General features: G+C 36.1%; 3 protein-coding genes across 10 annotated transcripts; all 3 read left to right on the top strand.

The window, feature by feature from the left end:
• The first annotated feature begins 7,136 nt into the window (after positions 1 to 7,136).
• On the top strand, positions 7,137 to 20,528 carry LOC121239731 (DNA repair protein RAD5A). 4 transcript variants are annotated; one of them, XM_041137037.1, is made up of 20 exons: positions 7,137 to 7,959; positions 8,054 to 8,187; positions 8,419 to 8,554; positions 8,734 to 8,787; positions 8,860 to 9,006; positions 9,093 to 9,244; positions 9,326 to 9,410; positions 9,507 to 9,776; positions 9,934 to 10,080; positions 10,212 to 10,367; positions 11,246 to 11,313; positions 12,071 to 12,193; positions 12,258 to 12,357; positions 13,465 to 13,577; positions 14,809 to 15,087; positions 15,244 to 15,444; positions 15,931 to 16,024; positions 19,273 to 19,344; positions 19,768 to 19,866; positions 20,117 to 20,528. In XM_041137037.1, the coding sequence occupies exons 1-20, from the start codon at positions 7,153 to 7,155 to the stop codon at positions 20,237 to 20,239; spliced, it is 3,360 nt and encodes a 1,119-aa protein (XP_040992971.1). In that variant the 5' UTR covers positions 7,137 to 7,152; the 3' UTR covers positions 20,240 to 20,528. The 4 variants fall into 4 exon arrangements, 2 of the variants coding, with proteins under 2 accessions (XP_040992971.1, XP_040992972.1); XR_005935350.1 differs by lacking the exons at positions 19,768 to 19,866; positions 20,117 to 20,528 and having other exon boundaries at positions 15,244 to 15,501; positions 19,273 to 19,319; XR_005935351.1 differs by lacking the exons at positions 19,273 to 19,344; positions 19,768 to 19,866; positions 20,117 to 20,528 and having other exon boundaries at positions 15,244 to 15,525.
• Positions 20,529 to 28,365: 7,837 nt separating this feature from the next.
• Positions 28,366 to 39,788, top strand: LOC121239908. 4 transcript variants are annotated; one of them, XM_041137280.1, is made up of 4 exons: positions 28,366 to 28,530; positions 28,722 to 28,811; positions 36,851 to 36,969; positions 39,558 to 39,788. In XM_041137280.1, the coding sequence occupies exons 2-4, from the start codon at positions 28,724 to 28,726 to the stop codon at positions 39,669 to 39,671; spliced, it is 321 nt and encodes a 106-aa protein (XP_040993214.1). In that variant the 5' UTR covers positions 28,366 to 28,530; positions 28,722 to 28,723; the 3' UTR covers positions 39,672 to 39,788. The 4 variants fall into 4 exon arrangements, with proteins under 4 accessions (XP_040993214.1, XP_040993217.1, XP_040993216.1 ...); XM_041137283.1 differs by having other exon boundaries at positions 28,367 to 28,530; positions 28,717 to 28,811; positions 36,857 to 36,969; XM_041137282.1 differs by having other exon boundaries at positions 28,370 to 28,530; positions 36,857 to 36,969.
• A 6,731-nt stretch (positions 39,789 to 46,519) lies between these two features.
• LOC121238404 (AT-hook motif nuclear-localized protein 9-like) lies at positions 46,520 to 52,804 on the top strand. Of its 2 annotated transcripts, none has more exons than XM_041135253.1 (6): positions 46,520 to 47,162; positions 49,584 to 49,651; positions 49,765 to 49,896; positions 51,371 to 51,532; positions 51,922 to 52,292; positions 52,460 to 52,804. In XM_041135253.1, exons 1-5 carry the CDS (start codon positions 46,874 to 46,876, stop codon positions 52,288 to 52,290), a joined length of 1,020 nt encoding a protein of 339 aa, XP_040991187.1. In that variant the 5' UTR covers positions 46,520 to 46,873; the 3' UTR covers positions 52,291 to 52,292; positions 52,460 to 52,804. The 2 variants fall into 2 exon arrangements, with proteins under 2 accessions (XP_040991187.1, XP_040991186.1); XM_041135252.1 differs by having other exon boundaries at positions 52,450 to 52,804.
• The last annotated feature ends 1,638 nt before the right edge of the window (positions 52,805 to 54,442 follow it).

Below are 54,442 nucleotides of genomic sequence, written 5' to 3'. Positions count from 1 at the left end.
GGTTAGGGGTGGGCTATGGAAGAAAGGCCTAATACAGGGAAGGAAAATTGAAAGGCTTTATAAAAATGAAGGGGATATGGTAGAGGGAGTGAGGATATTTGGGAGATGGAGGAGGAAAGGAAGACAACTAGCACAAGAGGGAAAAGGAAAAAGGTAGGTGGTGAGCAATTAGAGGGGTGAGGGATAGTAGGAATAAGGAGGCAGAAGGGGAGGATGCTAATATTGTTCCAGATAGCTACTGGGGGATTATAAAACAGGGTGAGGAAGTTGGTGATTCTGCAGTGACACATATTGTAGGGTTTACGGGAAAGGGAAAGGCTGTGAGAGTGTGGGCGCATGAGGAGGAAACTGAGAGTGTGGGGATGAATCAAAAGAAGGAAGCAGGAACAGGGAGGTAAAATGGGGCATATGAAGGAAAATGGAAAAGGGGGGCAAGGGAGAAAGGCTTACAACCAAATGCTTTGACCCCAAAACTCTTTAAAAAACAGTGCAAAATGAGGGGGATGTGAGAACATAAGGCCTAAAAAAACTGAAGCATGAGAGAGGAAAGGGAGGTGAGGTGTGGTGTGGATGAAAATCAAGGATTGGTGAAGGATGTAAGGCAGCCTTGTCAGGAGCCATGAAAACTCTAAGTTGGAACTGTCGGAGGCTTGGCAACCCCCATACAATTCAAGCCCTTTACTTACTAGTAAGGGAGAAGCATCTAGATATTGTTTTCTTGATGGAAACAAGGTTAAAAGTTAGTAGAGCTACTATGTTACTAAGGAGATTGGCTTTTGAAGGGTGTGTTGAGGTGGATTCCAGGGGACAAAGTGGAGATTTGTTACTAATATGTAGAAAGGAAGATATGATAGAGTTGGTTAATTTTTCACAAAGACATATCAATGTGTCGATTGATGAGGGTTAGGAAGGGTAAAGATGGTTATTGATAGGATTCTATAGGAATCCAGATTCGAGTAAAAGAAGGGAGTCATGAGAGTTGTTGTCTTCTTTTGAGTCTGAGGTTAATAAGGGTTGGTGCGTGGTGGGAAACTTCAACAAGATTGTTTGTCAAAGTGAGAAATAATGGGAGAGAAATAGAAATGATGATCAAATGGATAATTTTAAAAGTGTATTGAAATAAGGTAGTTTGACAAATCTTAGTTGGGTTGGCAATAAGTATACATGGTATAATGGACATGAGGATGGTACATTTATTAGAGAAATGTTAGATCGTGCAGTGGCAAACCACACCTGGTTGAATATGTATGCTGAGGTAAAAGTGGAGGTCATGGTGGCTTTATGTTCTGACTACTGTCCTTTGTTGATTAATTGTTGGAAGGAAAACATATGAGAGTGGATTAGAAGGGGTAGACAATTTAAATATGAAATTACCTGAGATTTGGTTGAGGGGTGCAAAGAAGTGATAAAAGATGAATGGGAAAGAGAGAGAAGGCAGGTGAGACCATAAGAAAAAATACAATCAATGCTGGTAGGGTGCAGGGGGTTCTAAGCCACTGGAGTAGAAATGTAATAAGGGAGAGGGAACAACTTATTAAGGAAAAAACAAACCAACCAAAGATGTTGCAAGAGGCAAATGAATTATGTCAAATGGAGGAAATAAAGGAAAAGAGCAAGGAACTTGAGGTAATGCTTGAGTAAGAAAACCTGATGTGGAAGGTAAGAGAAAAAAAGCATTGGCTTAAGCAAGGAGATAGGAACATCAGGTATTTTCATGCCTGTGCAAACTAGAGGAAGAGAAATAATACTATAAAGAGAATCCAAGATGCTGAAAGGAGATGGGTGAAGGGGAAAGAGCAACTAGAAGAGGCTTCCAAGGACTATTTTTCTTGGATTTACACTTCTTTAAACCCGACACTTGAGCAAGTTGAAAAGTATGTCAAGGAGGCATAATTGAAAATAAGTGAAGAAATGAAGTGGAAAATGGAAAAAGCCTTTTTACCTAAGGAAGTAGAGAGAGCCTTAAAACAAATGTTTGCCCTCAAATCACTTGGTTCAGATGGTTTTGGAGTGGATTTCTATAAAAATCACTGAGAGTTTGTGGGAAAGGAGACCTGTGAGGCAATGTTGGGGTTTCTGAATGGGGAAGGGTTGTGTAAGAAGATTAACCATACTTTTTTGGCTTTAATTCCAAAAGTGAATACCCCAAAATCTGTAGAAGAGTTCAGACCCAAATGCCTCTGTAATGTGTTGAATAAGTTGATCTCTAAATCAAAGTGCCTTTTCCTGGAAGGCTAATATTTGATAATATAATGATAGCCTATGAATTACTGCATTCGATGAAGACAAAACAGAAGGGTAGGACAGGGAGTATGACTATCAAACTTGACATGGTTAAGGCTTATGATAGGGTGAAATGGGTTTTTCTAAAGACTATGCTGTTGAGGATTGGTTTTGGTGAAAAGATGACTAAGCTGATGATGGACTATGTAAGTTCTGTTAGTTAGTAGTGGTCAATGGTTAACCTGGTAGAGTTTTTAATCCATCTAGAGGGCTTTGGCAAGGGGATCCTTTGTCCCTTTACCCTTTTTTTATTTATGCTGAGGGCTTGAGCCAGTTGCTAAATAAAGCTGAGTTAGGAGGGATGATCAAAGAAGTTTCAGTGGCTAGAGGTGGCACAAAAATCAATCACCTAATGTTTGCATACGATTGTGTTGTTTTCTATAGATCTCGGGTGGAGGAGTGGAGAAGAATTGATGGAATCTTGAGCATTTATGAGAAGGCATCGGGCCAAACACCAAACAAACAAAAGACTGCAATTATGTTCAGTAATAACACAAGAGGGTTTGTAAAGAACTTGATTATTAGTGAGGTTGTGACAACTATGAGAAGTACTTGGGGTTACCTGCACTAGTGGGAAAGACTAAGTATAATATTTTTTAGAGTATCAAAGAAATAGTGTGGCAAAAGATTCTTTCTATCAAAAGCTGTCAAGGAAATTACAATAAAAGTTGTGCTACAAGCCATTCCTACATACTTTATGAGTATGTTTAGGATGCCTAAGAAGTTGTGTGTGAAGTTGGAGGCAATAATGACCAGAGTATGGTGGAGACAAGGTAAAAAGAAAAGAAAGAAAAAAGAAAAGAGTATTCATTGGTGGAGTTGGGATAAACTGAGTGAATCAAAAGTAGTGGGAGGCCTAAGGTTTAGAGATGTGGATAATTTTAATAGAGCTATGCTAGCTAATCAAAGGTAGAGGCTAATGCAGATGGAGAATTCACCACTCCAGTGGTTAGAATCTATAAAGAGAAGTATCTAAAAAAATACCAAATACACTGACGCAAAGCTGGGAAACATGTCATCCTACATTTGGAAAAGTTTGTGGTCAGTGAAATAAGTGGTAAAGCATGGGGAGAAGTGGAGAGTGGGAAATGGCAAGGATATAAGAATCTTGGGATATAAATGGTTGTATGTGCCTACTTCTTATTCAATTCAGTCCCCAATAAAGATTACGAGATCTGATGCTAGAATAGCAAGGAAGAGCAGATATTATATGCACTATACCTATTAGTCGAACTGGTGCAGCAGATAAGCAAATATGAGGATAGTTTAAAGATGGAAAGTACTCAGTGATGAGTGCTTATCATGCTGAAAACCAGAGAAGCAGAGAGAAGGATGGGAAGCTTCAATGTTAGGTGATGGTAATGAAATATGGAAGAAGTTATGGTCTCTCAATGTGTTGGGGAGTGTAAGCATATAGTATGGAAGGCTTTGAATAGTATCCTACCAACAAGATTGAATTTGAGAAGAAGAAAGGTGCTTGAGGACTCAAAGTGTCCAATTTGTCTTCAGAAGGAGGAAACAACTACTCATGCTCTCTGGGATTTTCCAACTTCTTCTAATGTGTGGGTAATGAAGGGGAGTCCGGTACAGAAATGGAATTCGAATATGGAAGATTTTGAAGATCTGTTGTTGAAGTTGATTAGAGAGCTATAAAAAGAAGATATTAAAAAAGTGGTGGGCATTATGCACTCCATATGGGGGAGAAGAAATTCTTTAGTGTTTGAAAATAAGTTCTCCAATCCTGATAGAATTGTTAAAAATGCTGTTATTTATCTATGTGACTTTCAAGAAGTTAATAAAGAGTTGTCTGCAGGGAGTAGGGAAGAACAAGTAGAGTAAAGGAAGAGATGAAAGAAGCTTGAAGAAAACTGCTTGAAGGTGAATTTTGATGTTGCCATGGATTTAAAAGCTCAAAAAATGGGAATTTGTGACGTGGTAAGGGATCACAGAGGGGATGTTTTAGCATCTTTATGTGCATAGAAAAGGTATGTAAATTCTCCTTTTTGTGGTTGAGTGTAATGCTCTTTGGAGGGCTTTGGATTTCTGTAGGGAATTGAGGTTCTATAAAGTATGCTTTGAAGAAGATGCAAAACGGGTTGTGGATGCTGTGAATGCTTTATTGAGTCATGGAATGGGCAGTAGGTGGGAGATTTGCAGAATAAGTTTCGGACTTGCTGAGGATGGAGATTGTAGTTTATACATAGGGAAGGCAATGGGGTTGCAGGTGGTTTAGCCAAACTTGGTTCGTTCTTTAATAATGAAATTGTTTGGATGGAATGTGTTCCACCATATAGCATACAGAAAGTTGTAAATGACAAATATTGTGACTAATTGATTTTTCATAATGAAATGATAAATACAGAAAGTTTGGATAAATTAATTTTATTCTAGAAATATTGTAGTTTATATTGGAAGCGGGGGAGATATAATAAGAAAACAACCAGAACGCCTAGAAACTAGACCATTAAATTATATTCTTGGTAAAATGATGGAATATCCATTGGTACATTGATAGCTAGCATGCAGGAAGTGGCAGAACCGCGTCAAGGGTATGAGGGCCAAGGCCTTCTCAAGACTTTTTGAAAATTTAAAATATTTCCTAAATTTTATTCATAATTATATGAATATAGAAAAGGCCCCCACAAAAAAAATTTATAATTCTCATATGCTCTTTAAAATCTTCTAGAATTCCAATATATATCCAATTTTTTTCCTATAGCCTCAATTTTTTTTTTATAATTTCTATATATTATATATTCTCAAGGATGTGGCTCCACCAAAATTAAATTAAAATTATGTTTGGGAGAAATAATAAATTTGTTAATATGGATTTCATAGTTTTTTTTATTTTACAATATTAAGCTTCTTAATATGAGATCAAAAGTGAAAGTACAAGAAAGATCATTTAAGGTTGATAATATATATGAAAAATAGCTTATAGATTTTATCCTCTAGACTTTATTGAGCAAGGAAAAAAGTATTTAAGGTATTGATCGTAGCATTATATGGTTAATGTGACGCGAAAATATATAAATTTTACATAAAACTTGATAAACTAACTTATAAACTAGAATAAAATACAACGATCTAAAATATCACTTGATAGTTTTTATGAAGAAAACAAATTCTAACTATTGCATTACAAAAGTAATAGTGGATATATATTATTCTATGAAATATTATTGTTAGAAATCTGAAACAGATATTAAGTTTTATAATTTTATTTCTACATGTATGTAGCAGATTATCAAGATCTAATTTTATATATAGTTATGTTTTATGATTTTTCGTGAAATTAAGATTACAAGTTGTCTATTTTTATTTTACATAAACATGTCACACGGTAGAAAAGTTGGCCTTCTCTTAGAAAAATTACTGATTCCGCCATTGCATGCATGCAGTAACCAATATTATTACAAAAATATACTTTCAATGGCAAGTGCTATGCATGCATGCAAATAGACACTACAACACAAACAGTAAGGGTTGTCAGTGTTAATTAGGCCTGGTTTGGATTCAGAAATGAAAGTTAAATAAATATTGTTAAAATATTATTTTTAATATTATTATTGTTTTGAGATTTGAAAATGTTAAATTGTTTATTATATTTTGTATGAATTTAGAAAAGTTGTAATAATGAAATGACATAAAATGAAACACTTTCTAAATCTAAATGAGACCTTATTCTTTGAAATGCATCCCACACAAGCAACAAAAGAACTATGGATCAGTGTCTCTCTCTCTTTGATCTCTCTCGACTAGGCAAGACTTTTCTTCCGATCCCCTCGACTCCGCCATGGGTTTTGAAGCCCTTAACATCATTGCCACAAACAATTGATGCAATTAAATTCATCTATGTCATGATTACAATTAATAATTATTCTCAAGATGAAGGTGTTGTATATAATATACTACTACTAGAGTAATACTAAATATAATTACAGGTTATTTAAGCGTTGTGCACTCATTTTGAAAAAAATGAATTCCACCACTAAAAAATTAATTTTTTGATGTAGATCTCATATTTATTTATTTATTTTAAAAAGAGTGCATGATGATTGCACATTTTATAACTATAAATATCATTTCTCTCAATATTATAGTCTAAAATAATCTATCATTATTACAATTGAAGCATTTTAAAATCAATATAAGGTTTAATTTAGCCTATATTTAAGGAAACTAATATGTAAGGAACAAGTTTGATCTGTAAATTGATTGAAATACTTGGTCTTTCCTAAAATTGAGAAAGATATTGAACTCAATTTATTTAAATATATTTTTATTGATATAATTTTTAGAAAAATCTTATTCTCAAATCATACACATATATTAAAATTTTTATATAATATAATTTGATTTATAAAATAAGATTCTATTTGGATTTAGAAAGTGTTTCATTTCATCTTATCTCAACTCATCATTATAATTTTTTTAAATTTTCACACAAAATATAATAAATAATTTAAATTTTTTAAATCTTAATTTAATTTTTTTAAATCTTAAAACGATAATAATATTAAAAAATAATATTTAAACAATATTTTTTTAATTTTAAACTTTCATATAAAATCATCTCATCTTATATCTAAATCCAAACCAACTCTAAATTTTAAAATTGAAATTTTGATAAAGATGCTTTATCGACTCTCAAATTGACTTAGGTATCGTTTGAATATTGAGTTGAGATAAAAATTAAAAATTAAATAAAATATTATTATAATATTTTATTTTAAAATTAAAAAAATTTAATTATTTATTATATTTTATATAAAAAAATTATAATAATGAGATTAACACTTTAACTAACCAAACGCACGCCTAATTCATACTCTCGCATTTTATACTCTCGCATTGACGTGTAAAGAGATGGCGGGAAAAAGAACGCGTCACATCTCTCACCTCGTCTCCAACTTTTCACAACCCAGCCCCGCCATTTCCATACCCCCCTCTCGAAGTCTTGTTATCTTACTGCGCATTTTAGCAGCAGCTCCACTCCTCCACCGTCCCTCCAACGTCACTCCATCCCTCCGAAACTTCGCAATCCCAAACCGTACGCGTGAAATCAGGTTTAGGGTTCGAATTAGGTTTTTCGTTCTTAGCAAACATCAGATGGGGAATAAGGTCACAGACGAGCTGTTATCCTCCGTCCGATCGATCTTCGGTTCGGAATATTCCGACATGGACTTAATCAGAGCCCTACACATGGCCAACAACGACGTCGCCGCCGCGATTAACATAATCTTCGACATGCCAAATTTCAAATCCAAAGGATTGCCAGCAGTTTCCAAAAACCCCCAACCTTCTCGCCTTAATTCGGTCTCGGGGGCCAGCAAGAACCCGAAGCAAAACGGCGGCGAGAACCGGAGTTTTCATTCTCTGGGGCACGAAGCAATTACTACCGATTGCGCTAGGGAAGGCGAGGGTTTTGTTGGGGACGTGAGTGGGCGAGAGAGCTCTGTTGGGAGCGAGTGGTGGTTCGTGGGCTCCGGTGAGGTTTCGGGGCTGTCCACGTGTAAAGGGAGGAGACTGAAGCCTGGTGACATTGTGGGGTTCACGTTTCCATTGAAGAGTGCTTCTAGTTCGCCTTCGCCTGGAAAGGGTTTCTCTAAGGGACGGCAGCAAGCTGCGGCTTGTTCGGAGATTGTGAGGTTCTCTACTAAAGAATCCGGAGAGGTAACGTGCAAAATGGTAATTGGAGAGAAATCGTTTGACGTCTTGTAAACGTGAATCTGATTTGCTGTAATTGAATTGATTGGGGTTGTGGCAGATTGGTCGAATACCTAACGAATGGGCACGATGTCTTTTGCCGCTTGTGAGAGATAAGAAGGTCAAGGTTGAGGGCTGTTGTAAATTTGCTCCTGATGTTTTGGGCATTATGGACACCATTATTTTGTCAATAAGGTATATTTCAATAATTAGCTTTATCGTGGTTCATAAGTGCTTTTGAAATAAAAAATGTCCTTCGAAGACGCATGGCTTGGTTTACCAAAAGATCGATGACAAGGCAAGAATGGTCACCGTAATGTGGGTTGTATTGATTGCATTTGATCCCCCTTTGGAGTGTTTCTTTTTAATGTGTTATAGGTTAGTGCATACGGTGGTTGATGAATTAACATATTATCATCCCTCCAGTGTATATATCAATAGCTCTATGTTCCGTAAGCATCACCAGACCTCACTCAAGGCAGCCAGCGATGCTACTGAGGGATCAGTGATTCATCCTCTCCCAACTTTGTTCCGGTTGTTAGGATTGACCCCATTTAAGCAGGTAATCATTTGTTATTTGACTAGTTTATCTGTTCTTCTACATATTTATTGTTCTGGTCTGATCATAGAAGCGGCCTGTGCTGCTGAAGTTGTAAACGTGAGTTTGGACATTTATCTTTCTGAGCTTTTCTCCTGAAGTTGTGGCGTAATATCTATTTGTCATTGATTTGTTGTAATTAGGCAGACTTCACTCCTGGAGACTTGTACAAAAGGAAGCGTCCTTTAGACCCTGAGGTTTGTATAGATCAAGCAATTATTTTTAATTAACTTCCTGGTGAAGTTTAGAGTGTAATATTGTGTTAGCAGGATATTTCTGGTCTTCAAGCCTCGCTGTTACATGTTAACAATTATAAGAATCCTTCTCAAAATGGAAATGAAGTTGAAAATGAGGAGTCAATTTCGGATGTTGAAGTTGACAACATTGTTGGTGTTGGAAATAGCTCCGAGTTAGAGGTATTGCTACTTGAGGATTTTGAATTTTGTTGGAGCCAGCTTGTGCCTATAGAAGGTGAAATTACTGAAAATGTGTTGTGTTATAGGAAATGGATCCCCCTTGTACTCTTCAGTGTGAACTTCGACCCTACCAAAAGCAGGCCCTTCATTGGATGATTCAGCTGGAGAAGGGACAACATATGGATGAGGCGGCAACAACACTTCATCCATGTTGGGAGGCTTATCATCTTGCGGACAAGTACATATTAGATTATTATATAATCTGATCCTTTCTACTTATCCCAAGATTGCATGTTAATCTAGCCGTTTGTATTACTAGGAGGGAGCTAGTTGTTTATTTGAATGCATTTTCAGGCAATGCTACAACAGAATTTCCAAGCACACTTCAAATGGCCAGAGGAGGAGTATGTCCCTGGATGGCTTGTACCTTATTATATTTTAATTTCTACCCAGAATTTTTATATTTTCCTCAGATTATTGACTTTAACGTGCATGTGAAGATTTTGGCAGATGCAATGGGGCTTGGGAAGACCATTATGACCATATCCCTGCTCCTTGCTCATTCAGAAAGAGGTGGAAAATCAGATGGTCAGTCCACGAGTCAGCCTTCAAGTGAAGGTAGTGAAGTCAGCAGGTTAGACCACCAGCCAGATCGCCTGAAGAAGGCAACAAGATTTTCAGGTTTTGATAAATTGATGAAGCAAAAGAATGCTCTTATAGCTGGTGGAAATTTGATTGTGTGTCCTATGACGCTGCTAGGGCAGTGGAAGGTATCTGCGCTGCAATGCCTATTTACTGTTTGTAGTTCTGCATACTTGTGGCAAGCAAATTTTTGAAAATTTGTAGTTCCCAAATTTTGTAGTTCCATATGCATATCCCTTTTCTTTTCTGTTGAGAGTCAGTCAAGACAATTTGGTGTATTGTCAGGCAGAGATTGAAACTCATGCGCTACCTGGGTCTCTGTCTCTATATGTTCATTACGGACAAAGTAGACCGAAGGATGCAAGAACTCTAACTCAGAGTGATGTTGTAATTACCACATACGGAGTGTTAGCCTCAGAATTTTCGGTGGAGGTAATTGACAGGCTCATTTTATAAGGTTGATTTTTTTATTAGTTATATGGTTGAAATTTATGAGTACTTGTGGGATTTCTTTGTACAAGATAAACTAATGCATCTTTTCTGTGTCTCTATTTTGTTTTTAGAATGCTGAAGACAGTTGCAGTCTTTACTCAGTTCGATGGTTTAGAGTGGTTCTTGATGAGGCACATACCATAAAATCCTCTAAAAGCCAAATTTCTAGGGCTGCTGCTGCTCTAGTTGCTGATCGCCGTTGGTGTCTCACTGGCACTCCTATCCAGGTAAAATGTTTTATGGAAACTGTTGTAGACCAAAAAGGATCTTCGTCTTTGTTGTGAATGAATGTTACTACTTGTTGGGTGTCCTCTCTCTCTCTCTCTCAAGCCCCCCGGCACCCTTTTTTTGGCAACCAAATGAAAAATTACTGTTATTGCTTTCTCCACTGTATCTGAAGGAAAAATGAACCTTCGCATGTTTGCTAATATGTAAATTTTGCCGTGTCCCTTAATCTGATGGTTATATTATGCAATAGATGGCATATTATATTTGTAAGCTTCTATTATTTGATTAATCTATATTTTCTATTTTTCAGTTTACAAGTCAATGGGTTTGTCTCATTTTGTATGGGGCGTTTGAGGCCTAACTGCTAAATTTAGCACATCTGATGCCATGCTTTTAACATTTATCCTCTGTGCACTGTGCAATTTACCTACTGAAGGCATACGGGCACAAGGGATGTATAAAATATTTGTTGAGCCTTTTCTTTTACTTACCACTTGGCAAGAGATTTTTCTAATATGTACCATGTAATCTAGAGGGATGGGGCTGGACATGATAACTTATGCTTCTGACATACCCGTGCATATAGACCGAGTATCGTGACATTTGTGTGGTTTTGTGTCCTATGTTGAGGTGTTCCATGTGCACTCTCGCTTGCTTTGAATTTAAGCTTGAGCATGTGACTTGATTACTTTCACCTGCAAATACAGCCTGTTTGTCGAGTCTATCCTACGTTTTGTGTATATCATTAAGTTCCATGTCTTTGAAGCTAGACCTTGTAGGCTGGATACTTTTATCTTGGAGTTTGTAAGTTTTGGTTATTTGTGTACGGTGGTTGTTTCATTTATGTTTCTTGATATATGTAACTTTTCCATCACAGAACAACCTGGAGGACATTTACAGTCTTCTTAGGTTTTTGAAGGTGGAACCATGGGGAACTTGGGCGTGGTAAGTTTTGCCTCCATTTTTAGTGCGTAATGAAGTATTGTAGTCTTAGATTCCCAAAGTTGGTTATGGATGTTTCTTAATTTTGTGTAATTTCCGTTTGAAACCTCACTGCTGATGATTTTTTTTTTTTGGTTCACATATAGGCGACAGTGCCTTGGGGGTCAATATTCAGTTTTAAGTGATTTTGTTAATACCGATAAAAAAAGTGATTTTGTTAAACCCAGGATTTTTTTATTTAATTATTATATGTAAAGGCAATTTTGGCTATGATGAACAATTACCCTTTTTTTAAAGTATCAAGTCTATCGATAAGCTTTCTAGAATTTGGAGAAGGTGCACTTCTGTAGTTTGGGCAAGAAGGGATTCTTTTTCATGATTATGAGATGAACATGATAATCAAAGCCTTAAAAAATTTTTTTTGGCAAAACTGAAAGGAGATTTGTTGTGTTCTGCTTAAATATTGAACCTTTCAGCTTATGGCTTACAATATTAATTTAGTCATATCGGGCAATATGTTCCTGGAGTCTAATAATAGCGTATGGGTGTATGTCTGTGTCTGTGTGCTTATGTGTGCGTTTTATATGTTTAAGCGGATATCCTTTCTAACTTCCTATTTGTTGATATAGCATGACTGTTGGTGTGTGCACGCGTGCATGATATGTTCAAGTGCATTTTTTTATTTAATTTCTTAGTTTTCTCCTCCAAATTAGTTGATATATCAAGACTATTGTGAGGTTGGTTTATCTTGATATTCCAGGTGGAACAAACTTATTCAGAAGCCATTTGAGGAGGGTGATGAGAGAGGGTTGAAGTTGGTCCAGTCCATTTTAAAGCCAATCATGTTAAGGAGGACAAAATTTAGTACTGATCGAGAAGGCCGGTGAGTAATATCATTCTATATTCACATTTTGTGTTTTGCCCTTAAACTCATTGTATGTTTGCAGGCCTATTCTCGTTCTTCCGCCAGCTGATATTCAGGTCGTATATTGTGAACTCAACGAAACCGAAAAAGACTTCTATGAGGCCCTGTTTAAAAGATCTAAGGTATCTCTCTCTCTCTCTCTCTCTCTCTCTCTCTCTCTCTCTCTTTTAATTTTTATAAGTAATAAGAGATTTTATTGAAAACAAATGTATAGGCGAAGCCTATGTACACATGAAGTATACAAAAGAAAACACCTAAATACGTTCTAGAAAATGGAAATGACATAAGAAAATCATGAACAGAAGAACCGCTATTCCCTAAAGCTGAAGACCAAAACAGCAAGGAATGTACAAAAAAATTCCATATTTGTTCTAAAGAATGCTCTGTCATTAAAGCACCGCTTATTTCTTTCCATCCAAATACACCACATGAGACACAAGGGGGTCATCTTCCAAGCCTCTCCCACTTGAGAACAACCATGAATCCCATTCCAACAAGCAAGGAGGTCTACCACTTTCAAGTCTCAACGGCATCATCCAAGCCAAGCCAATTCTGCAAAAAATGCCATTCCACAAAGCCCTTGCCATCTCACAATGCAAAAAAGATGATCCACTGTTTCCCCTTTCTTTTTGCACAAGCAGCACCACTCCATAACAATAATACCTCACTTCCTTAAGTTGTCCAGTGTCAAGATTTTCCCAAGGGATGCTGTCCAAATGAAGAAAGCCACCTTGGAAGGCACATTTGACTTCCAAATATGCTTCCATGGAAAAGGACTATCCTGAAAAGACAATAGCTTATAATACGAATGAACGGTGAATTTTTTACACCTCTTCGACGTCCACAACATCCTATCCACAGCATTACCATCAAACCTCAAGAGTATAAAAAGCCCATCAAACCTCAGAGAGTATAAAAAGCTCAAAAAAGTTGAAACTTCATTAATCTCCCGATCTTGTACCGCTCTAGTTAATGCAAAATTAAACTATTGTAAGTGCAAAATCTCCGAATCTTGTGTTTGACTATCATTACCTAGTGCTGGTCCCACTTAAGTGGACTCTCTGGAGCAGTGGCTTAGCTATGATTCTACCTCCAACATTCCTGTGTGATTGGCCACTCAGACTAGAAACTGCATGCTTATGGGAAAACAAAACTTTTTTTTTTTTTTTTTTGATAAGTAGATGGGAAAACAAAACTAAAAATAACATGTTGATGTGAAATCCCTTCAGGTGAAGTTTGATCAATTTGTCGAGCAAGGACGGGTTCTTCATAATTATGCTTCCATATTGGAGTTACTTTTACGTCTTCGCCAATGTTGCGATCATCCATTTCTTGTGATGAGGTATATAACATTCCTTCCCGTACTATGCTGTATCTTATTTGAATAGTTTTTAATGTTATTACATTACTGGCCCTGCCATGGTTTTCTGGTAAGGCAGAGAAATGTCTTCAAGCCAAATATTGATGGGTTTTCATAAATTTTCATTTTAAGGGATTAGATGGTCTAACAAGGAATTTTAACCCTCTTTTCTAGTTGCATGGGGATATTGATCTAATAACAGGTCAAGATGTACAGAAGTATGCATACAAGATATGATCCCTCAAAAGTTGTTACAACAAAACTCTGGGATGTTGATTGAAAGAGAATAGTCTGCAGTTTTTAACTGATTTTTTTTGTTCACAAGTTTCCACCACTTTTATGATTTGTTTAAATTTAAAAGGTGCTCCCCATTATCTCTACATTTTGGCTGAACAAATAACCTGATCTTATTATCCCATCATTATTTTGTAAAAAAACTCGTGTCTGATTTTGTGTGTACACATGTATCGTCCACCCACACATTTATATATGTATGTATGTTGTATGTTTGTATGGATCTTGTGTTGGGGAACTATTTTAACATCATCAATGAGGCCTCACGCATTCTTTATACATAGGCGAGATCAGTTGTAGATTAGAACTGTTCAAATGAAACTATAAACAATATCGATAGGCATCTTTTAAGTTTGGTTTAAACTAATTTCACATATTTTTTTACTTGTGTTTGAATTGCTGATAATACTGTGCATGTGGACAAAATTTGAGTATATATTTATCAATGCAAAATTAAACTATTGTATTTGATTTTTTATTTTCATTTTTTGTAAATATCGACCAATGTAGGTGAAAATGGGTGTCTCTCCCTTAAAATTGAAAGCGCTTCCTTATCATAGTTTTGTCATTAAATAATGCGTGTACAAAATATTAGTTCATTGGCTGGAAGGTGAGAATCATTTCTTAAGGGGAAACTTTTTATTTACAATAGCAATGGTTTTGGTGTGCTGGCCAAAATACAGGAGTTGAGATAGATATTTGTAGAATTATTTGTACTTTCTGGTAATTATATATTATAGATATGTACTTATAAAAAAATATATACTATATATATATATATGTCTCTAAATTATTAGTTCCTCTTGAAATGCTCCAAATATTCTGATTTGACAAGATTATAATTGTTTGTATGTTTTATATTTCTTTAAAGAATTTTCCAATAACTATGATTTCTTATGGGTTGCTTTGATTTGTTCAGTCGAGGTGACACACAAGAGTATTCTGATTTGAATAAGCTTGCTAGACGATTCCTCAAAGGCAGCCTTAGTGCTAAGGAAGGGGAAGCTAAAGATGTGCCTTCACGTGCTTATGTTCAAGAGGTTGTGGAAGAGTTACGTAAAGGGGAACAAGGAGAGTGTCCAATATGTCTTGAAGCATTTGAAGATGCAGTATTGACACCTTGTGCACACCGCTTATGCCGGGAATGCCTATTGGCAAGTTGGCAAAATGCTGCGTCTGGCTTATGTCCTGTTTGTAGGTACCTACAAGTTGTTGTGACAACACATCTAGTTTTGGATTCTCCTCTCTCTCTCTCTCTCTCTCTCTCTCTCTCCTTATAAGGATCTGGTTTTACTTCAATTTGTAGCCCCTTTATTTTTGAAATTTACCCAATAAATAAATATTTCCTTTACAGGAAAACCATTAGTAGGCAAGAACTTATTACGGCCCCAACTGACAGTCGCTTCCAGATTGATGTTGAGAAAAATTGGGTGGAGTCATCCAAAATTGTCGTTCTCTTGCATGAACTTGAGAATCTTCGCTTTTCAGGCTCTAAGAGTATTGTATTCAGCCAGTGGACTGCCTTTCTTGATCTCCTGCAGATTCCTCTTTCTCGGTAAAAATCCTTGCTGCATAGAGTAGTTGAAGGAACCCATTTGGTTGTGCAAGAACAGTTGAGCATCATGCTGTTTCTCCTGTTAGTATATAGTAAATCTTTAATATAAAACTGAGCGCACTCTTCACCATACCAAAATAATGTGCAGTACTTGCAGCCTCGCAGGCCTTGACAGGACTGATTTCTTTCCTTTTTTTGTTCTTAAATTTTTCTCCCTGAAAAGGATTGGTTTTAGCACTAAAGGAAACATCTAGCTGTGCCTTAATTGAAATTTGGAAAGCTAAACTGTCTTGGCATGCTTTGTATCTGTTCCTTTATTCTTTCTTTTATTATGTCCTGGATGCATGTCTTGGCCTTGTTGTTCTTTCTCCTCAAAATTCGAGCGACATTACAATACATAATGTAGTTCACATTTCTATCAGTTTCAGTTCATGGTAAATTGTCATACATCAAGTCAATATTTAAATGGTTTTCGTCTCTTTACAGGAGTAATATTCCCTTTGCCCGTCTGGATGGAACTTTAAATCAACAGCAGCGGGAGAAAGTGTTAAAGCAATTTTCAGAAGATAGCAACATTCTGGTTTGTGAATGGTCAATTCCTTATTTTCTTTCTTTTGTTCAGCTGGTGGAGTTTATAGTCTAACTAATGGTATGTGAAGGTGGAATCGAAGACTTGTTTTTTCTAACGAGGGTGGTAGTTTCATTCGCATTACTGAGAGGAGCAAAAGGGTGGTCAAGTTTTTTGTTTCTCTTAGTGTGTAGACAATGTCATGGGTGGTTAAGGTGATGGAGGATTGGTTGGCTCACCCGTGGCGTGATGGTTTTGTAAGAAAGTTGCGAGATGGCCATGGTGTCTTTATTATCTAGTGTCATGCTAATTCGAGGGGCCGTTTCCTACTTTTGGATGAATATGGGAATGGGAATGAGAGGGGTTCTCGGATTATTCTTGAAGGTTTGAAGGGTAGAGGCTAGGAAGACTTCGTGTTCAATGCTTGCATAGTGGCAGGCTCTAAAGTCTGTTCCGGTAGATGAAAACAGAGCTCAAAATGATCAGGCCGCCTTTCAAGCTCAGGTTTGGTATAGGGAGGGGTCTGATGGCTCGTTGCCTTCGGGGAGGGCTCCCCTCTCAAAGGGTGGTTCATATGTATGGGTCTTGAAGAAACTGGCATGTATTCCGGTTGGAAATAGTTCACATAGTGGGGAGGGTGATAGTCAGAGGAAGGGGAAGGTTATTGGTAGTGATGTTCTAAATGGTTGGTAGTCTTCATGACATGTTGACAAGTGGCATCACAAGGAGGAATATGGGGTGGGTGGTTCACATTTTGTGGTTATCTCGATGGTGGGAGAAGTTGAAGGGGTGTTGTGGGCTGCCAAAGTAGAGCTATTGGGTGTTATGGAGAAGATTACAAGTTTAATGACCAAAATAGGCATGGAGTTGAATTTAGTTATGGGCCTAAGTAGTGGGATGAATGGCCCACTTCATTTGAATCCACACTCATTTATCGACAATGGGCTTAAGTTGCGAATGGACGGGGCAATGGGTTGGGCTTGATCACAAAGGCTGGAGGATTGACCTCGAGGCCCGTTTCCAAAACGTGGCAGGTCAAACACCCTACTAGGTCTTCTTCCTCGGGCCCGAGCATGAATATCTTTCAGATACCACAGGCGGTCATTCAGGGCATCTTGCCGCTGCCACAAAATAGGTCACCGGTGACCTTCCAGTTCTTGAGTTAGCGTCGATCTCCGTCTCGAATATGGTGGAGGGGTTGTGGATACCTTTGTGGCCATGGGAAATGAGGTTTCTCCTGGTCCTCAAGGCAGTACTAGCGTTTCTTGCATTCCTATTCATCCCAGTTGCCCTCCTTAGTTTTTGGTGAAGCCGTATTTGACAGATTTGTGTGGGTGTCTCCTTAGTTGAATGTTGAGGAAGAATTTTCTAGGGTTTTGTGCATTGCTAAGGATGATGATTTCGGCATTTTGGATGAGGGGTTTGTTGAAGAGCTTGATTTACAGTTGGTATGCAAGGAGTCTGGGGTGGAGGCTTCTCTTAATGGATTAGAAGATGGGGAGGATGAGCCTAGTCCCATTTGTTCCATGCCTCTAGCATGCTCTTGGGCAGGTACTCATTCTGATTGGGTGTTACAGAACGTGGACGAAATCTCAAGGTTTTGAATATCGTGCCATATCGGCTGATACGACCAGTGTTTACCATGTCGGATCTATAATCGGCACGGGGGAGATAGGTGTTTCGTACTGGGTCAATTACCGGTCATTTCGGTGCGTTTTGGTCAATACTAGCCGGTTTTCAGTGTATCGGCCGGTTTTCAGTGTGCCGATCGAAATTTTGTATTTTTGTATTTTCAGTATATTTCCATAATTTTCACTCTAATTCTCATATGTGAAAACTATTTTCTTAACTTTTTTTAATCCACTTTCTTCGAGGACTAAAAATCAAATCCATATTCCCATTTTCATGACGAAGATGGGTGATTATTTTTTTTAATAGTTGGATTGAGAACTTAGAAGTATTATTGAGTTTCATAAATATCTGTTTTAACTTTTTAATAGCTTCGAATAAAGGTGCTTCCGTGGCTGATTACATGGATAATACTGCTGGATTTATTCGGTGGACAGTAAGCTTTATTAGAGATGTCCACGATTGGGAAGTGGGGGGACATTACTGATTTTTACAGCTTAGTTTATGCTTTAAACATAAACTCTGGATGGGAGGAAAAATTACTTTGGAATCAGTTTGGTAATAAGAAATTCTCAGTTAGATCTTTATACAAGGTCTTGGCGTCACATTTTTCTACTGATTTTTTTCCTTGGAAAAATATTTGGAGATGCAAGGTGCCTCTTAAGGTGGCTTTCTTCAGGTGGTTGCCTTCTCACAGGAAATTTTTTACCATTGATAAGCTGAGGAAGCGTGGTATCGTTGCAATGGATTGGCACTTTATGTGAAAAAGATGTGGTGAATCGGCGGATCGTCTTCTTCTTCATTGTGATGTGTCGAAGGCTTTGTGGGACGAGGTCTTTGCTAAGGCGCGAATTGCTTGGGTGATGCCCAAGAGGCTGGTGAACCTCTTGGCGTGTTGGAGAGGGATTCAAGGAAATTGTCAAATAGCAACCGTTTGGAAGATGGTACCTCTTTATCTTATGTGGTGTATTTGGAATGAGAGGAATGAGTGCTGTTTTGAGAATAGAGAATGATCGGTGGAAGGGATTAGAGCTTTCTTTTTTCATATTTTGCTACTTTGGGCTTCAGTTATTGTTTTGGATGGGAATAGTCTTAATGACTTTTGTACTGTTTTTCAGGGTTAGCTTGTAATTAGGTGTCTCTCTCTCGTACACTTCCTGTGTATTTGGGTTATGCCTAATTACGTTCTTTTAATAAATTTCTTTCTTATAAAAAAAAAGGGACAATGCTAGGGATCCCGCTGGGGGATCCCGCTACATGTCCTGCTACTTTATTTTTTTAGTTTTTTTTTTTTTACTTAGTGATTAAGAAAATGTTTAATAATATTGTGATTTTTTTTAAATATTTAAAAGTGTTAAAAAAATTATGTGAAAAAAAAAAGTTTTAAACATTTTTTGTTTTTTTTTTTTACTTCATTTTTTTAACAATTTTAAATATTTTTAAAAAAAGAAAAAAATTCACAATATTATTAAACAACATTTTCTTAATCACTAAGTAAAAAAAAAAAAAAAAAAAAAGGGATAGGGACCATCTATCGGAATCCCCTAGCGGGATCCCTATCATTTTCCTAAAAAAAAAAAAAAAAACTAATGGCATGGGTTAATTATTGGTGCTTGGTTCTTGGTGCTTAGGTGTTGCTGATGTCACTGAAAGCTGGTGGAGTTGGAATAAATCTAACGGCAGCTTCAAATGCTTTTGTCTTGGTATGCTAAAAAGACAAACTTCTGCTTTTAGATTCTGAGGCGGTATGTTGCATGAAATAGCAGAAAGCATATGCATTGTTGCATCTTATGTTATAAGCAGTAACTTGCAGCTTTGGGTTTTGTCAGCAAGTTCCTGCTAAATTTTAGATAAGGTTACAGGTGGATTCTGTACCTTAATGTAAGACTTCATGGGAATTGAGACTGATCTTTACTTAGGAGGATCAGCCTTTTTATTCTGAAAAAAAATTGAAGGTGCTTGTGAAAATAGGGTCACTTGCATGTGTACATTTGTGCCAATATACGTTGAATTAGCATTAGTTTTCCCTTTTTTATTTCCCATTTCTACATGTTCAATAGTGTTTTGGGTAAGTGATTTTTGCTTTGGTAAATTTGAAGTTTATGACCTACTCAACATTCCTGTAGGATCCATGGTGGAACCCAGCTGTAGAGGAGCAAGCCGTCATGCGCATTCATCGCATTGGACAAACTAAAAAAGTGATGATCAAACGGTTCATTGTGAAGGTTGCTCTCTTAAAAAAAACTTGCAATGACACTGGGCGGTGGAGAATTGCAGTTGATAACATTTTTCAGTGGATATGTAAAATTATTAAGAAATTTTTCAATGGATTTGGAGGTGCAATTGACCCCTTCCCTGTGCTTTAGGGAAGGATAAATTGCAATCACTTTGTTTTATTACCAATTATGTGATTTTTCCCTGCTCCTAATTTGGATGATGTATTTCTGAACTCCTATAATTGCTCTTGGATGGCAGGGAACTGTTGAGGAAAGAATGGAAGCAGTGCAAGCACGGAAGCAGCGGATGATTTCTGGTGCTTTGACTGATCAAGAAGTTCGAACTGCACGTATTGAGGAATTGAAAATGCTTTTTACTTAGACCACTGCAGAAATGGCAGCCGTTTCCTCACATGATGTATATTGATGAGAAATCTCTCTGGCTTTAGGAGCACTTGAGGTCAACATGTTTATGACCGGAGAAACTGAGATGCTTCTCATGTGGCACAGGGGATTGAAGGAAATTGAGTCGAGGCTATTTATTTAAGCTAACACTTCATTTCTTGCAGGATAAATTGGAGGAATACGTTTGGGGAATACAGAACCGATCTCGTATATGTTTCGAGTCGAAGACTCGAAATTGCTTGGTGCAATGCAGCTTTAACGTGCTCCTGGGGGGGGGGGGGGGGGGGGGGGGGGGGGGGGGGGGGGGGGGGGGGTAGAATGCAATATTAAATTGATAGAATTACCATTTTTGTAGTTTACTGTAACGATTAATGTGCTCATAAATAGTCAATAGAATAGGGATTTCGTGATTTCATCTTATCCTCTACAAATTGACGTTTTCGTTCCTGTTTCCATTCAATAAATTTTAGCTTGTTTCATTACTACCAAGAAAAAGCATATGGGTTGAGCATTGCGGTAGCTTCTTCAAGCTTTGTTCATCAATTGTAATCCATGCGATGAATGGTTTTACATGGATATTTATCAGATTTGCTTTGTTTAATTAGGTCTGCCAAATTAACTTTTGAGCGTTTGAATAGTCTTTAGCTGATCAATTGAATTATAATAAATACTAAATTGATAAAACTGTGGTAAACATTCAAATAGATTAAATACGGTAAATATTTAGTTGGTCAAATTTAAATTATGTAATTTGATATTAAGGATTACAAATTTAAGAATCCAAAACATAGTGCTTTAGGAACTCTAGAGGAAAATTGATTTTTTTTTTTTTTTTCGTTTTCTCAACACTAATTAGAGTAACCATTGTTAATTTCAACATGAAATTCTAAATGGAAAGAAACTCTGTTTATTAACATATGAAGAATATTGGGTCTCAATTCGTACATAATGATGGAATAGTATTTTATCTTTTGAAGCCATCATTCTTGGAAATTGTATCAAATTATTGGATAATTATTTGTTATATTTCTCATCTATCCGCATATCGAATAGAAAAAAGATGAAAGGATAATTAAAAGGGGAATGAATATCATTTTATTATTAAATTGTGAAATGTGGAATAACTTAGGTTTTTATTACTTTTTTACCTAAAAATTATTCATTATTTATTACTTTTTAATTCCAATGGGGCTAAAGCCTTGGTTACAACATTCTAGCCTTAATTAAAACCCTTGTTATCGATCTGACTTGTAATTCTACTAATTTATCCTCTATATGTAGTAACAAAGGGATGGCAAGATTTCTAAACCCCACAGAAATGTTCTCTCTTTGAGAGAGAGAGAGAGAAGTGGTGGATTTAATCATTACAAGTTATGCGTATATGTTGCAAAAATAATACAAAGTCTTTGATATAAGAGGTAAGTACATCTTTAATATGTTACCACGAGATTGTAAATGCCGTTTGACAAATTCCAATAATAATAATTAAAAAAAAAAACTTGTGTAAAAGATGGAAATGGGCGTTGAAGGAGAAAGCCTAGCCCTCTTCGCGGGTGTTGGTTTTAAGAGAGAAAAAATAAAAGAGAAAATGGGATAGTTAAGTTGATGTGTAAAGACAAACATCCTGAATCACTATAACTCATAACCAAAATGTTTAAGCTATGCCTACACAAATAATGCAGATGGTTTTCATCTAAGATTAGCTAATTTTTAGCTTTTACTGGCATATGGTTAGGTATATGCCCATCCTCTTGGTGCTTAGGGCTCGTTTGGACACTGAAATATCTTTAGAACTATGAGAATAAGAGTAAAATAGTCTGTAAATATTAATGAAATGTTTTGAGTTAAAATGTTGTCCTGATAGCACTTGGACCCGGTCGGGTGGGAAGTGAATTTTTACACCAACCAATCGAAGGCTGCCACATAGGTGTCTCCATAAATTTCTATTTACACCTTCACACAAGTGATAAAAACAGTTTATTTGGATTCTCCCCCACCCACGTGACCTGCTCCCCTATCTCTCCCCTCATCTATCCGTCTATTTCTCTCTCTTTCTACAATACGATCTGGTTTTCAAATATTTGTGGGGCTCTCTGTTTGGTTTCCAATATTTGTGGGGCTCTCATGCTTGGTGAAATTTTCTGAAAGGTAAAACTTTTTGTTTGTTTAGTCCCTCATTTTTGTTTTGTCTCACAAAATTCACAAATCATTTTAGGGTTCATAAATTTAATCAATTGAAAGGTGCAACCTGTAGGCATTTCTCTTTCTCTTTTTTTTTTTTAATTTTATTTTTTATTTTACATATCTCACGATTATATTTTTAAGGTCTTGTGACATTTCCTTGTCATTCTCTATTAGCTAATATTTGCCTTATAATATTTGTCTCTTTTCTCTATACTTGGTCTAATGTCTCCATCAATATCTTGGTCTTTCTGTACTTTTTTTTTTTAAAACTTGTGTGGTGTACTACATACAGCAGCAACATATAAATATATTGGAATTTCGTGTGATTTTCTTACGAGTTTTGTATTGAAATCTTTAAATTATATTCTAGAGTTTTGTACTGAGCTATATATACTACACTTAATTTGATTGTCTATTGAGCTATCATTGCCTTGTAAATCATATCAGGTTGAGTGAATGATGAGTACATCAAGAGATCATTTTGAGATTTTAGATAGTTGTAATTCTAGCATCGATGAAGTTGAGATAATTGAAGAGGATGATGAGGTTGAACAATATAAGAATATGCCGAAGGAAGGCCATACAATATCATTTTCATATGTGGAGTCGTATGTGAGGCTAGAGTTTGGCGATTTAGAGGATGCACATAGTTGTTATAAAGCCTTATCCAGACGAACTGGTTTTAGCATTCGAACAAATCATACTTGGTTGTCAAACATAGACATATCATTAATTGGTGCAGAGTATATGTTTGAGAGAAGGATCTTGTCATTATAATTCTAAACTTAAAGAGAGAGCAAGACCCAAGGTTGCGGAAACAAAGTGTGGGTGTAAGGCAATGATAACAATAAAGAAGGATTGAGACAAATGAGTTGTGTCCAAGTTTGTACTCCAGCATAATTATGAGCTATTAATACTTAGGAGTATAATTTTGCTTCGTGGGCATATACAAGTGACACCAGCACAAAAAAAAATATGATTGACACACTAAATGAGTTGGGGATACCAATACGAAAAATAATGTCTGTGTTGAGTAAGGAGTCAGGTGGTGATTATAATGTTGATTGTATTGCTAAGAACATTCAGAATTATTTGGACAATCGAATGAGACAACTTCTTGGGAAGGAAGACACACAAAAATTATATGAATACTTTTTGAAAAGTGAACCTAACAATCCAAGTTTTGTATATTCAATCCAAGTTGATGAAGATGGGTTGATGAGGAACTGCTTTTGGGCAGATGCTAGATCAAGAGCCGCATATCAATATTTTGGGGACGTTATTACGTTTGACGTTATGTAATTGACAAATCGCTACAAGATGCCCTTTGTTCCATTCACTGGAGTTAACCATCATCATCAATCTATGATGTTTGGATGTACTTTATTGATAAATGAGACAACCGAGTCTTACACTTGGTTATTGAAAACATGGAAAGAAGCGATGCTTGGTCATGCTCCCTTTACAATAATAATTAATGATGACAAGTCAATGGCTAAGGCCATTGTCGAGATATTGCCCAATACAACTCACAAATTGTGCTCATGACATCTTTTACAAAAAGTTCCTAAACATCTAGCTCATGTTTATAATAAATATCTAAAATTTTAACATGAATGTAACCATTGTATTCATGAGACACTCACTATTGAGGAGTTTGAGTTGGAGTGGACTGATATGTTACTGAAGTACAAGTTGAAAGAAAATAGTTGGTTGTTGAATATTTATACCAGGAGATCAAAGTGGGTGCTGGCTTACTTGAGAAACACATTTTGCACTGGACTGTCTATAACTCAACGAAGTGAGAGTATAAACAAGTTTTTTAAAGACTATGTTCGGTCAAGTATGATTGTAAGTGAATTCGTCTATCAATATGATAAAGTTTTGAATGCCTGTTATCTCAGTGAGAACGAGAAATATGTGAAGACAAAAACATCGAAGCCAATTATGAGAACTTCTTACAGTATTGAAGAGGAAGCGGCCAAGATCTACACAAGAAAATCCTTTTTGATCTTCCAAGATGAGTTATTTAATAGCTAATAGTTCAAGGCATACAAAACACGTGAGGAAGATGGTCGAAAAATTTACTGGGTGGGTATTGCAGGGAAAGAAAAGCCGGCATATGAAGTAACATTTGCTAGGGAGAATAACATTGTTTCCTGTACATGTTGTAAGTTTGAATTTATTGATTTTTTATGCCAGCACAGCCTACATGTTTTGGCAAAAAAAAAAAAAAAAAAAGTATTTTGGACATTGTACTACAATCATATGTTTTGGAGAGGTGGATGATCAATGCAAAAAGTTGCGTGGTGCATGAGATATGGGTCGATAAAGGGCCATTGGAGACAGTCCCAACTACATGAGTTATGAATCATCGTTGAATGAGACATTTTTACTTGGTTGCAGAGATGGGGTCACTATCTATTAAGAAATATGAGTATGCTTCTAGAAGAATATAGAATATTCAACAAGAACTTCAACTGATGAATGATGATGATTGTAACACGAAGGGATGTACGATCAGAGTCAAATAGTCTCTAATTTCTCATTGCAAGATTCACCACATATTGTTTTTAAAGGAAGAGGCCCAAATCATACGACAAAAGAATCCAAAGGAAAATGTACCAATAAAGATACGACGATGCAGCGTTTGTAAACAAGAAGGGCATGTAAGAAACAAATGCTCATTACATAGGTATTTTTTTTTAACTTGGCATTTTTTTTCCTTGGCATGTAAGAAGTGCATTTGCTTTTAACTTGATGAATTTGTTTTTTTGTAGGAATATGCAAGACTCGACAATGTCACAAAATGAAGGGTTCAGAGCATCGTGAGATTTTCATATGCCAGATGATCACTAGACTCATTAAACATTTTATGTTTTTTGGTTATAAAAAAATTCTCAAACTAGATGACTATAAGCCAAGTGATATGAGAGATGGCTATGGTTGTGTGAGCCTTATGGGTTCTGCCTATGGATATCCTAGTACTCTGTTTGCCACTTTCTTCTTACCATTTTGGATTGTATACTTTGTGTTTTTGGATGATAAAGTTCTTTATATTGCATTGGAATTGTCTTTATTTTTTTTATTCCTAGTTTTATTTATATTTGGGGCCAAGAACACAGATTTGTAAGGTTTTTGTTTGTCATGCATGCGAGTTTAAACTTGTATAAAAACATTGCTATTTAACCGTGTGTCAAAACTTATGCAACAGTATGTCTGCACTTTGACCATGCGTTGGAGGCAAGTGTGTAATTATATAGTTTTGTAGGCAAAACTTATACATCACCAATGGATTTATGCTTTGTTTTCATCTCTATAAAATTGTAATTATATATGTAATTATAAATTTTTGGACTCCCTTGTTTTCATCTCAATTTATGCAGCCGAGGGATGTAATTACATGATCCAATGTAATTACTCTGTTTACACCATTTTCTTCTTACCATTAGGGTTATAGATCTATCCATTCCTTTGTCTAATATAAGCAACAGTTTTTTGGCAATTATTTCTTGTATAAAATAAGGACATGTTCCATGCATAATGGATAATTATGATCTACAATAGCATAAAACACAATATAAGAACGATTTACATTATCATTACAGATTTACATTAAACGTTTTAGAGTAGCATTAAACGATTTACATTATCATTAACTTTAAAAAATTTTAAACTAACCAATAACGTAATAAATAAAACCCAAGATGCAATCAAAGCACTTTTGTACTTCTTCTTCATTGATTGTAATTTTGCATCTTCTATTCTTGCACGATCATATGCTATCATTTCATTCTTTCATTGTGCAAATTCTGAGGCTCACTTATAACAATCCAGTTGTTCCATTGCAAGGTCAACTCATTTAAAAAATCCACACTGGTTTTGAGCCTTGGAATATGAGCAATTCAAAAATCGCCGACCAAAAATTTTGGGGTTGTTCGACATCCGCAGTTCAGAGGGAATGCCACAATAACATAGTGGATTTCGTCCCGACATGATTTCATCTTTTGCCCTCATAGAACGTAAACTAGATATGGTGTCTCCGCCACTACTTTCTATATTTCTGGAAACAAATATAAAAACAAATAGTCAACAAACATCAACAAGTTGATCCATCACTATCTACAAGTTGATCCATCAAAATAAGCAGTAAACAAACACATGGTGTAAGAGGCATTTTTACAAACACAAGGTGTACAATTTTATACCCGACCAACTACTTTGAGTTTTTCTCATCTACAAACTTATTGCAAAAACCATAAGTCAAAAGCTACAACCATATGATCATCCTCATCTTATAAAAGACAACAACCACAACAAAATATGCACACAATTGCAGCATTAAAGTCTGGACCCACCTTGATGTTATTCAACACAAACATATATATATATATATATATATATATATAGGACCATTTGACCTGGTATATTTTATACAAATGAACTTTGCTCCATACATGCTATTCTATATCTTATTTCAACTAGATTCACAATAATTCTTTCAAGCAATCCACATGAATTTTGAATTTTATTTATTTGTGACATATATTCACTATTTTTTCAAATATAAACTACTCATAGAAAAGTGAATTTTGCAAGTCCAAACATGTCATAGGTTTGCTAAAGTCCAAACATGCACAAACAGATCAATAAATTGATACCACTTTATGCTATCTCAAGTATCTTCAACCCACCCTATCCATTTGTCAAATAAGAGTACATCAGGTTTATTTAACTGAATGATAACATAGAATGCATAAGAAGGTGTACAAAGAAGCAGGTGTGGATTCATCAAATAACTAAAGGATTTAAGAGATCACATCTACTTGCCATAGGTTGCATGTTTTATCAAATAGCATTCATAAGAGTTTTATCAAACAATCTAATTGAGACAATGTTATTTATTAGTATAATTGCACGGTTTAGAATGTTTCAGTTGCCATTCTCCTTAAAAATTAAAAATTAAAAATCAATCTGATTCAAAAATATATTCGGAATATATAGAGATCCCCACAAGAAAATGCATAAATCAAAATGCAAAATCTTCAAATAGCACAAGAAAGAGATCCCAACAAGAAAATGGATAAAACGAACCCTAGAATCGCATAAATCCAACAGAAAATGGTATGGAAAACTTACCCACTCAAGGAGAAGACTGCACGAGAGAGAATGGGTGGTGAGATCGGCACCGCGAAAGTGAGGGGGTGGGGAAAAGGCATTGCGTGAGAGGGAGGGGTGGGGAAAAGGCGCTGGGGAAAAGGCGCTGCGCGAGAGGGAGGAGGTGGAGAAATTGGTTGCGTGAGATGAGTTGATTTCGTTGGAATCGTGTTAGATGACGAACGAAAGGGGGTTGGGGCTACGAATGGAAGTAGCGAACTTTTTAAAAAGGGAGTTGCGATTGGAAGGGGAGATGAAGGATTCTGAAAGGTTGGGTGTACGTGTTTGGAGGCTGCACCTCCTACGTGGCCAATAGTTATTAGTTGGTATGAAAATGAGTTTTATACCCAACTGACCTTAAGTTTTTCCCTTTATTGAATTTTGAAAAAATAGAGAAAAAGTTGAATAAAAATATTATAAAATTAAAAACTGTTTGAATATAATTTTTGAATATAATTTTTATTTTAAAATTTGAAAAGTTGTATTAATTTTTATATTTTGTTTTTAAGTTTGTAAAAATTGTAATGATTAGATGAAAAATTTAAAATAAAAAAATATTTTATATTTAAATAATATTTAAAAAGAAATTGTGAGAAATTTTAAAAATTTTTTATCTCATCTAATTATCCGAACAACGTTGTCATTTAACTCTTTTTTAAAATTTAGGGACCGAGAAAAACTTGAGGAAAAAAATGATGATAATAAAGCTCGGGCACAGAGGTACATGCATATATATAGATATGAAGCTTGGGCCAGGACCAAACTTGTGTGCTGGATCATGGGAAGGCGCCCATTGGACTGTTAAATTAGAAACACAGATTTTGAGGCAACCAACTACGTCCCTATTGATAAACCCTCGTGTCTCAGCGTCAGAGCTTCAATGGCTTCCACTCTTATGATCCGAGTCTGACTCCAATCCTGCGAAAGGTATATATAATCTCTAACAGTTCTTATTTTCCTTCATTTTCTATCTATATTCAGTTTTAGATTGTTTGGTTTCTGGGAAAGCTTAGACAAAATTGATGAAGGCTTGGATGAAGTTTGAATTCGGTCGGTTTGCTAGAGATTTTTTTATTTAATGGTCGAAAACCGTAACTCTAACTCATAACTTAGCACAGATATGTCTTCGGAGACCGGGGCCTCATCGGGTCCGACGACCCGACGCTTATCCTGCACCACCTGCTTCGACGCCCTCTGGTTTTGCTACTGTATGCGCTTTCCTTTCGATCCTCCTCTTCCTTTGCATTTTTCGATTTCCATTCCTCATTCCTATCCTGCATTACAATCCAATTGCATTGTCCAGAACATTCTAAAACTGAAATCTTGTGTATAGAAGATCATCTGCCATATATTGTATATATCTCACACACGCACACACATAGAGAGAGAAATTTTTTTCTTTTTTATAAGTAAAAAATAATATTATTGATATGAATGAAATAGGTATAGGCCATGTACACAAGAAGTATACAGAAGAATACCTAAAAAAAACATTCTAAGTACGAGAAATTAAAGACAAGAAATCATGGACATTGTCCCTGTTTAATACAATAACGGAAAACCAAAGCAGTAAGGTGTCGAGAAAGAACTTCTTCAGCTCAATTAATGAGCGTTCCTTATCTTCAAAGCAGCGTGCATTCATTTCCGACCAAATACACCACATGATGCACAACGAGATCATCTTCCACACTGCTGCCACTTGCTGACAGCCTTGCATCTTCCTCCAACAACCTAACAAATTCACCACCCTCAAAGGCATAACCCAAGCAACATCAACCCTTGAAAGATCTCATCCCACAACACCCTTGTTTCTTCACAATGTAGTAAGAGATGGTCTACAGATTCTCCATTCTTCTTACACATGCAATACCAATTCATCACTACACATCCTCTCTTCCGCAAATTGTCCGTAGTCAAGATCTTCCCAAGAACGGCATTCCATACAAAAAAGGCTACTTTAAAAGGCACACAAGGCCTCCAAATATTTTTCCAGGGAAATGGATTATGTTCCTGTGTAACCAAAATGTTATAATACACCTTAACAGTACATTTTTTGTGCTTACTAGACTTCCACTTCAAACTGTCACACTGTGCTAGAGGAGTCCCCATGGAATATAATAGACTGAAAAAAATCTGAGACAATAGATAATTCCCAATCATGAAAATCCATATTAAAAAGAATATTCTATTGATGAGAACCATGAACAAATGGCCGTATATCCGCCACTGAGGCCTCCCTATTAGCTGCAATATGATAGAGAGCCGGAAAAATCCTTTCCAATGCGTGATCACCACACCACACGTCCCGCCAGAAACTGATACGACTACCCTCACCGGCTACAAAACGAATATGTTTTTCGAAACAAGGCCAGCCTTTCCTTATAAACTTTCACAAACCCACTCCATATCCCCTCTCATTTCATTGGAACACCAACCACCCCAAGTAACACCATATCTAGCGTCTATAATCTCCTTCCACAATGATCCTTCCTCCAATAGAGCTTTATTAAAAGTTTTCAAATTACATACTCCCAACTCCCCATAAACAACTGGGGCATATACTGTCTTCCAACTAATCAGATGAAACTTCTTCTCCTCTCCCAAACCCCCCATAAGAATGTCTTAAAGAGTTTCTTGATCCTATTCACCACCCCTGCAGGCATAGGAAACAGAGATAAGAAATATGTGGGGAGGTTAGTAAGGGTGCTCTTGATAAGAGTGAGACGACCCCCTTTCGATAAATACACCCGTTTCCAACCAGCCAACCTTTTCTCTATCTTTTCCACCACCCCATCCCATATAGCTCTAGCCTTGAAAGTTGCTCCCGACGAAAGACCCAAATATTTCATTGGTAAAGAAGACACCTTACAATCCAAAAAACTTGCTAAACTAAGGATATTTGAGACCTCACCCACCGGAACCATCTCGGACTTACCAAGATTCACTTTAAGCCCTGACATTGCTTCAAAGCAAAGTAGCAATGCTCGTAAGGTTTGGATCTGGCTATTATCCGCTTCACAAAAGATTAAGGTGTCATCTGCAAAAAGAAGGTGTGAAATGGTAATAGGGCCATCAGACCCACTGCCCACCTGAAAACCAGATAAGAAACCTCCACCAATAGCGGCCTGCACCATCAGACTTAAAGCCTCCATAATTATAACAAACAAAAGAGGAGAAAGAGGATCTCCCTGCTGTAATCCTTGGGAACTATCAAAGAAACCAGCTGGTGTACCATTAACTAGAACTGAAAACCGGGTGGTTGAAATCTAATGACGCATCGGGGAAATCCACCTATTCCCAAAACCACACCTCTCAAGCAGGTATAAGAGGAATTCCCAGTTGATATGATCATATGCATTTTCCATGTCAAGCTTGTAAAGAATCCCTGAACCTCCCTCCCGCAGTCTATGATCCAAGCATTCATGTGCGATAAGCACCGAATCAAGGATTTGTCTCCCACGGATAAATGCGTTTTGAGGCTTGGAGCTAATATGTTCTAGCATAGGGCTTAACCTGTTAGCTAGAACCTTCGAAATAATCTTATAAACACTACTAACAGGCTTATAGGGCGGAAATCCTCAATATTCGAAGCCCCATGTTTCTTAGGAATGAGCACAATGAATGTTGCATTAAGGGATTTTTTAAACTTTTGAAAAGAGTGAAATTCACTAAAGACTTGCAAAACATCAACTTTTACTATGTCCCAACAAGTTTAAAAGAAACCCATAGAAAACACATCCGGGCCTGTGCTTTATCCTTGGCCATCCCAGAGATAACCTTGTAGATCTCTTCTTCATCAAAAGGTCTCTCCAATACACTCACACTCTGAGAGTCAATAGCTTCAAAAGGCAATGCATCGAGCTTTGGCCTCCAAGAAACCGTTTCTGAGAGAAGGGTCTCATAATAGTGCACAATATGGTTTTCTAGCTTAGGGGAGAAGATAGCACCTGAGAACCTGAATGTAGAGACTCAATAATGTTGTTGCGAATTGGCCACTTTATGAAAGAATTTCGTGCACTTATCACCTTCTTTCAACCAAAGGGCCCTAGATTTTTGGCGCCATGAAATCTCTTCCGACAACAAAATTCTTTCCAAATTTGCCATAACCGTACCCTTCCTCGATAACACTTCCTTCGAATTATCTCCCAATATTTCTTTGCCCTCTAGCTCCTACAATTCCTCCAACAGTGTTGACTTTTGATCATCGATATGGCCAAAAACTTCCAAGTTCCACTTCTTCAAATGTTGTTTCAATGCCTTCAGCTTGCCTGCAAGAATAAAACTTGGAGTACCAATAAAATGATACGATGACCACCAAGTACTCACCATCTCTACGAATTCATTCGATGTTAGCCACATGTTTTCAAACTTGAAGTACCGGCGACCCCTGCGAATGCCCCCACAATCTAGTAATATAGGAAAATGATCTGAGCTGATTCGGGCTAACCGTTTCTGACTGACTTCCGGATAGTGGGCTTCCCACAAAGGAGAGATGAGGAATCTGTCCAATTTTGACCACACTCGACCATTTGACCAAGTGTACTCCCCCCTTACCAGGGGAGATCCATGAGATCCAGATAAAACTCAGAGAACTCCTCCATAGCCACAGTGTTCCGATAATGCCTTGATCGCTCGCTTGGAAAGCGAGTAATGTTAAAATCACTCCCCATGCACCACAGCACATCCCATAGTGAGTATATGCCTGACAACTCCTCCCACAACCTTCTCCTCTCCCTATCCACATTAGGACCATAGGAGCCTACAAATGCCCATTCCCATCCGTCATCCACATTTTTAAATAAGGTCGCCACCGAGAAATCTCCAATACACTCCTCAATCACCTCAACCACTCTTTTATCCCACGTTAATAATACACCACCTGAGGCTCCCCAAGAGGCTAAATAAGACCAACCCACATACGAGCACCCCCATAAACTCCGCACAATTCTTCTATTAATAAAACGTAGTTTTGTTTCTTGGAAACACACCACATCACCCTTCCACATTCGCAATAAAGATTTGATACAAAGGCATTTATTGTGATCATTAAGCCCCCATACATTCCAAGATAAAATCTTAGGCTTCATTTGGACATTGATTGCCCTTCCCTTTCGATCTCTCCCTTCCGCCACTCCCTTCCTTTTCATCGTAATTGATGGAACGAGTTAACCTTTCAAGTTCCCTATCCCGCTTTGTGGCTGACTTCGAATGGCTATCTTCAAGTGCCTCAAGAAAGGCCTTGAATTGTTCTTCATAACCTCCAAAAGAGATCCCAATAACAGCTTGTAATTTCTCTACCTTCTTAAACACCCAGCTTGACGGACTACTCCCGTATTTAGAACTGGGAGGAAGAGTACACAAAGGGGTTAAAACAGCCCCCTCCCCACCAATTATTGTCAAACAGAGCCAATTGCATGTTTGAGTCTGAACCTGAAGCACTAGTTACAACAGATTCACTAGGTACCACAAGAGTTTCAGAAAGTCCCATCCCAACTTCAAAATCACCTCCCACATAATCCCCCAACTTTTTTCCATAAAAAAAACCCATCTCCCGCGGAAAAAAACTTCTCAGAGAGCCCAAATCCTTCACTGGAATCGAACACCCATACTTCGGCGTGACAAACGGCACAAGAAAGTTAGTGGAACCTCCGACTACCACACTCGACTGCTTCTGTGCCGATTCCGAGGACAAAATGTCCTTCTTGATGCTACACAAACTAACCTCAGAAGACTTTCATCATGAAAATTGGTCTCTGACAGCTACTGGCTCACTCTCCAAGCCCCCAGACCTCGCCGGTAAACCTATCCCCAACGACGACAACCCCTCCTCGCACATCGGCTTCTGCGCATCTTCCGATGAGATGAGGGTCTCACGGGATTTGTAATGACAGGTTCCTTAAAACTTGTCGACACGACCACCGATGTCTCGGACTTCGCCGGCAAGTCCGCTACCACCGGCGTCGATCTCTGGGCCACCACCAACGGTGGAAAACTAGGCTTCGATGATGATGGGACCTCGCCTAAGTCTCTGCATCTCCATACGGGATTTACTGTTTGGGCCCGAGGTTGAGTCTGAGCCAGGGACTGGGCCTGGGCCAGGGCCAGAGGGATCGGGAGATCCTGTTGCCCCAAATGGGCCAGTGGTTGGGCCTGAGCCGAGGCCCCTTGCTGACTCCCGTATGAAACCGATCCCTTCCCCTTAAAACCCACATTACATAGTTCACTATGTGGGCCTATTTCCTGACCCAACTCCATACCCCACTTTAACCCCTCCTCCACGCATCGTTTCACATGAGCCAAGTTAATGTGCAAAATATCCACTTGTTTTTCCATATCAACCACTGTGTGCAACAAATTTTCCATATCCAACCCCGACATGCACTTGCCAGTGCCATTCCCATTGCCGTGCTGCACCTTCACCACTATTGTCCTTTCTGCAAATTTTGGCTTTTGTGACAAGGCCTCCCTGTACGAAGAGAAACCAAGGTGCCCCTGTTCCTGCTCCTGCGACGAAGAAGAAAACAACCATGGACAACTTCCTCTATTATTCCCCCCAAAACAGAGGATGTATTAGCAAGTTCCTTCAACATATCCCCAAAATTTCTCCAACCTACCCCCATTCTCCCTTCCGGAATTACTACTAAACAACGCCTCTTCTCTTTACTAAACTCCGATAATGAAAAAAAATTCCCAAACGCGTTATGTAGTCTCTGCATCACCAAGACCTGATCCCCAACTCTTCTCTTTCTAAGGAACACATAGGAATCCCCACAGGCTATACCTTCCTTCACCATGATAGCCAACCAACCCAAAGCTTCTTGATCAATGATGATGTATTTCACAATGCGACAACTACTCTCCGTGATTTTCCACCATCTTTCATTAAGCTTTTTGAACTCAAAACACTTTTGATCAATGATAACATTCCTATTCGAACCCATCTCGACATGACTATGCATAAAATGCAGTAGAAAAAGAACTAGACACCACGGAATATTTCCACCATACACAGAAAATTACCAATGGCAAAAAGAAAAAAAAAACATTTTTTCTCAAGTGTACGGAGAGAAAAAAACTTTGGAGAGGAGAGAGAGAGAAAATCAATCAGCTTCTTTTAACACTAGTTCTACCCTACAATAGTACCATAGCAAACTTAACTACTTATCTTTGCTATTAGAACAATGGACCTCACGCACCTATCCTGCAAAAAAGAAAATAGGCCAGCAGAGCTTGCCAACAATGGTTGGTGGGGGGAAGGCTTCAACACTCAAGTTAGATTGAATTGTTTATTTTTAGCAAATTGAATCAATGTAAAATGTCTAGAGAGATTTTTTGAGACTGAGACTTCCTTTTTATAGTCCTTGGCATTTACCAGGTGTCTTCCCCAATGATCTGTATTTGGTGGGACGCTGTCTGTTTTCTGCTTGCCTTTAGCAGCTTCACCATTCTACTTCCTGTCACCCTGATATCACGGCGCCCCCTCAAACATGTCGTATGCCATTTCCGAGGCTATATGATGATGGTGGGCCTATAAAGGGCAAGTGCAAGCCATCTGCTAAGAAAGAGGCTTCCCTGGGCCTCTGGAGGCTTTTCCTATCTACATAGTCATTCCTCCTTTGGTTTTTGGGCCACATCTCTTCAGCCGTGGGCTCATAGTTGCTCAGGGCCTCTGAGCCCAGGACCCATACAATTGCCATGAGAAAAACATTATCTGATTCGTATTCCAATAAAAGAAATTAATATAGATACCATAATCATTGGTGCTTTTTGGGATTTCTTATTGTTATATTCTTTTTATTATTGGTTTTTTTATGGGCATATTCTTTTTTTTATTGGGATGTGCCTTGAGCCATAGAGTATTAATTTGGAGAGCTATCTAAATCTCAAGTCTATTGTGTTCAATGTTCTTTCATTTGTTTGCTTTGAATGATTTGTTCTGGGAGAATCCCTTGGGGTAGGGTCAAGTGGTAAGGCTTTGATCTTGGGGGTATAATTCTCTTAGGTCTAAAATCCAAACCCTTAGCTACAAATAAACTCTATGGGTCACGTCCCATTGTTGAAAAGCTGATGATTTACTTGATCCGTGTGATGTGGGCATATTATACAGGTCCGGTCCAAGGTTCAACACGTCATGGGTGTAAACAATCCTTTGGGGCCACACCCCCTAGTGAAAAACTAGTGATTTAATCAGTTCCGTGTAGGGAAACTTCTGAGGGTGCGGTGCACTGGACTGAAGTTTACTTTGCAGGGGTGGATCCGAAGGGTCTTGCCTTGGAGAGGTTCCTCGACATTAAAAAAAAAAAAATATATATATATATATATATATATATACAGGTCCAGGGTTTAACCCGGGAAAAGTCATGTTTTGTTTTCATGGTCCTAGGGCTTTTGTCATCAATAGAATATTTGTTTCGAGTGAAGGGAATTGCTGCACCATTGAGCATTAAGATTAATTATCTCTTTATTTTTTATATAAATCTGAAATTGTATTTTCCTTGAAATTTTCTGAAATGAGTAATTCTTCTCGCATTTGTATTTTTCTTCTTATTCACCCAACTATTTTGGTTTTTCTCTCTTATGTGGTTGATGTGTTCATTGTGTTGTTGTACAATTCCTTTGCATCCTTCTTCCTTACTTGTATATGGAGATTGTTGTTTGCAATATGTTTAACCCCACTCACCATATTTTTTTTATTGTCTGTTGGCCTTTCATTCATTTATATGTTTCCTACTTTACCTTAATCATGTCATTTTCCCTGATTTGTAACGGGTTTGCTTCTAGATGGCCATTTTTTTAGTTATTGCCTTTCCATTTTCAAGAAATCTGTCCCTTATATGTTCAACCATTTAAATTCACACATCTTTAGTTTCTTCAGGATTTTCTCATGGTACATCTGCAGCATTCTTTATTTCCCTCTATGCTTTTCCTTTTAACAAATGCTACTAAATTTAAGCTTTTCTGGACTCCCGATTTACTTCTTGGCATGTATATCTTCTTGTTATAATGCACTCATCTTAAGAGTTATTGCCACTATTTAATGTCATGGGCTTTTGCTCTTCTCTTGGGTTAGGTTGTGATTCTTGCTTGTTTACATTCTACTTGACTCCAAAATGTTCAATTGTCATCCTCTTTTCTGAAGCACAAGTTTACTGTTCAATTGTAATCCCTTACTTCCATTTATGCCTTCTGATGTTCTTTTGTTTATAGAAACATATTATGAATTTGATAGGAATTTATGTTATGGCAGCACCAGTTCATCAGATGCAGCAGTATTATAGGCTTGGCGTCCTTGATAACTGTTCAGAGAAATGGAATGCTGTTTTGGATTGTCTAAATCTTAAGACAAAACGATCTACAGAGGTGCAGGTTTGTTTTTCTAACTTCACTTGCTTGCGGATTCTTAAAAATATTTATGTGCATAACTTCATGCTTGTTAACACAACAGACAACGTCATATCCATTACTAGTTCTTGGCTTCTAGTTAGGTGTACTTGGGCTATGCCAACATTCTTCTATTCTATAACATTTTATTTTACCTATAAAAAAAAACAAAACTGACACTGTCAAGTGCAGGGTTGTAAACCAAATGTTTGCATGAATTTTATCTTCATTATTTTGTTATTAGTTTCATTGTTACAATGAAGTATGTTTTTCCTGTCAGATGTCTTCCATTGTCTCACATGTTTGGTTGATTTTTTAGTATTGTTTATATGTCCTTTCATACTTATCAACAAAAATATGTCTTCTTGTTTTTTCTTGAGTTTTTTTATATCAATCCTTACTCTCTCATCTAAGATGTGGCAGAAAGTGGCAGCACAAAGGACCCAATAGGAGCTGCATCAGGGCTAGAGAAAGTATTTTCATAAAGGGAGTCCCCCTCCCTCTAGTGGAGGGAAAAAAAAATTGGATGCCCTTTGCCCTATGCAGAATTTAATTGGACTATGGAACAATTTGATTATGGTATAAGGTTAAAAGGAAGTCAATGCATGGAAATGGACAAATGATGGCATTCTAGTTCTCTACATATATTTTAGGGAAAAATAAAAAGAGGGAAATGTGATATTTGTAATGAAAAAAATTCAGAATGCAATTATTGTTATATAGTGGAATAAATACTTCTCCTCTGTAGATGGTTAAATGATTCTGTACTCTCCTACTTTAACTAAAGGCTTATAAGTTATAGATATTGATTTCCATGGTTGTGTGGGAGGAGCATCTACCCATTGGGGTGCAGCTTAAGAGGGCGGACTTAGGATGAGTTGTAGACTCGAACATCCTAAGTTCTATTTTGCACTAGTTTTCCTGGATTATCTGATACACAATTCTGGTGGGTGGAGTCATGTATCTGTTAGATCCCAGGGGTGGATTTGAAGGGTCCTACCTTGGAGGTTCGACATCATTGAAAAAATGTTGGGTGGTATAGCTTAATACGTTTTTTCTTTAGAAAGCTTTAATTATGTTTGGAGACGCATTCAAGCATTCTATTATAAATACAGTAATTTGATTGACACAACAAATATAAGACATGTTAACTACATAGATTCTGCAATGCCCTGATACGTTTCATTTGTAATTGAGTTTCAAAGATTAAGAGCTTAGAGATTGTTCTGTTTTTAGACGTCATTGTTCAATTTTTTTATAGGTGTTCTTAGACGTCATTAATACTCACCTGTTATCAGTCTTCATTAGGGTTGACTGTACTCAATATTGAATTTACCCAACCTAACAAATTAGAGCAAGTAATGTGAAATCATAATCATACACGGGAGGAGGGAGGGGTTAAATTTTAGTAGTTTCTTAGTGGGTACTCTAGTGGACACGTTTGTTAACACCCCTGGTACCCTTCAAATTGCTAACGCCTTTGGTACCCTTCAAATTGCCATCTGTCCAATTTTCATGCTTCCCATTTACATAGATTTTTGCAAGGAGGCATGTAGCAGGGGCCCAAGCATCCTTGTGTCCATTGCTGATAGATCTCTCATGTAGTATTAGGTAGGTGGTGTATGGATCCTACATTGTTTGGGAAGGAAAAGTTCTTACTCTTTATAAGGTTCCAATGAAGCTCCAATTGTATCATTGACTAGTCATTTTGGAGTATAAGTCATGTGGTTTGGACTTTCAAATGGTATTAGAGTCAAATTCAGTGGTAATGATGTGTTGTTTTAAATAAAAGGGTAGGAGTTCAAAACTTTACAAATGCAATTTGATTTATTTAATTGTGATACCCCATATGATAAGGATAAGGGTATGTGGTATATAAGATCCCACATTGCTTGAGAAGGAGAAGTAATGCTCTTTATAATGTTCTAATGGGGATCCAATTGTATCATTGACTAGTCCTTTTGGAGTATAGGCTATGTGGTTTGGGCTTTTCATTGGAGCGTTACAAATGGATCAGAGCCTATCCTAACAAGAAATGTGGGACTTGAGTCGTGCACCTACGATGGACTAGCCCGGCAAGGACGTCAGAAATTTAAGGGGGGGTAGATTGTGATACTCCATATGATAAGGATAAGGGTAGGTGCTGTATCCCACATTGCTTGGGACGTTACACTCACTGTGTGAATCCCCACCCCCCCCCCCCCCCCCCCCCCCCTCAAAATTCTTGCCATTTTATGCCCAGAACAGCGTTGTCTTGAATGTGAATACTGAAGGACCCATCCATCTAATACCTCATATTTTCATACTCAATTCGTACCAGGAACTAGTGCATCTTATTGTAAGAGTTTTTAACAACCTCACTTGTAATCATGCTTTTCAGTCGGTGGCAGGTCTTATTCTTTTTTGGTTGGTGGGGGATTTTTCCCCCTTTTTTGAGTAAGGGAATTTGGTTAAATGGGGCACTTAATTTTTTTTTTTTTTTTTTTTGGGTGGTTAGGAAGACTTCAAGTTTATTTTGGTCTATAAATGTCTCTGTACTCATGCATGTAACAAGAAAAACACTCTGAATGCAGGAAATTCTAGAAACTCGTGAGAAAGCCAAGTCCCACATCTGGACTTACCGAACACAAGAAGAAGCATCGTCTAACTGGAAAGAACAATTTGGACATTTGGATGAAATGGAGTGACAGAGATCGAATTCCGGATGCACAATTTTGGTACTCCATTTTTTCAACTATACAATGAATGTCTGGTGATTTGAAAACAAAATGATTTAGATAAGAAAGGGAAGAGACCGATTCTCACAAATCACATTTTCCTAGTTGTCGTTTTTGCTGGTTAAGAATTATATTTACTTATTTGGGCTCAAGAATTGACTAGCTCATGTTAGTTCAAAGTCCCGCCCTTCTTTCAAATAACTCTGGAAATACATGTTCATAATATCTAGAATTGAGCGAAGCGACATGCAGACTCATGCCCGCTTCGCTTAAATGGGGGTGAGCAACTCGATTGTTTGAATGGGTTGTTCAATATTTTTAGTTAGCGGATGGGGCCAGCCTGGGTGTACGCAGTACGCACCTACCTGGGTTTCACCTTCCCGTCTACTAGACTAGATATTTACTTATAAAAAAAGGATAATGCTATTTATCCCACTTGTTTCTCTTGTTTTCTCTTTCCGTTTGACGAGGCTCCTCCATGTTGCAATGCTTTTTTTTATTTTTTATTTTTTTTCTGAAACACATTCCCAAGCTCGGTCTCCTTCTCCCCAACGCCATTGCCCATCGACTTTGCCCCCCAGCCCCATATCCCTTCCCCTCCATCTCAGAAGGAATCTTCAGGGTGATTTTTTTTTTTCCTCAGTTTTAAGTTCTCAACTTTGTTCATCTCCCCTCCATCTCCAACCGGCACAAGGTAAATATATATTTTTTAACCTCAGTTTCCTCTCCCTAGAGAAACAAAGAAAAAATTTTAGAGATCTTTATTAAGATATTGTGGAGTCCTGGCTACGCATTTGAGATCCGACTGCTTTCAGAGAAGTACTTGAAACTCGAGAGAGGCTCTCAGTTTCCACTAATAAATTTGTTCTATAAAGTGCTTCAACATTATTTAGCCCGATTGGCTCCTCCGATCATTGAAAACCCGACTACCAAAGTGGGAGAACTTGGCCACCCTCTTTGCAAACTCAGGATCAACAAAGAATTATGCCACATTGGAACTCAAAGGCATTGATTTTTCTAAACTGGGTAAGTTTTCTTTTATCAGGTGATCTGTCCTAGGCACGTTTGGCTTAGCAGGAGAATTCAGAGTTGTACTATAACAAGAAGTGTTGGCACTGTTATTTCCACCGGAGTTGCCAATGTTTCCCAGCTTTCCAATCAACTCCCTTGACACTTTGAAAGAACTCGTTCTCCATGGAGAAACAGACAAATAAATAAATAAAAGAGGCTAAAGTCCAACAAAGTTGAGGGCTTAAAACTGAGGTTAAAAAAAAAAAAATTACCTTGGAGATTCCTTTTGAGATGAGATGGAGGGGAGGGGGGCGAACTCGACGGGCCATGGGGCTGGGTAGAAGGAGATCTAGCTCTGGGAATGTGTTTTAGAAATAATAATAATAATAAAAATAATGCAACGTGGAGGGGCAACGTCAAACGGGAAGAGAAAACAGGAGAAACGAGCAGGATATGTAGCATTGTCTATAAAACAAACCTAACATGATTTTTCTTCCTTCTAGTCGCTTTCCCTTCTTCTTCTAGACTATATATATACACCTCATTTCTTCCTCATTTACTTTTCTTTATTTCCTTGTTATTTCTTCCCGAACTAAAACTCGCATTAGAGCACTAGTAATGGTGTAGGCAAAGGCAAATATAAAATTTGGCTAAAATCACATGTTTAATATTTTGCCTTTGCCATTCAAGAGAGATTCTCACATTGGATTATCTATCTATTAGTCAAAATACTAATAAAATATATCTTTTTTAATAATAATAATAATTTTTCTAATTTTTTAAAAATATTTTGCAATTATATTGATCATATGTTAATTTATAATTTAATTAATGAGAGATAGTGAGAGAAAGGGACCAGAAATGAATTACGTGGGGGTAAAACAGAGAAGCATATATGATTTTAATTGAATAAAATATACCTTTAGCTCCCAAACAGTAGGACGTGAAATATGACATTTGCCTTCCATTTACTGTAGCTCAAAATCCCCCTTCTTATTTTTAACTAGCTCAATGCAGGAATTTTAATATAAAATTCGGCATATTTTGTAATTTAATGGCATTTGGTTAGGTCAATACTAGTTCTCTTAGAAATCCTTGGTTGTGCATCTCTAATGGAAGCTTTAGGAGTGGTTTAGATTTAGAGATAAGTTGAGATAATTTGTGAATAGTAGAATAAAAGTTGAATTATTTATTATATTTTGTGTGAGGATTTGAGAAAGTTGTTTTGGGATTTGAAAAAGTTAGAATTGTTTATTATATTTTGTATAGAAATTTAAAAAGATTGTAATGATGAGTTGAGATGAGTTGAAGTGGGTTTCGAATACAAACGAGACTTTAGTTTGAGACCACAACCTGGCTGTGGGTCCTTCGGTTAAATAGTTGATTTTTGAGTTATTCGTGGTTAAACAAGGGGAACGGATGATGGTGATGCGGCGATGCCAATCTGTCAACTTGATCAATAAATTCAGGTGGGCAGGGGTATTGATGGCAGTGGGAGCCTATATAGCCACCCCATCCAAACAGGGACGAGGGGTGGCGAGGGTGGCTACCTACCAACATAGGGCGAGAAATACCACTAGTCATGATAAGAATCTATAACATTTAATTCTTATGGGATATTACCCGTTTACTTTAGGGCACATGCATTGTTGATATTATTTGTCCCTTAGAGCACTCACAATGGCTTCTTTATCTTATCCTTTAAAATACATTATCAAAACTCACTTTTTCTATTTTACATACTGACTTTTACAATATGTCATCCATCAGTTTATCTATTTTTTCTCTATATCATTTAAATATTCTTTTTTTATTCTTTTTAAATATTTAATTTCTACCAATAAATTTACAATATCCATATATTTTTTTATATTTGCAATTTATTTTTATATACAATGTAAAATAATTCAGTCTTATACACGTAAAACAAAAATATATAAGCCAAATAAAAATTTAAAATAAAATCAAATATGAAAAAATTGGTTTAAAAATAATTCCAAGATATTTTTTAGAAGAAAATGAAATATATGTGTTTTAAATGATGAACAATAAAAAGAATTTGCTTATATGATAAAAATCAAAGTAAAATAAAATGAGGGAGTAAATGAAATATCAACAATAAAAAATTTTTTACAAGATGAACAGTACCCGCTACATGTAGCGGGGTACTGTAGCTAAATGTATTTTACAGTTCGTTTTACATAATCGGTTGGAGCTTCTTTTTAGAACAATTCTTCAAATTATTTTCATTTTTTGTATAATACAAAAGCCATTGGGAGTGCTCTTAACCATAATCGAAGCAAACAATATTATTTCTACATCCATTAGGTATCGAAAAATCCATTTTATAAACTTGCTTGAAACCCCACCGATATAGAAGCCTTCCATATTACGAGTTAGCATATAAAAAGTATTGGTGTTTTGTTTATTATTATTATTATTATTATAGATATAAATCATATAATGGATCTTATAACAAGTGGTATGTTCACTCATCGACTTGTAAGTAGCAGAATTACAGAAAATAACGGAATCTTGGAGATGATCTCAAGAAAATTATTCCATGTTTTAATGCTTGAATTATATCATGTGAACTGTTATTATATGTGTTTATCAATACTCAATTTCCCATTCGAATGCTTTATGAGGTTTGTCCAAAATGGAAAGGACATTGTTCAACTATTCCCAAATCCTATGTATTTTGCATGAAGATGTTGAGATGCATCATTCACCAGTGTTCTAGGTCCGGTTTGGTTTGCCATATGAGATGAAACTTGGTATGTACGGATGAGATAATTTTGTCTATCCAAACGGTTAATTTCACATCTCTATTTCATCTCTAAGTTTTTAAACTCATCTCATTACTTTATGACAAAAACAGTAAAAAGAATCTCACATAGTAAAAAAATTTCATTTGTGATTAAAATAGAATAATCAATAAGTCATTATAAGAATAATATATTTTCACAAAGAAATTGATAATTTTGTGAGTATTGAATAGAAGTGCATTTTGGAGTTTTATTAGAAAATTTGAAATTAATAAATTATTTAAAACAAATCTAAAACATAATTCATATACTTATTCATTACAATAATCAAAATTATTATAATTTATAATTGAATAAAAAATGACGAATGTCTTATATATAGAAAAATAAATAGATAAAAATATCTTTTAAAAAAGAGAAATTACAAATTTTGGCCAACAACTTCCCAATATATTTTGGGATTTAAATTATTTTTTAGAATAATAATATCTTTAAGAATAATATCTTTTAAAAAAAGAAATTATTTTTTGGAATTATAGAGTAATTTCGGCCAACAACTTTTCAATATATTTTGAGATTTTAAATTTATTTATGATAGATTTTTTAACTACACCCACACATGGAGGATCCCGACTAGGATCCCGCCCAGTGTGTTTCCTTTTTTTTTTTTTTTTTTTTTGCTTTTTTCATGCATTTTTTTTATCATTTTTAAATATATTTTTTTAAAAAATTCAAAATATCAATAAAAAATATTTACTTAATCATTAAGTAAAAAAAAAAACCAATCGGGATTTTAGTTGGGAAAACCCATTTTTAGTTTTAGTATTTTCCTTTATTAAATCTCAAAAAATCAAAACTATTTTATCTCATCTCACTATCCAAACATACACTTTTTTACAAATTATTTCATTTCATCTTAATTCAAAAAATTTCACTATTATTTAAAATATCTCATCTCATCTAATCTCATCTGTATCCAAACCGGCCTAAGTTGAGCCACCCTTGTTTAAAAAAAAAAAAAATAGTTGAGCCACCCTATTGCCAAGAAAAAGTACTATTATTATTATTATTATTATTATTATCTTCATAAAAAATCATAATAATGTTTTTAAAATCAAAAGAAAAAAGATAGGACTCAAATCTCATTTCAATTTTATCATCCAAAAGTCCCAGCTCTGCGAGGTGTACGGCATTTTTGTTTTGAAAGTTTATTCACGTATATTTTTCAGTTTTTTCTCTATATTTTATATTTTCTTTATGTTTTCTATACTTTTTTCATCTTTTTATTTTTTTTTAATTCTTTAGCTTTTAGTTTATAAAAGTTTTGTTTTGTTTTTATATTTAGATTCGTTTTAAAATTTTGTTTAATTTTTTAATACGTGACATTTCGAGCTTAGATTTTCACGGGTCAAATGCCATATGAATGATTGTGACATAAATGCCTTATTTGGCTATTTGCTAATCTGATGATAATTGATGAAAGAAAATTTCGACAAAATATAAAAACTAAGAATTAAAGAGATTTTGTTTTTTATTTGTTTTAAGCCATGGGCCATTTGTTCATCAATTTTTTATAATTTTTTTACAACTATTTTATTACTCATTTCAAATCAATTAATGAAATTGTGCCATTTTATTAAAAAAATATTTTTAATTTTATAGAATTACCCATCATTTTAAATAGAATTGTAAAATAGTTGTAGATTAATTATATAGGTTTATCATTTCCCCATACTTAAAATACACAAATGGTTCAAAGGAGTGAATTTAGATAAGCTGTTATCCTAAATCTGAACTCGATTTGATGAATTCGATAATCTTTTTCTTTTTTATCATATATTTTCTTATCTTTTATCCATTAAATGGAATAAATTTCATATTAGGTTCAACTTCTTTGCATATAATAAAATTATTATAATTATAATAATAATAATAATAATTATTATTATCAATAATCACATTTTCAAAATTTAAAATCAAATCTCAAAATAAGCAATAAAAAATTCTATCTACCATCCTCTTAATCATCATTCTCTCACTATTCCCTTATGTGTCATCTAATAATTGGATTATAAGTAATGAATGATAAATAATTTTTCAACAATTTAATGCCATATTTGAGAATGATAGAAGGATAATTAATAGCACTTCTCATAAGCAATAATATTATAATGCGAGTATTCTATTTGTAAGTTGGTGTGTAAAATCCCTTTACATCACTTACATGATAATAATACTTGATGAGTTATTATATTTTCAAGCTACTATGACTAATACATCATTCATATAACTTAAATAGTAATATTGATTTGTAATATTTATATTTTAAAATATTTCTTTCAAATTAAATTATGCAATGTAAGCATTTTATTAGGTGTGTTCTACATACTGGCTTGAAAATAAAACTTTTCATATTTGATTTGTAAGATTCAATATTAAAAATATATCTATTATATCAAATTATATCATTTAAGCGCTTTGCTATATGTGTTATCCACACCGATTTGTAAATAGAATTTACTCAATAATAATTAAATATTTGAAATGAATTGAACATTTAGTTCAATTTCTTTGAATGAAAATGATTAATATAATCGTAGAGTGTGTAAACTTCTTGTACTCATTTTGAAAAAAAAAAAAAAAGAAGAGAAATTTGAGATCTACATAAAAAAATGAATTTTTTTCAAAAAGAATATGCGGGCTTACGCAGCTTAGAATTATATCTAGCAATACTTTTATTTGAATTTCATAATTATTATTATCATTAATAATCACATTTTCAAAATTCAAAAACAAATCTCAAAATAACTACTACTAATGAAATAGTAACTTTCTTCCAATAATTAATTTATCATATTTGGAAATAAAATCCCTTTAACATTAATAAAAGGAAAATTTAAATTGGTTTTAATTGCTGCCAATCTATACTGACTAAATATTTCTAAATAAGGTGAAACATAAAAAGTATATTTTAAAAGTTCCCAAAAAAATAAAAAAAGGAGTATAATAATACTAAGTTTTTATTCGGCCTTTTCTTCGGACTTGAAACACCTCCCACAGAGAATTTTCAGAAGAGTGTCAAATAGATATTCGTGAGATTGAAGAAAAACAGCAGTAGTCCCTACTCCCTCTATATATATTATGTACGAAACTGAACAACTTTTCTGATCTTTGTGAAAAAAATCCCCATTGAATTGCATAAACAAAACACAGAAAAGGTTGTTTCATTCCGCCGCCTTTTGCACCGTACTACTTCTGCAAACTCGTTCTCTCTGCTTCTTGTTCGTCGGAACCAAACACACATACGCAGACACACAATCAGACTCTCTCTCTCTCTCTGTAGCTTTGGGCTCATTTTTTGCGAGAGAATTCTGGGGTTTTTTTTTTGGTGCCATGGACGACATGAACAACAGTTCGGTGGTGGAGCAGCAGCGGGTGGCAGTAGCTGTGGAAGAGCCAGAAATGGGAGGAGAAGGATCTGGGCCGATAGTATTGGGCTCCGAAGAAGGGTTGTCGGGTCCAATTGGCTTGGAAGAAGTGGGGAAGAGGAGGAGGGGACGGCCCAGGAAGTACGAGATTGATGGGAAAAAGGTGAGCCCAGTGTCAGAGAGCCCGTCCAAAAGGTCACGAGGAAGAGGAAGGCCCCGAGGTTCGGGTAAACTGCAGGCCTTGGCGTCTTTGGGTGAGTTTCTTCATTCTTGTGTTTCGAGCAACAAAAAGGAAAAAAGAAGACATTTTTTTTATAAAAAATTGGATATCATTGTCTCTACGATGATTTTGTCATCTCAGTTCAGTGCTACCTGATGCTGATCCTTTTGCATTTTTTTTCTTCATTTTTTCCGTGCTTTATCCACTTTGCACCGTGAGGTCTGCCTTTACTTTTTGACGAGGCTACGTCCACCAGCGGGAGCTATAATTGATTTTATTTAGCTATAATTGTTTTTTTTTTTTTTATTTGAAAAAAAGCTGCTTTACCCATCAATTCTTATCGGTCTACTTGACCGTTCGGGATTTTTTTATTTATTTTACTTAATAATTAAAGAAGTGATTTTAAATATATTGGTATATATTTTTTTATTTTTTAGATATATTTAAATATATTAAAAAAATGTGAATAGAAAATTAAAAAAAAAAATTTGCAAAAGCAACTAGTGATAACAATGAGCGGTGCTACTGCCCCGCTCTACTACCTGACTATTTTTTAACACTTTTAAATATTTTTTAATAAAATAAAAAAATCACAATATTATTAAAAAATAATTCCTTAATCAATAAGTAAAAAAAAAAATTAAAAAAAAATAAAAAATTTCAATGATAACTCCGAGCAGTAAAAACCAGTGGTGAGAGTATCATTTTTCTTAAAAGATTACAAAAAAAAAAGGCACTACAGCCACTGCTTGTAGCTTCCTGGGAGCTACCGCTAGGTATTTTGGTGTTTTTTTTTATATGTATTTTTTTAACACTTAAGTTTATTTTTTTTTAAAAATTCACAATATTATTAAAAAATATTTCCTTAATCATAAAGTTAAAAAAAAAAAAATGCGAGCGGTAGCTCCAGCGGTAGGAGTATCATTATTCTTACTTTTTTTGTTTTCTTTGCCACCTTTCATTCTCATTGGGTCTTATTTTATAAAAAAAGTGGGGTCTACTATTAAAAAATTAATTTTTTTTTTTTTGTATGAGTCACATATTTTATTTATTTTTTTCAAAGCGAATAAACGGCGGTTTCACAATTCACAATTGCAAATATATTTTCTTTAACTGAGTTTCCATCCAATCAATGTATTTCTCTCCAAAAGGTCTAGATGTTCAAAGAGTCTCTTTAGTGTTTGAAGTATCTAAAGTTTGTAAACAGCAACTCATAGATGTCTTCTCCTTTTTTGTCTCTGACCCAACTGAGTATCTTAGAATGAATAAGGTTGAATTCGAAGGATAAAGTGGCAAAAAGATGATTTGAGATTGCTTCCCTGGAAGAAGTGAAAAAAACCCAGGCTCTGCTCAAAGGCAGATTAGATTGCTAGTCTTGAAGAAAATCATCATGTTTGGAAAGATCAAAGATCAATCAAAGAGAAATCTGGCGGGAAAACTAATATCATAGATGTTCAATTGATACATGCAGTTCCACTTCATAGAGAAGGAGAATTTGAAGCTTATCTAGATGAAACTCCTTCACGGGTGCCAAAAAAGTAGGTAACAGAAGTCAGAAAACGGTTAGTAAGACTCGACTGACATTGGATAAAACTCCGGGATTTTTAGATTTCTGAGTATCTTAGAAAGAAAAAGGCTGAATATGATATGATTGACCCAAAGTAGAAGTTGAGTAAAAATGATCGTGGAATTGCATATCACCCGGAAGAAGTGAGAAAAACATGGGCGAATTATTCAACCCAAAGTGCAGATTTCTAGTCTTGCAGGGAATCATTACGTATGGAGAGAACAATTAAATAGAATTTTCCAGGAAAACGGATATCATAGCTTTTCAAGTGAAGCATGCAAGTGGCCTTATGTTGCCACACAACAGTTCGCAAAAATGAAAAAAAATAGTTTTATCTAGATAAAATGCCTTCATTATAGCCAAAATAAGAACCTTTTTTTGTTTTTTGATAAGTAAAAGGCTTAAGAACCTTGTCCGTAAACATTAGTTAAGGATTGTAGGTTGTAACGTATGACCATACGTTGTTAAAATGGCTTTTGGTTTTCTCATTTAGTGTTCATTCATAACGGCTAGACTTGTAAATTATAGCACTCATATGAATGAACCTTTCCCAATTATAGCACTCATGGCTACTCCTTTTTGCCATTCCCACCAGTGGTTCTGAATTAGTTGAATACAAATTTAGAGATGAGGTATGCAGCTGCTGGAGTCCTGTTGATTCTAGAAACTCCATCTGACAATGTTGTGCATCAGCCCAGTCTTGAGACCTGAAAAGGTCCCAATTCTTACTATTCTGTAGGATCTGGCTCGATCAGAGGGATTGTGTTTATCCCATTTTTAGATTATTTAAATTTCAATGCTTTTAAAAGCACTTGAAAATTTATATTTTTCAAGAAAGATATTGAAAAATAGGCCTATCTGTTTCTCACACCTGAAATTTTTGTGAAGGTGCATTTGCTGCAGACACAGCTGGAGGAAACTTCACCCCTCATGTAGTACCCATACAAACCGGTGAGGTAATACCGGATGGATATCAGAGAAGTTTGCCTAGTCATTTTAATTTTAGTTTCTTACTTGGCATGTTATATGTTCTGTCATTTCTTAAGAGGTTATGTTTTGTCCTTTTCAGGATATTGTTAGTAAGATATCATCGTTATCTCAAAAGGGTCCCCGAGCAGTTTGTATTCTTTCTGCTACTGGTTTGGTCTCCAGTGTGATAATTCACAAACCTGGTTCTCCTGGTGGTATTTTGAGATATGAGGCATGTCCTCATTCCTTTCTATTACCCTTTACCACTCAGTTTTCACTCCTTTCTTCGGCTTTTGCTGCACTTGTCAGATGGCTAGATTTGTTGCATTTCATGGTTTCATGAAGATATCTATTACAACTACATAGATACATAGATTTCACTCCCTCACTGTATCTATGTAAAGTTGTATTTTTGTGATCCTCTCCCTTCCTTTCACTTGTGCAAGAGTACTTTCTGAGATGATACCACCAGTATGCTTGGATAGACTAGTTTATGCGGGATGTGTCCTGAAAAATGTCATGATGGGGAAAGTGAGTTGCCATTGAGAGAGAAGGACCGCTTTGAAGAAGTCCTAAATTGATTAGTTTTTACTTGCCATACTGTGCATATAGTTAATAAATACCACGGACATGCTTAGGTAGACCAATCTCTATGGCACATGTTTATGAGAAATGCCATGATCAAGTGGGATGCCATTACGATAAAGACTCCTAATAGAAGTCTAAGGCCCCGTTTGGTTTCACAGATGGTCTCAACCCATCTCATCTCATCTCAATATTCAAATACTATTCAAACACAATCACTTTTCAATTTCAAATTTTTCATCTAATCATTATCTAACCATTATAACTTTTCCAAATTTTCTTATAAAACACAAAAAACAATTCGACTTTTTCAAATTTCAAAACAAAAATAATATTCTAACAATATTTTAATTTTATAATTTTTTTTTTCAACTTTTTTTCTCTCATTTCCCAAAACCCCATAAAACATCTTAACTCAAACTATTTCACTACTATTCACAAACTATCTTATTACTATTTACATATTTCTTATCCCATCTCAACTGTGTAACCAAACAAGGCCTAAGTCAAATTTATTTCCAAATTTATTTCCATATTTCCATATTGGGAAATTTATTTCCCATCTCAAATGTTCACGAAAAGGATGCATGCTTGAATATGTTATTGCTACATACAACCATCTAATGTTACATAGCCAAGACTTTATTTTACCAACATGCCTTGAGACGTAAAAGTGATGCTGTCATGTCATTGTCAAGTAATTGTACTTTTAGTAGGCATGTCTAAGTTCGTTCTCTTTGACAGTTGGATGTATAAGTTTGTCATGAACTTGGTTGGTATATCAATCTCTCTGTCTCTGTCTAGCCGGTAAGTATCATCTTGGTGTCCTAGTTAGATGAAGATTAAACTTACGGGTAGATTAGATTAGTGCTGCTGCAATTACCTTCATTTTCTCTTAGTGCTTGCAATAGTATTGTGCGATTGTCCTCCATTTTGGATGTTGATGCTCTGACACAAGGAAGCATTTTATATTGGAAGCTAAAAATATTGAAAAGGAATTGACATAATAAGATGTTCAACACCATTTAATTTAAACATCTGAATGTTTTAGGTCTACTTCAGCGCCATTGTTGGTCTATATAAGAAGTCAGAAATTTAGAGGTTTCTGTTTGTTCATCCAGGGTCGCTTTGAGATCTTGTCTTTATCTGGATCATATACATTTGGTGAAACGGGTGGCGTACATCGCAAAAATGGCATGTTAAGTGTTTCACTTGCTGAACCTGATGGTCGGGTTTTTGGTGGTGGGATTGCAGGTGCACTGATTGCTGCTGGACCTACTCAAGTAAGCCTTCCTTTCCTAACTGTTTATATGATATAAATTACTAAATATTCATGTCTTGGAGTTTAAATTTCCTTTTCAAACCTTGATGGTTCACATTTTCTAGCCAAAAGTCGTTTAAGAAGGCTACCAAAGTGGATAAGTTAATATTAAAAATTAGTGGAAGATCAAAATCCCTGTTGGAAACCGAAAATAGATTCTACTTATCCATCAGTTTTGCAGTAAAGTTTCTCAAGTTGAAAGGTACTCATAGCAACATTAAGGCTTTGCATTGTTAGCTTGTTATGGCAGTTAAATTCTGTCTTGCCAAACCAATTTAAGAAATGCTTCGCACCGTGATCCCATTTTATAATACTCCTAATTGCTCATTTTGGGTTCTATTATTTTGTCAGCTCATCATTGCCAGTTTTAAGCAAAATATCAATAAGGAAATAAGAAGGAATCACTCCCACACTGATCAAAAGAAAAGGAAGCACTCAGTTGAGTCGAACGCTGCTGCCAGCATTCCTCGTGTTTCAGATACGGGGAGAGTACCCAAGCGTATTGCTAAGATGTCTGATGGTGATGATAGTTGCACAACCCCGACATCTGCACTCTTGGAATCGGTCTATGGAAGAGCATTTGATATCCTTGCCATGAAGCAAAACATGACCTCTGCTTCTTCTCTACATAGTGCTGATCAGAATGCCTCGGATCCCTTGCAGCAGATGTCAGACCAAATAACATCTCCTAACATCAATGCCAGTATCCCTCGGATATAAAGGTCTCTTTCTCTCTCTCTCACTCACACACACACACTCTCTCTCTCTCTCTCTCTCACACACACACACACACACACACACCAATACATGCGTGCGAGGCATGGCTACAGTACAAAGGCACGACATGACATTAACAAAATTGCTTGTTCTGTCTGTTAGGGGGTCACAGTTGTTAATTGAGGCAGACGGGAGAAATAGAAAGCAGCTTGCTTACTTCGTAGGGGCTGATGATTGAAGATGCTTATTAATAAATGTAATTTATCATTAAAAATCTGTTATTTACTTCTTTTGCACTTTATATGAAAGTTTCTCATTTACTTCCTGGCTTGAATTGAATGCCATGAATAAGGCATTTGACAAGGTATTGGCAATTATTGCCAATCGGAACAATTGGCCCTCTCTAGTTTTAAAAATGTTGATGCTTCTAGGATAGCATATTCAAGGATTCCATTCTATTTCCTCCTGCAATTACACCCATGAAATGTGGTAACTTTAACTTCAGCCTTTCAGATGAGAACTGACAATCGGTATATACCTTGTCTTTGTGAGGATTACCAATATGACTTGTCATATTCGAATTTTCATTAAAAAAAAACTAACATGCTTTTACACTAAAATGCTTTCAACTAACATTTTTCGCTCCTGCTTGTGACGGCTTCTGGAGTCCATGTGCCGATGATAGTGAGATGGGGTGGTATAGTTCTAATAGATCTTAAGGTGACAAAACTATTGGTATGGCGTGTGTAGCTTATTGATGCGTTTTGACATGGTGACGCGTGGTGGCCACATGCAGGACAATTCACGAGTGAGGATCATGCACTGAGATTTTCGTCGCGATTCTGCACTGTACCAATAGATCGATGATTAATGAGTTGCGTGGTGGGGCATGTATAGACAATTGGTCGTAGGAAAGCGATAGATGGTGATGACCGAATCGGTGGAGAGGAAAAGTTAATAAAAGTTAAGAGAAAAGCCTATAATAGGGCGATGCCAAAAAAGGAATGGAGAGGATGACATGTTTGGTCAGCTGGCAGCTAAAGCAAGAAGAGAATGAAGAACTAGTGGATCTCGCGCATAGCATACCATCTTTAGCGAAGTTCCTCCTTCCCCTAAATCATCCATTTCGTCAAAGGACAGTGCAGGTACACTGACTTCTTTGATTGGGTGTGGATTGGGAAAAAGTAGCAGCTAAAGGAAAGCTAAAAGGCATTGGTGAAGAAGTAATGGAGGATTTGATATGAGTGAAAAGTGGAAAAGCTAAACTAGCTAACAAAGGGGTTGGGATTAGCCAAGACCCCATCCTCCTCTCCATTGGAACAACTGAACGGAGAGGATGAGGGACTTTGTCTTTCTAGAGAAAGGAAGGAGCATTAATTGTCCAATTTATTAGCTTCTATTTGTGGTACACAATTTCTTGGAATGTAGGTAGTGATTATAATCGAGTTGATAGAAAAGAAGGAATAGCGTGTACTTTTCATTGGGGATAGAGTTGAACAAGGAAAATAGAGATGGCGAGTCAGGGCAGAGAGGCCTTTGGTATCCCCTCCAGTCAAGAATTGTGGCCTCACAATCATTAGCCAATATGCTTTTGTCTCATGCCTTTCTTTGTTCATGGTTTGACATTGATCTAGTGTTCTAGTTGTAGAGGAATTATACCAATCCATCTCGAACTTGGTAGTTAACTCTACAACGAAAAAATAGCTCGACTCCAGGATAATAAAAAGAAAAGGCTTCACACCTCTCATTCTTATTACTTTTCAGTATGAAAAAAGAAGAAAAATGAAGTATGAAAAAGTCATCTTATTCAAAACCCCAATTATGAAACCCAATCTCTCCCACTTCATGCCTTCTCTATTATTCTTATAAGAGATAGAGGCGATTTCACATATTCTTAATCCAAAATGATTGAGGAGTGGAAAGTTTCTTTTTTAAGGGTACTCCCTGTGACTCAAGACTTGAAACTCTCATCAATCTAACAAGTTTAGAGGATAATTTAGATAGACTAAACCCATTCTTAATCTATAAAAGGTTTCTATAACAAATTAAACTGGTCAACATATTTAGAATTTAAATCTCTTTTAAACAAAAGATAACAAGATAAAGAAGTAACAACTTGAATTCAAAACTATTTTTTGGCTTAACATATATCTAT

This window comes from Juglans microcarpa x Juglans regia, chromosome 7D (assembly GCF_004785595.1).
Source record: "Juglans microcarpa x Juglans regia isolate MS1-56 chromosome 7D, Jm3101_v1.0, whole genome shotgun sequence".
Classification (NCBI taxonomy): Eukaryota; Viridiplantae; Streptophyta; class Magnoliopsida; order Fagales; family Juglandaceae; genus Juglans; species Juglans microcarpa x Juglans regia.
The sequence above is the reverse complement of the archived record's forward strand: the minus strand, read 5'-3'. Positions and strand labels throughout refer to the sequence as shown.

What these genes read in the sequence shown, in the direction of transcription:
- LOC121239731 (XM_041137037.1), top strand. Translation starts at nt 7,153, where the DNA reads ATGGCGGGAAAAAGAACGCGTCACATCTCTCACCTCGTCTCCAACTTT. An exon ending in GCTTATCATCTTGCGGACAA is followed by an intron (nt 9,245 to 9,325) that starts GTACATATTAGA and finishes TTGTATTACTAG; the next exon opens with GAGGGAGCTAGTTGTTTATT. An exon ending in CAGAAGATAGCAACATTCTG is followed by an intron (nt 16,025 to 19,272) that starts GTTTGTGAATGG and finishes CTTGGTGCTTAG; the next exon opens with GTGTTGCTGATGTCACTGAA.
- LOC121239908 (XM_041137280.1), top strand. Translation starts at nt 28,724, where the DNA reads ATGTCTTCGGAGACCGGGGCCTCATCGGGTCCGACGACCCGACGCTTA. An exon ending in CGCCCTCTGGTTTTGCTACT is followed by an intron (nt 28,812 to 36,850) that starts GTATGCGCTTTC and finishes ATGTTATGGCAG; the next exon opens with CACCAGTTCATCAGATGCAG. An exon ending in AACGATCTACAGAGGTGCAG is followed by an intron (nt 36,970 to 39,557) that starts GTTTGTTTTTCT and finishes CTCTGAATGCAG; the next exon opens with GAAATTCTAGAAACTCGTGA.
- LOC121238404 (XM_041135253.1), top strand. Translation starts at nt 46,874, where the DNA reads ATGGACGACATGAACAACAGTTCGGTGGTGGAGCAGCAGCGGGTGGCA. An exon ending in GTGGTATTTTGAGATATGAG is followed by an intron (nt 49,897 to 51,370) that starts GCATGTCCTCAT and finishes TTGTTCATCCAG; the next exon opens with GGTCGCTTTGAGATCTTGTC. An exon ending in TTGCTGCTGGACCTACTCAA is followed by an intron (nt 51,533 to 51,921) that starts GTAAGCCTTCCT and finishes TTATTTTGTCAG; the next exon opens with CTCATCATTGCCAGTTTTAA.